Here is a 60948-nt window from a genome sequence, read left to right as displayed (position 1 = left end):
CCAGGTACCCTTGAGTTTCTGAGAAGCTAAGCATTTGTGCAGCGCCCCTGGCAAATGTTCAAAGTCACAGCCCAATGGGTCAGGTGGGCTGAAAATAGGGTGAAATAAGTCCTTTTCTTTTTTTTTTTTACAAATTGAAAGCAAGTCTATTGAGATAAATATTGGACATCAATTGTATGAATCTTTAAGTCCTTTTCGATAGCTTCTCACCGTTTTACACCTTCCCGCGAAAGGAAGAAAAACGAAGCCCTCACCGATCAAACGGAACTATGTGGAAAAACGGCTGCTACTGGTAAAGAGCCGCGAACCCGGCGCGGAAATGCTGCGTCATCGAAGGCTCGCGAGAAGTCAGGATCCGGGTCTTTGGAACGGCCGCTTGTGAACCTCGTCGGCCGCCATCCTTTCAGCTTCCAGAATTCTTGCCTGCGGCGGAGGGTGGTCGCCAGGTTTTAAAACAGCTGTCCTGTGATTTGTCTCCAGCGGTGAAGACGGAAGTCATCCATCAGGTCGGTGTTGGGTTCTGGGCGTGTTTCAGGGCCAGGGAGAGCGCCTTAGGGTGTTTGTTGTTGTTGTTCCAGATTGCGTAGGGGTAGGCGTTGGGCTCAAGCGAGTGGTTATGCCGGCTGGTGCCTTTTGTGTTTGTGGACCAACCCAGGGATTCGTGTTGAGTGTTTTCTCTGGTGGGGGAGCACGGGTTACCGTGTTGGATCTGTAACCTAGCTGGACGCCACCAGGCCTTCCTGGCACAGGCCTTCCCTCATATCCTGTGCTTCAGCTCCTCTCTGAAGTACCTCGATAATAGTACTTGATGTACATTTCATGAATTGAATTGTTTTGCAGAAGTTAAAAAAAAAAAAAACCTCCCCCTCTCTAACAAAGAAGAAGATATTAATAAACTATTTAGTGAGGTAGGGCACAGAACCCCACGCCTCCTGGAACCCAAGGACTGATAATGTTAACCCCTGTGAAACCATCCTGCTACCTCACCATCAGCCAACTAAAGAATTGTGCACAAGCTGATCTTAGACCCTGCAAACCCCCTCCCTCACCTGGCTTTTTAAAGTGCTTTGCCAGATCCCTTGGCATTTTAGGGCAAGAGCCGTCTTGTCTCATTGCAAGGCCTTGAAATAAACATTTCACTGTTCCAGACAACAGCGTTTCAGTTTGTTTGGCTTTGCTGTGTCTTGAACATGATTAACAGCATGACAAATTGGGAGGTCTTTGCTGGAGAGTAGCATTTGGGGTGTCTGTTGTTGGGGATTGGAACTTGTGTCTGCATTAGGGACAGCGTTTGGGGAGCTTATTGCATGTTTAATTTTAGATGTGAAGTCTCTGGTCTTGAATCCATGTTTAGTGTATATTCCTATTGAAAATACTTGGTTTTCAGGTTCATCCTAAAATCAGGGCTTCCCTGGTGTTCAGCAGTAAAGAATCTGCCTGCCAATGCAGGAGACCGAGGTTTGATCCCTGGGTGGGGAAAATCTCTTGGAGAAGGGAACGGCAACCCACTCCAGTATTCTTGGGCTTCCCTTGTGGGTCAGCTGATAAACAATCCGCCTGCAATGCGGGAGACCTGGGTTTGATCCCTGGGTTGGGAAGATCCCCTGGAGAAGGGAAAGGCTACCCACTCCAGTATTCTGGCCTAGAGAATTCCATGGACTGTATAGTCCATGGGGCCGCAAAGAGTCAGACACAACTGAACAACTTTTACTTTCCAGTATTCTTGTTTGGGAAATCCCATGGACAGAGGAGCCTGGCAGGCTACAGTCCACGGGCTCACAAAGAATTGGACACGACTGAGCGACTAACACACTTTAAATACTCCTCCAGAAAGCAACTCTTATTAAAATTTAGTATATTTCATTTTTAGCATTGGGATCAGGTGTGTAGGTATTGGTATGATTTTATACATTTTAATCTAACATCCTATCATAATATTTGAAAATTTTATTTCTTTTCTTTTAAAAAAACTATCGCAGTTATGTTCCATCAAGTGGATATTCTAATTTGGGAAGAAGCAATACAGATGTAGGTACTACACTTTTAGGAACGCATAAATGGATTTCTTTTAACTCAATTTTTTTTTGTTTCTTTGACCAGCTGTGATGTTTTTCTCTATGTGTTTTGGACATGTTTTATTACGTTTGTTTGTAAACAGGTTATACTTTTGTTGTAACTGTAAATAGTGTCATTTTTTTCCCATACTATCCTGCTCCCTCAATTTTGTGTCTTATTTTATGTAATGCACAAGAGCAAAAATTAAAAAGATACACTTATTTTGTCACCTCATTCCACTCAGATATTACTGATTGATTCCTTCAAATTGATTCCTTTATGTTTTCTAGTTGAGCATCTTTGTTACCTACAAATAGAGTTGGCCAGGTGGCAAGTTTATGGACTGGAGTAAGAAGAACCTGCTTCTCCCTCTGACTTGGGTAGGTTAATCTCTGAGTCAGGCTTCATCAGTTGTGAAAAAAGCTGTCATGATTCCCACTTCATAGCTGTTAGAAATATGGAATGAGCAAAAGTTCTTTGAATACAAAGCAGCGTGCCTGATAGTCTGAATAAATGGTACCTGCACTTTATCAAGTTATTACTCTTTCTCAAAGGTGTCCCACACACTTTATTGAGATGTAGTTGGCATATACATATGTAATTCTGTAAGTTTAAAGGTGTACAGTTGTGTTTATTTAATACACTTACATATTGCAAAATGGTCACCACTATAAGTTAGCCAACATCTGCATCATGTGACATAATTACCATTTCTTTTTAAAGGTGAGAACACTGAAGATCTACTTTTTATTAACTTTCAAGTGTATGTGCTTAGTTGCTCAGTCGTGTCCGGCTCTTGGCGATCCCAAGGACTGTAGCCCTCCAGGCTCTGCTCTCCATGAAGATTCTTCAGGCCAGAATACTGGAATGGGTTGCCATGCCCTCCTCCAGGGGATCGTTGCAACCCAGGGATTGAACCCAGGTCTAATATGGTATTTAACTGTAATCACCATGCTGTACATTACAGTCCCCTTAAAAGGCTTTAAATTTTATTTTCTTTGATAATTTCTTTCTCTTTAAAGTTTTCTTTATGTTGTGAGATTTCTCAATATTTTATATTCCGGGAATAAACCATACCTGTTCATAATGATTTGTTCTTTTAACATGGGACTGAATTCTGTTTGCTTATAGTCTACCTAATATTTTTGGACCTAGAAATAAAAAAATGTTTTGGATTTGCTTCAAAATAATCCAGTGGTGGTGGGGGAGTGAATGGCAGTGTAGATAAAACAAATTAGGGTTGAATTGATAATTATTGAAGTCACACAATGGATATGTGGAGTTTGATTATGCTGTTCTTTTTTTTTTTTTTTTAATCTACGGCTGCACTGGGTCTTCATTGCTGCACACGGGCTTTCTCTAGTGCAGCAAGTGGAATTTACTTTCTGGTTGTGGTGCACGGGGCTTCTTACTGAGGTGGCTTCTCTTGTCGCAGAGCACGGACTCTAGGCACACGGGCTCAGTAGTTGTGTGTGCCTGGGCTTAGTTGCCCGAAGGCGTGTGGGATCTTTCTGGACCATGGATTGAACCTGTGTTCCCTGCCTTGGCAGGCAGGTTCTTAAGCACTGAACCACCAGGGGGTCCCTGAGTACACTGTTCTCTATCAGGGTTTTTGTACATGAGGTTTAAATGACTGTTCTTTCTTTTGCTTGAAATTGTAAAAAAAAGATTGTGAAAATGTATAAGTGAAACTGATCTGTACTTTTCTTTAAAAGCTTTTTTCAAGTATACACCCCAAATTAAAGGCTAGAATGTTACAGAAATAAAATAAAAACCAAATTAAAAAGAATAGAATATTACATGGACTTCCTTGGCAGTCCAGTGGTTAAGACTCTGCCCTTCCACTACAGAGGCATGGGTTCAATTCCTGGTCATCCCTGGTTAGGGAACTAAGATCTCACATGCCAAACAGCATGGCTAAAAAAAAAAAATAGAGTATTCCACTACCCTAGAAGCCTCCACCTGCTAATCTCCCTCCTCTCCAGAGGCAATTACTTTCCTAAAAACATATTAAATTTTCCTGACTTAAGTTTATGTAAGTGGAATCATGTATTACATATTCTCTTGTGTCTGGCTTCTTATGTTCAATATTTTGTTGTGAAATTCATCTAAGTTACTGCATGTAGCAAAATATTATTTCTTTTCATTGCTATTAGTATCCCACTGTATGAAAGTAAAAGAAATTGTTAGTCCCTCAGTTGAGTCTGCCTCTTTGCGACCCTGTGCACTGTAGCACCCTCCAGGCTCCTCTGTCCATGGAATTCTCCAGGCAAGAGTTCTGGAGTGGGTAGCCATTCCCTTCTCCAGGGAATCATCCCGACTCAGATTGAACCCAGGTCTCCTGCATTGCAGGCAGATTCTTTACCATCTCATTTCTTTTTATTGCTCAGTCATGTCTGATTCTTGCAACCCCATGGACTGTAACCATCAGGCTTCTCTGTCCATGGAATTCTCTTGCCTCTCCAGGCAAGAAACTGGACTGGATTGCCATTTCCTACTCCACTATGTTATATATATGTACACATTCTGTTATGTTCTTTTCCAGTACTGTTTATTGTAAGACACTGAATATATAGTTCCCTGTGCTGTACAGTAGGACCTTGTTGTTTATAGGGCCAACATTTTCGTGCTTCATTTTTCCTGAACTGGATCTGTGAGATCTTAGCCATGGACAAGACCAGGAACTGGTTTTTATTTCCCATCTTCTCTTCTGCTTTCACTCTTTTCCAGCTTTGTCAAAAAAGGCATTCCTCTCACCCATTTCATGTTTCTGTGGGACCCAGCCCCATGATAGAAAAGCCTTTCAAGGAGTTAAAGAGACTTGAACTATTGGGACATTCTGTTAGAATGAGTACTCGTGGCTAGAGAGAGCTGTGGCCACAGGTTCAGTCATTGAATTTGCTCTTGAATCCACAGGTTCTAGTCTACAGGAACATTTTCAGTGATAGAAGAAGGAGGCTCCAGGCTTGGGAGAGCATGGATTCTGGCAGCAGCCTGACCTGAGATCCCTGACCATAACCTCCAGGCAGGCCTGGAAAGAGAAGACAGAACACAGCCTGGAGTTACACACCCTTTCTTAAGAAGTAGAGAAGATGAGCAAGGTCCAGGTGAGGTTTGTGTTATCTGTTTTAATCCTTTGTTTCCCAGGGGACTTGTGGAAGCTTCTAAAAAGCAGTCTGATGAAATGAGAACAATATGAAGTAAAAAGTGAAAATGATGGTCACTAAGTTGTGTCAGACTCTTTGGGACTCCCATGGCGTGTAGCCCACCAGGCTCCTCTGTCTGTGGAGTTCTCCAGGCCAGAATACTGGAGTGGTTAACCATTCCCTTCTCTAGAGGATCTTTCCAACCTGGAGACAGAACCCTGGTCTCCTCCATTGCAGGCAGATTCTTTACCTTCTGAGCCACCAGGAAAGCCCTGAGAAGAGTATATGTTAATAAAAATTAGGATCTGGTGGACAGTAAGTTTAGGCTAAAATCTTAAAATAGAGGCAAATTCTTCCCTTATAACTTCTTAACCCCAGTTTCCAAAAAAATGAAGTCAAAGCCAATTATTCTTGGGTGATCTTTGTGTTTTTACTTATACAAATGATACATAGCTCCGTTCACGTGCACGAGGTTTAAGCACACACAAGTCTTTGCATCAAAAGAAGATATCCTCTTTCACTTTTTTCTCACCAAAGGCCCAACCCGAAGGGTACATGTTAATAATTTGGGTTTCCCATCAAATTCATGTTTGGTAAAATATATCTATATTTAGATTAATTTATGTATATCTTAATATATGTATTTGTATGTGCATGCATATGTAAACTTATAGATATGTAGCTGAATATATTATTAAGAGTTTTTCATATGTCTGGGATGAGACTATATACTATATGGACTATATACTATAGACTACATACTATTTGGGGGCTTGATTCTTTTCATTTAAGAGAATGCCTTGAAAATCATTGATACCAGTATATTTAAATCCATCTCATTGATGTTAATGTTTGCATAACATTTCATAGCATGGCGGTTTAGGATACCTTGTGGTGCAGAGGTTAAAGCGTCTCCCTGCAATATGGGAGACCTGGGTTCGCTGCCTGGGTCGGGAAGATGCCCTGGAGAAGGAAATGGCAACCCACTCCAATATTCTTGCCTGGAGAATCCCCTGGACGGAGGAGCTTGGTGGCCTACAGTCCGCAGATCGCAGAGTCAGACACGACTGAGCGACTTCACTTCACTTCTTTTGTCTGCCTCTAATAGACATCTAAATTAATAACAAATTTTTCACTCATGTAAACAAAGACATTCTTACTGCACAGTGTCTTTTATTTCTATGCAAATATTATTTGAGTTCTTTTCTAGGCTGGGAAGGACTAATTTGTAGAATTCCACAGGGCTGTGGTTTGAATGTTTGTGTGCCTCTACAATTCATGTTGAAATCTTAACCAATCAAAGATGATAGTATTAGGAGGTAGGACCTTTTGGAGGTGTGTAAATCAGTCATGAAGGGTGAGGTCTTCACGAATAGGATGAGTGTCCTTTTAAGAAAGAATGCACAGGGATCCTTCACCCTTCCCTGCGAAGGTTCCCGCTATGAGCCAGGGAGCAGGCCCTCTCTAAAAGGTGGCCATGATGGCCCTTGATCCCAGACATCCCAGACCCCACAACTGTGAGAAATAAATTTGTTTTTATAAGCTACCCAGTCTGCGGTATTTTATTATAGCAACCCAAGTGGACTACGACACAGTCACAGGCTTTTCCCTGGTGGCTCAGTGGTAAAGAACCCACCTGCCAATGCAGGGGACACAGGTTCAATCCCTGGGCCAGGAAGATCCCACATTGCCCCAGAGCTAAGCCCGAGCACCACAACTACTGAGCCTGTGCTCTGGAGCACGGGAGGCGCAACTGCTAAAGCCCACTGGCCTGGAGCTTGTGCTCTGCAACAGGAGAAGCCGTGACAGTGAGAGGCCCACACACCACAGCTAGGGAGCGGCCCCCACAACTACAGAAAAGCCCATGCAGCGACAAAGACACAGCACAAAAATAAATAAATACAGATTGTTTTAAAAAAAGACACATGGTCTGTCCTACGTGAAATAGCCACAGCTACAGTGCACATAATTTTTTATCATGGGGAAGATAAACAGAACGTGTTCCTGGGACTTCCGTGGTGGTCTAGTGGTTAGGATTCCGGGCTTTCCCTGCTGTGATCTGGGTTCAGTCCCTGGTCAGGGAACTGAGATCCCATGAGCTATGTTGTACGGCCAAAAAATAAAATAAAAATGAGATCTCTTCTGATTTATAAAAAAATAAAAGAACATGTTCTTATTCTTTTTTCCACATCATATATTCCATCACGAATTGCATTGGAATTTGTTATTACAGGGCCCTGTGTCATTCGAGGATGTGGCTGTGGGCTTCAGCGGGGAGGAGTGGCAGCTCCTGGGCCCGTCTCAGAAGGCCCTGTACTGGGACGTCATGCTGGAGAACTACTGCAACTTAGTGTCAGTAGGTAAGGGCAGCGTGTGCTCGGGCCACCCAGGATGGCTGTCCGCCTGCTCTCTGTCCATCTCTAGCTCAACCCAGGCCTGCTTCACCTACACCCTTCTCAGATGACTGACCTCCCTGTCTACAAATTTACCCCGGCCCCAGCTAATGCCCATTCTGGCTGTAGATCAGAACATCTCCACGATGAGAGCTTTTCATAGGGATGGTGACGGGCATGCGTCTGCTGGCTTCCCTGGTAACCAATGAGCCAACCTGACATCAATTTCCCCTGTAACTGGTAACGCACCCCCCCACCCCAGCAAAGACTGCCGTCATGTCCCACTTGCCATGTACCACACACAGTGGGGTGTTGCTCCAGGACCTTGTGTCAGACAAGTAAGCTCTTCCCTCCGTTAAACCATTGATGTCTCTGTCGCCGACTCCGGGCTCTTTTTCTTTGGTTTGAAGTTGGGTGAGTCCAGGGCTTGGCTTGGAGGACTGCAAGGTGCATCCCAGCAGACAGCATTATAGTCAGTTGCCTTTTCTTTCTCATTCAGTGAAATCTGTAGGGTTCCTGGAATGTTGTATTTTATGGTTGGGACTAAAGCACTGTAGGTCCTAGAATGCATGTTCTCCCTTTCCAAGTTAAAGGTTTTTACTTTACCAAAGTACAAGGGATGTGGTCCCCAAAATCAAACTTTGTGCAGTTCTCGTAGATCACCCTGGCTCAAATGGTCAGCACCAGCCATCCCATGATTTCCCGTTTACAGGATATCAGGCTCCCAAACCAGATTCATTCTTTCAGTTGGAACAAGGAGGACCCCCATGGATGGTCAAGGGAGCAGCCCTGAGTCCAACCTGCCCAGGTGAGTGAGCTCAAAACAAGAAGGTGGGAAGAAATGACACAAAAATTCAGTTAGTCAGTGACAGGTTGACATTTCTGAAGTGTTATCTAGAGAACTTCCCTGACGCCGTTGGTAACCCAATAACCTAACACTTTTCTGCATGTTGTTATTAGGGCTGTTCTTCTTTGCCTGCTATTAAAGGATGATGTCTTCTTTTTTACAGTTTTCGGGATCTTACTGTGGTTTGTCTCATCCTAGACCTTGCTGGTTCCTTGCTTCCCAGCACGCTCCCTCATGCCTTCTCCTTTCCTTTGTCTGCAAGGGCTCACTGTCTGTCCTCCACCTTGCTCACTCCGAGGTCCCTCTCACCACCCATGCAGATCGTTTTGCACTTAGCGCTGCCCCCTGCCTCTGCAGTATCAGCTCCCCTTTTGACAGCTGTTCTCCCTCCCTGACAACCCATGTCACCTTCATTCATCTGAAAACCACACACACCTTGTCTCCCAGGGGACCTCTGTCTACTGATTGACCCTCTGCTTCCCCAGCTTTCAGGTTAGGGGTTTTGTTAATCTTCTGTTAAAAGTTTGACTCAGTCTCAGGGCCTCAGCTTTCTGTTCTCTGCTGGAGGGCCCCAGGTTGACTCCTGCTAACATCTGACCTGCACTCTAACCCTCTGTGTGTTGCCAGCCACCAGGGCCACTGGCCTGTGTTGCTCTACTTCCTGTGCGTGAGACCAGAATCCTCTTTTCTCCCAGATCCTGTCTTCACCCTCAGAGTGTGTGTTCACACATATGGAAGATTTAAGCTCTCTGACAGATATCCCTGGGTTGACAACTCTCTGTCTATAGTCTAATCTGCCCTCTGATTCTGCATTTTGCCTGCATCCAAAGTAATTGTCCTACGAAATCCTTTTTCCTTCAGTTTCATGAATGAGATCATTTTTCCTCCTGGTGAATTCTTTTCCTCCCCATGCATTTTGTTTAGGTTCTACCATATTGCTCTGCCTTTCAGTTACCTTGAGTCTTTCCTATTTGCTCTATTATTTCTGAAGGTCTCTGTGGTGGTCCGGTAGTTAAGACTCCATGCTTCCTCTGCAGGGGTCACAGGTTCGATCCCTGGTCAGGGAACTAAGGTCCCATATGGCACAGGACATGGCCAAAAGAATTTGAAAGACCTTCTGTATGGATTCCAGGTGCCTTCTTTTGGGCTTCCCTGGTGGCTCATATGGTAAAGAATCTGCCTGCAATGCAGGAGACCTGGGTTCGAGCCCTGGGTCAGGAAGATCCCCTGGAGAAGGAAATGGCTACCCACTCCAGTATTCTTGCCTGGAGAATTGCATGGATAGAGGAGCCTGGCAGGCTACAGTCCATGGGGTCACAAAAAGTTGGGCATGACTGAGTGACTAACACTAACTAACTGCTGTTCCTATTGAATTTTGTTTTATAATACTGTCATTTTTTTCACAGAGCATAACATACACTTCCATAGTAGACATTTCTCTTAGACTGGGATCTTATAAGAGCTAACTCAAACCATGGCATTTTTATACTCTATTCCTCCCCCCCTCCTAGAATTATCATGGATGTTTTCATTGTTCTTTGTCCTAAAAGAAATGTGGGAGATTGATCATTTGCAGTGGCACCCAGAAAACCAAAACAGGATTAAAATTTTGGAAAGATATCCACAAAGTTATGCAAATAATTTTGACTTATGCAAAAGCCTTGTTCCTTTAACACAAAAACACAATAAGTTTGGCTCACGCTGTAAAAGTTTAAAGTCACAGTTAGGTTTTGTTGCTGAGAATAGAAGATACACAGGAAAGGACTCTGATGGGTTCAGTGGGTATGGGAAATCATCTGTCTGCCTCCAGGATAATAAAACTCTTAGTGGAATCAAATACCATGGTTGTGTGAAACCCAGTAGCGCTAAACCACCGCTCAGTGGCCGTCAGAAAACTTGCTCAGGAAAGAAGCCATGTGCATGCAGTGAATGTGGGAAAGCGTTCTCCAGGAAGGCCCAGCTCATTAGACATCAGAGAACTGAAAGGGGAGAGAAGCCCCACAGATGCAACACATGTGGAAAAGCATTCATCAAGATTCAGCTCACTGAACATCAGAGAACTCATACGGGAGGGAAGCCCCATGAACCTGATGAATGGGAAAGCCTTTTCCAGAAGGTTGCAGCTCATGGGCCTCCAGAGAAGTCACACAGGAGAGAAGCCCTACAGGATGTGGTGAGTGTGGAAAAGCCGTCAGCCAGAGGTTACCGGCTCAAGAGACATCAGCGTGCTCACACCAGAGAGAAACTGTATGGCTGCGGTATGTGTGGGAAGGCCTTTTCCCAAAAGGCTTACCTCATTGCCCATCAGAGACGCCACACAGGAGAGAAGCCTTATGAGTGCCACAAATGCAGAAGAACCTTCTTTTTTAAGTCTGACCTGACCAAGCATCAGAGAACTCACAGGAAAGAGAAACTGTGTGAATGCAGTGACTGCAAAAAGGCCTTCTGAAGCAAGGCAAAGCTCATTCAGCATCAGTGGACTCACACCAGAGAGACCGTATGGCTGCAGTGAATGTGGCGAAGCCTTGGCCGACATGTTCTCATCAAACATAAGAAGACTCACTGGGGAGAGAAAGCTGTAGAATCCCCAGAGCTGGAGATACCCTCCTCCGGGCATCATAGCTCTTTATGCCTGAGTGAACTCATACAAGAGCAAAGCCCTGTTAACACAGTGCCCAGAGAGATGGTGTCTTTGGGAACCCAGTCCTTATCAAGCAGCGAGCTGCTAATGGGCAGAAACAGAGTGATTGTGGCCCAGTCTTTTCTAAGAAGTCAGGCCTCAGTAGATAATCGGGGGTTTACTCAGGGAATAAGCCTCAGAAATGCAGTGAATGTGATCACCCCTTCAGTAATAAATTATGTCTTGTATGTTACAGATACTGCATAGAAAGAAAAATCCATGGGGGATTTTTCCTCCAGAGATGGGGGAGCCTTGAGCCAGAATCTTCCCCACATTCATTATGTGTCAATGCTCACTTAGGGCAGAAATGCTGGATTTCCCTGGAGGTCCAATGGTTAAGACTCTAAGCTTCCAATGCAAGGGGCACAGGTTAAATCCCTGGTTGAGGAACTAAAATTTCACAGGCTGTTGTGGGGTGCGGCCAAAAATATATATATAAAGAGTTGATTTCAGGACAGAAATGCCGTGGATGCAGTGATTGTGTAGAACACTTCCATGAGAAGTTAGACTTAGTAAATATCAGTGAGATCATATGGAGCAGAAATGTAGCTCTTGTGGGGAACCTTTTTCCCAGAAGTGATATCCTAGTGAGTTTCAGAGAGTTCCCATGGGACTGAAACCTTAGGAAAGAGTGTGATGGTCTTCAGTGATCAATTATACCTTCTCACTTGTCAGAGAAGCATAGAAAGACAACTCTAGAGGCACTGAAAGTGGAAAAAACACATTTATAAAGTGGGGAAGAACTCATAGAAAAGAGAAATCCCCTGAAAGCCATAAAAAAAAAAAAAAAGAAATTGTATCCCCAAATTAAGTCCTGTATCACAGTTTTACCTTGGGAAATGGGGAGAGACTTCTCTAAGTAAAGGAAATCTTCAGTTCAGTCACTCAGTCGTGTCCGACTCTTTGCAACCCCATGAATCGCAGCATGCCAGGCCTCCCTGTCCATCACCAACTCCCGGAGTTCACTCAGACTCGCGTCTGTTAGACGTCAGGAATTGCAGTATGGAGTGAAAACCTCAGAATATAATGAATGTAAAAGTACAGCTGTATTAGTTTCTTGTGGCTGGTGTAACCAATTTTCACAAAGTTAGTGTTTCAGAATAACACAGTGCATTAGTCCAGAGATCTGAAATCCAAAAAATGCATCTCTCTGGGCTTAAAAACAAGGTTGTTGGCAAGGTCAGATTTCTTTATGGAGGTTCTAGAGCAGACTCGGTTTCTTTGTTTTCCCAGCTTCTAGCAGCTGCCCAAATTCCATGACTTTTGGCCCCTTTCCTTCCTTAAGGCCAGTGATGACTGGTCAGCTCTTCATCTCTCACTTTTCTGCCTCTTCCTTCCATGCTTAAGGACCCTTGTGATTACATTGGGCCCACCCAGAAAATTCAAAATAATGTCCTATCTTAAAATCAGCTAATCAGCAACTTTAACTTCATCGCTAACTTGTGTCCCCTTTGCCTTATAATGTAGCATATTCACAAGTCCTGGATATAAGGATGTAGACATCTTTGGGAGGCCACTATGCTGCCTACCAAAGGTCACCCTTTGGCACCCAATGGTTCATGTCCATCCCACATGTAAAATGGATTCACCCTATTCCACCATCTCCAAGTGTCTCAGCCTGTTATAGGACCAACTCAGAGTCCAAAATCTCACCTAAAATGGATCCACTCGGGCATGCCAAATCTCACCTTCTAAAGCTAATATTGGTGAGCCTCTGGGTATAATCTGCCCTGGGGCACCATGTGAACCTTAAAACTCTAGAAACTATTTGGCCTTAAAATGACTTAATGCCATCTTCTGCCTTAATTCCCCTTCACCATACAATGTAACAGGTTTCCCTATTCTGGGAATTGGGACATGAACATCTTTGGGATTTGCCATGATATTGCCTACCACAGAAGCATTAGATTTCAGAGAGTTGCACTTCAATAAATTCCTGCCTACCCCTTAAATAAATTTGAAACAGCATGTTCTCAGTGAAGCAGTTATCTAAAGTGATTATGATCTAAGTACAGTTCAGTTCAGTTCAGTCGCTCAGTCATGTCCGACTCTTTGCAACCCCATAAATTGCAGCACGCGAGGCCTCCCTGTCCATCACCATCTCCCGGAGTTCACTCAGACTCACGTCCATCGAGTCGGTGGTGCCATCCAGCCATCTCATCCTCTGTTGTCCCCTTCTCCTGCCCCCAATCCCTCCTAGCATCAGAGTCTTTTCCAATGGGTCAACTCTTCGCATGAGGTGGCCAAAGTACTGGAGTTTCAGCTTTAGCATCCTTCCTTCCAAAGAACACCCAAGACCAATCTCCTTTAGAATGGACTGGTTGGATCTCCTTGCAGTCTAAGGGACTCTCAAGAGTCTTCTCCAACACCACAGTTCAAAAGCATCAGTTCTTTGGCACTCAGCTTTCTTCACAGTCCAACTCTCGCATCCATACATGACCACAGGAAAAACCATAGCCTTGACTAGATGGACCGTTTTTGGCAAAGTAATGTCTCTGCTTTTGAATATGCTATCTAGGTTGGTCATAACTTTCCTTCCAAGGAGTAAGTGTCTTTTAATTTCATGGCTACAGTCACCATCTGCGGTGATTTTGGAGCCCCCAAAAATAAAGTCTGACACTGTTTCCACTGTTTCCCCATCTATTTCCCATGAAGTGATGGGACCAGATGCCATGATCTTCATTTTCTGAATGTTGAGCTTGAAGCCAACTTTTTCACTCTCCTCTTTCACTTTCATCAAGAGGCTTTTTAGTTCCTCTTCACTCTCTGCCATAAGGGTGGTGTTATCTGCATATCTGAGGTTATTGATATTTCTCCCGGGAATCTTGATTCCAGCTTGTGCTGCTTCAGCCCAGCGTTTCTCATGACGTACTCTGCATAGAAGTTAAATAAGCAGGGTGACAACATGCAGCCTTGATGTACTCCTTTTCCTACTTGGAACCAGTCTGTTGTTCCATGTCCAGTTCTAACTGTTGCTTCCTGACCTGCACATTAACATTTTTTTCCTTAATCAGAGAATCTTGTACTAATTCTTAGATGTGAACACCATGGAATGCTCTTGAAACATAAGAATCAAATTGTCAGCACTGGAAAAGAACTCTCTCCTAATGGAACATAAGATTTTTACTGCTGGAAATACTACCAAACATACCTTTGTATCTATTCTGAAATTGAATAGATTAACATATCCACATATAAAATTCCATGAGCAGAGGATCCTGGCGGGCTATAGTCCACGGGGTCACAAAGGTAGGACATGACTCAGCAGGCATGGATCAACCAGTAATGTTAATTTCACAGTCAGACATCCAGTCAGAACCTATGCATGTATGCCAAGAAACAGGAAAATAGGACCCATAAACACAAAGGAAAGTCTATAGAAAGAGACCCAGAAAAATAAAAAATGAAAAACTATTTCTTAAAGAAAATAAAAATAATAAAAAATACAGAAAACAATAAATCTAAAAAGAGGGGAAAAGTAGTAAAAGAGACCCAGAAATGACATGGGTGACAGAATTAGTAGAAAATGATGTTAAAATAGTTATTATAAATATTATATATGGTCAAGAAGGCTGTGTCAAGTGGATTATGGAAATTATAATTTTCTGTGGAATTCTCTCCACATGAAGAAAAGGACAGATTGCTCCCCTGGTGGCTCACAGGGTAAAGATCTACCTGCAACATGGGAGACCTGGGTTCAATCCCTGTGTCAGGAAGATCCCCTGGAAAGGGAATGGCTACCCTTTCTAGTATTCTTGCCTGGTGAATCTCATGGGCAGAGGAGCCTAGTAGTCTATAGCCCATGGAGTTGCAAAGAGCTGGACACAGCTGAGCAACTGACACGCACGTGGCCAATTGCACAGTGTCTCTTTAACATTTTTATTTATTTCTGGCTGAGCTGGGCCTTTGTTGCTGTGTGTGGGCTTTCTCTAGTTGTGGTGCCCAGGCTTCTCATTGCAGTGACTTCTCTTTTTGCAGAGCATGGGCTCTAGTGCACATGGGATCAGTAGTTGCAGGTCATGAGCTCTAGAGCTCAGGCTCAGTAGTTGTGGCACACTGGTTTAGTTGTTCTGTGACATGTGGGATCCTCCCAGATCAGGGATTGAACCCGTGTCCCCCACATTGGCAGGCAGATTCTCCACTACTGAGCCACAAGGGAAGCCTTGAACAAAGTTTATCCAACACCTTGCTCCATAAGGTACATCACTGCCTTCTTGCACTTGAAGACATTAGACGGTACTTGAACACTGTGCTTGGGACCATTTTAATCAGCAGAATTACCAAGAAAAAGTATAAAAGTATAAATTACCAAGAAAAGTGTCATGAAAAACATGACACTAAGTAGACCATGAAGAGGGTGCTTGTTTGCAATAGGAGAACTGAAATAAGACAGCATCATTTTGTTCAGACTCAGCCAGGATCATACACATCGGGCAACTCAAATTATTTGTTGCTCAAATTATTCTGTGCAGATGTCTGCAGATGTTCGTGCAAGTGCTGTGATTATTGATTTTGGGTTAAAAAGAAATTTTAGCAGTCAGGTGAATTCACAGTAAATCCATGAATAATGAGAACTGACTGAACTTTATTTTTTAATTTTTCTGCTGGTTTATGTACCTCTAAATGGCCATTTTAATAATATCCCTTCTACATATTTTAGATATCCTGTTTCTCAATACAGTAAACCTTTATATTAAACATATTAATATCTTGTACTGATAATTCCTGCATGTGTAGTTATTTCATATCTGATTCTGTTATTTGTTCTGTCTGTTGAAATGTGTCCAAAAGCTCCTTGAGGGCAGATTTTTGCTGTGTTTATATGTTAGCACTTAGTTCTTCTTCACCTCTTAAATAATTGTCTGAAATGTTTTATAGAGACATTTTATGTCCCTGCTTTAGGGATATTTTACCTGTAAAATATAGTGAATATGCTTTTCAGAAACTCCTGATTTACTAGACTAGTTGATAATTAAGTGTTCAATTGCAAAATCAGTATAAGGGCATTTTACTTCTTTTCATAGTAACTAATGAAAACTGTTACCCAGAGAGAGAGCGCCTTGGTAACTTATGGTGAAAACAGCCAGAACATATACCTGTAGGTCTTTTGCTTATTAGTAATGACCATCACCGGCTTCCTAGGTGGTGCAGTGGGAAAGAATCCACCTGCCAACACAGGAGGCCCAAGAGACATGAGTTCAATTCCTAGGTTGGGAAGATCCCCTGGAGGAGGAAATGGCAACCCACTCCAGTATTCTTGCCTAGAAAAATTCCATGCACAGAGGAGCCTGGCAGGCTATAGTCCATGGGATCACAAAGAGTTGGATACAGTTGAGCACACACATACACACACTCACAATGATCACCACACATTGGAAGAAGAATCTGTGATAATTAATAGGGACTAGTGTCATTTGAGGATATTTCTATGGACTTCACTTGGCGGGGGGTGGGGGGGGGCTTCCCTTTTGGCTCAGATGGTAAAGCGTCTGCCTACAATGCGGGAGACCTACGTTCGATCCCTGGGTCGGGAATATCCCCTGGAGAAGGAAATGGCAACCCACTCCAGTACTCTTGCCTGGAAAATTCCATGGACAGAGGAGCCTGGTAGGCTATAGTCCATGGGGTCATAAAGAGTTGGATACGACTGAGCAACTTCACTTCTACTTATTTACCTGAGAGGAGTGGTAGCCACTAGGTTCTGCTTAGAAGAGCCAACATCAGGATGTGTTACTGGAGAATTCTAATAACCTGTGACACTAGTTAACTGTGTCATTCAGAACACAGCCAATAGCCTTTCCTTTTTTAGTTGCCCTAACGTCCAGAGAGACTCAAGATACTGGGTTTGAGTTTATAGACAAATCAATTTTCAGTCCTTCTGTTCCCATCAGAACTTAACGTGTTTTCATCTCCATTAGCTCTTTAATCTGCCAAGGTGAGAGTGTGTCCATTCCTTTTGTGCTCTTCCTAGACATCCCCCACCAAGTCGAATTGTAAACATCCAAGTCTTTGTCATTTCCCATGAACAGGCTATCAAGCTACCATACCAGTTCTGATCCTTAACTTCGAGCCCAGAGAAGGGCCATGGAAAGAAGATGAAATGCAGCATCAGTACTTTTCAGGTAAGTAAGCAGATGAGAAGTCGCAAGATGGGAGACCTTGAAAGTAGTTGGAGGTGAAAGGTTGACCCTTCCGAATGTGTTTAGCAAGGCTAAAACTCTGAAGGTGGTGCTTGTTGTTTAGTCGCTAAGTTGTGTCTGGCTCTTTGCAACCCCATGAACTACAGCATGCTAGTCTTTCCTGTCCTTCACTGTCTCCCAGGGTGAAAATAAACTCATGTCTGTTGAGTCTGTGGAACCATCTCATCCTCTATTGCCCCCCTGTCCTGCCCTCAATCTTTCCCAGCATCAGGGTCTTCTCCAGTGAGTCAGTTCTTTGCATCAGGTGGCCAAAGTATTGGAGCTTCAGCTTCTGCATCAGTCCTTCAGTGAATATTCAGGTTTAGTTTCCTTTAGGATGGACTGGTTTGATCTCCCTGCTGTCCAAGGGACTCTGAAGGTCTTTACAAACACCTAAATCATTGACAAGGCTCTCTTGCATGCTGTTTCCAGGAAAATGTGCCTCTTTTTCTCTCAGATTGACTTACTGTTCAGTAATTAGTTTCCTTACAGCATCCAGACTTCCTCCTCCTCCTTCCTGTTTGGCAGCGTCACTTCCTTTCTCCGCATTCTCTTTAGCTTCTTGCACGACTGAGTGACTAACACTTACCTGATCAAATAATGCCACAATTCTTCCAGTTAATACAGCAACACCAGTGCTGGTGGCTTTCTGTGGGCTCTGTGAGAATGTATCAGAGCAAACCAGAAGGTGGGGATATTGACCACTGGTGGTCTATAAATGTGATATTAGAGTTTTGGGAAGTTTCACTGTCTATTGCCTGCAGAATTAATTAAACAAGAAAGAATCAGTAAGATAGGGTGACTACACTTTAAAAGCTGAGGATCCTTTATTCTAAACTGCTTCCCCCAGATGTTTGTTTAAGACTTAATTTGGTGTCTTTCCTTTGTTGTCATTGTTTGTGCCTGATGAATGGACCTTCTCCATTCATCTCTGGGCATCTCCTAAAGTCTTCAGAGTTGCAAAGCATGAAGCTTCATTTTTGCCTGTTTCTGTCATTTGTTAACCAGTGTAAATTCATTAAATTTCATGGCCTTAACAATACTATTTATTTGCTGATGACCCCCAAATTTCTGTCTACTGACCAAACCTTCCCTCATCCCTATATAGTCACCTGATGCTTCTTTTCTGCACTCAGAGATCTGATACCTACCTCATATTCACATCACTTTTTGTTCCTGTTTTCGCTCACACCACAAATTGAATCTATCAGCAAGTTTGGTCTGTCTCCTTATATCCCAAGGGCTCCACTCTTTTCTGTTACTGTTGTTTTCACTCACACATCAATGTCCAGTATTTTTTGCCAAAATTATGATAGTTTTCTTGAAAATACTCTTGACTTGTTTAATCTTGCTTCTCTCTGTTCTCCACACAATAATCAAGTGATTTTTTTTCAAAAATTTTGCTGTTTTTACTTATTTATAAAAAGGAAGTAAGGAAAATCAGTGTTTGTAGCTACTCACCACCCCACCCCCCCCACAATGGTCATGAGCATAAGCTTCAGAAACATCTGGCTTTTTAAAGACATAATGTTTTGACAGTTACCTGGATTGAAAAAACGAGGAATGACAAGATAAACCATCATGTAGAACAACCTTCTGAGTGGGAGGGTAGAGCGCAAAATCTGGAGTGTAATCTAAGAACAATGCTATATGACATAGCAGATCATTACCAATTTTCATAACCACAGTCCACAAGCCTAAAAATAGTGTTATGTCACAATATTTAAGATCTTGTAATTCACATACACAAAGGATGACATTTTTGAAGTGAAAGCTAAGACATCTCTCTCCTAGTATTACCTTGAATGGCATCCTGTTACTGTTATTAATAATATAATATCTGAATCCTTCCAGAGTCGTCCTACACATGAGCATTTCCTGACTACTGCCTACTTTCTTCTTTATGTAAAAACGAAGTATAATGAAGTTAATTTTTGCAATCAACCCATAGTATAACCAGCGTTTAGATCGGAAATACTAGAGTACTGTGCAAGATGCCATTGTGGGAATCTAAAACAAATTAGTCATTCTGCATTCAGGCCATTATGAGTAATCCTCCTATATAACTTAATAAAAATGTCTTCTTTTATTGTTTATTTTTTCCTTTTGAAAATATTTATTCCTAAATAGTTTAGACTTCATGTGAAATCCCAAGATTATGCACAGATTTCATGTACATTGTTTTTGCAGATTCGCTTAAGTGGTAGTATTTTACCACATTTGCTTTATCGTAATCTGTCATTTTATACACACATACACACACACACACGCAAGTACATATTGCTTTCCTGAACTCTTGACCCCTAATAATGACCCTTTATAAATACATAATTGTGTATTTCCTAGAAACAGGTAATTTAAAAAACATAAAATAGTTATCAAAATCAGGATATTACTACTTATACAGAACTATTACCCAATCTAGAGTTTCCTCAAATTTTACTAATTATATCACTCGTTTTTATAATAATAATAATTTAAAAAACAGCCTTTTTCTGGACCTTTACTTGCTATGTTGTTCATTCTGCTATGAGTACTCTGGCTTTCATCTAGCTGTCAGGGTTTGCTAATTATAACTCAACTTCTTTAGGCAAGAAACTATATGGATGCAATCAAAATGCAATGGATACTTGTCAACCACTCACAACCATGCCTTGGAGAATTCACGCAGGAAATAATTCCCACGGATGCCGTGATTGTAAGGGAACCTTTCCCAGTGAGTTAAAGCTGGTTACTCATCAGGACACTCACACAGAAGAAAACCAATATGGATGCAGTCGATGTCAGAAAGCCTTCATTACAAAGTCAGCACTTGCCTATCATCAGAAGACCCGACACAGAGAAGGAAAGTCCCACAGATGCAGCAAATGTGGGAAGGCTTTTCCTTGGAAGTCAAAGCTCAGCTTACATCAGAGGACTCACTCAGGAGAAAGACCCTTCAGATGTGGAGTTTGTGATAAAGCCTTCATGGTGAAAGCACATCTCACTGTACATCAGAGAACTCACACGGGAGAGAAGCCATACAAATGCTCCGATTGTGAGAAAGCCTTCTCAAAAAAGGCTCAGCTCCTGATTCATCAGCGAATCCACACAGGAGAGAGACCGTATGGATGTAGTGAGTGTCAGCAAGCCTTCATCCAGAAGTCAGATCTCAGTGATCATAAGAAAAGTCATCACGCAGCAGAGAAATCCCACGAATGCAGTGAATGTGGGAAGATTCTGTCCTCTAAGTCAACTCTCATTGTACATCAGAGAACCCATACTGGCGAGAAGCCCTTCAAGTGCAGTGCATGTGATAGAGCCTTCACGTCAAAGGCACATCTCGTTATCCACGAGAGAGTTCATACAGGAGAGAGACCATATGAATGCTCAAACTGTGAGAAGGCCTTCTCCACTAAGGCATATCTCATGATCCATCAGCGAATTCACACAGGAGAGAGACCTTATGGATGCAGTGAATGTCCACAGGCTTTCATCCAGAAGTCAGGTCTCACTAACCATCTAAAAAATTGTCATGCTAAAGTGAAATTGTGTGAATGCCCCGAATGTGGGAAGGTTCTGTCGTGTAAGTCAACACTCATTATACATCAGAGAACCCATACAGGTGAAAAACCATTCAAATGCAATGTGTGTGATAAGGCTTTCACAGCCAAGTCCTATCTCACTGTACATCAGAGAATTCATACAGGAGAGAAACCATATGAATGCCCCCATTGCAAGAAAGCGTTTACTACTCTGTCAGCTCTTATCAGTCACCGGAGAACTCACACAGGAGAGAGGCCCTATGGATGCAGCGAATGTCAGAAAGCCTTCTTTCGGAAATCAGTGCTTGCTAATCATCAGCGAACTCAGCACAGAGGGAAATACTGTGCACAGTGACTGTGAGAATGTGACAAAGCTCTTTCCATTAAGCTTATCTACTCACAGAACTCACACAGGATGGAAACGCCGTAAGTGTTCTCATTATACAGACTGTTCTGGAACTCCTTAATAGGAAAGAAACCTTGTGCATGGAATGAAAGTTTTACATCTTCCATCTGAAGACATTCACCTTGTTATACCTTAGGGATCTTGCCAAAAAAAGAAACATTATAAAGTCAGCGAGAATGGCCTTTTCTGGTGGTACAGTGGTATAAAGAATCTGCCTGCCAACGCAGGAAATGCAGGTTAGATCCCTGGATCGGGAGGATCCCCTGGAGTAGTAAAAGGCAACCCACTCCAGTATTCTGGCCTAGTGAATTCTGTGGGCAGAGGAGCCTGGCAGGCTACAGTCCATGGGGTCACATAGAGTCAGACATGACTGAGCATGTAATGTAGTATAAAGGCAATGATTGTCAAAAGACTTTGTTTGAAAGTCACAGGCTATGCATTTAAGAGGCAGCCCATGTGGGTGCAGGGAAAGTGGGAAATTTTTCTTTTTCAAGTCATGTTGGTTATACATTAGGGTATTCATCCAGGAGAGGGACCCTGCAGTTGCAGTGAATACAAGCAAGCTAAGAAAAGTCACATCTCATTGTACATAAAAATGGAAGTTTCAGGAATGTTTTGATAATGACAGTATCCCCTAGAAAAGTCAAAACTCTTTGATCATCTTGTACAGGAGAGAGATCCTATGGATGTGGTGAATGTGGTAGTCTTCCCACATCATCATGATGTAAGATCTTCCATACGTCAACAAACTCAGAGAGGAGGAGAGCCTTACTAATGTAGTAAACGTAGTACCTCCTCAATGTAGATGATCTCCTTGGACTGCAAGGAGATCAAACCAGTCAATCCTAAAGGAAACCAACACATAATATTCATCAGAAGGACTTATACTGAAGCCAAAGCTCCAATTCTTTGGCCAACTGATTCAAAGAATGACTCATAAGAAAAGACGCTGATGCTGGGACAGATTGAGGGCAGGAGGACAAGGGGGTGACAGTGGATGAAAAGGTTGGATGGCATCACTGACTCAATGGACATGAGTTTGAGCAAGCTCTGGGAGATAGTGGAAGACAGGGAAGCCTGGCATGCTGCAGTCCATGGGGTCACAAAGAGTCAAACACGACTTAGCAAGTGAACAATGACCCAGGAATTCCACTCTTGGATATATACCCAATAAAGTTGAAAACAGATAATTAAATACTTACATAAGAATATTCATAGCAGCACACTGTTCACAAAAACCAGAGGGTGGAAACAACCCAGGTGCCCATCAGTGGTTAAATGGGTAAACAAAATGCATGTATATATGTAATAGAGTATTAATCACTCATACAAGTGAACTATCGATACATATTATAAAATGAATAAGCCTTAGACATAGTCAAGTGAACTATCGATACATATTATAAAATGAATAAGCCTTAGAAACAGTACACTGAGTGAAAGAAACCAGACCCAAAATACCACGCATTGGGACTTTCCTGGTGGTCCGCTAGTTAAGACTGCACTTCCAATGCAGGAAGCATGAGTTTGGTCCCTGGATGGGGAACTAAGATCCCACATGCCACCCAACTGAAAAAAAAAAAAAAAAAGATCACGTATTTCTATAAAATGTGCAGAATGCATAAATCTATAGAGACATAAGAGCTTCCCTGGTGGCTCAGTGGTAAAGAATCACTTGCCAATTCAGAGAAGATCCCCTGAAATGGCAACCCACTCCAGTATTCTTACCTGGAAAATCCCATGGACAGATGAGCCTGGCGGCCTACAGTCCATGGTGTCTCAAAAGAGACACGACTGAGTGACTGAACAACAACATAGAGGCATAAAGGAAATTGGTGGTTACCAGGACCTGGGGGGAATGGGGAATAGAGACTGAGTGATTAATGGCTACAGAGTTTTCTTTTAGAATGATGAAAATGCTTTGGAATTAGATAGAGGTGGTGATTGCATAACATTCTCAGTGTAGTAAATGCTCAGTGAATAGTTTGAAATGGTTAACTATATTTTGTGAATTTTTACATCAATAAAAAAATATTTGAGAAAAATAACATTGCAAGAACCTGGAAAATCCCATGGACAGATGAGCCTGGCAGCCTACAGTCCTGCTCTTGGGCATCTGGGTTGTTTCCACCCTCTGGTTTTTATTTGCACTCAAAATGCAAATAAAAATCATTTGTTGTCCAGTAGGTAAGTCATGTCTGACTCTTTGCAACCCTATGGTCACACCAGGGTTCCCTGTCCTTCACTATCTCCCAGAGTTTGCTCAAATTCATGTCCATTGAGTCAGTGATGATACTTACAGAAAAAAAAAAAGAAACCAAAAACCCTGCACAGCAAAACCAGTGTAAATATACAACCTTTAACTTAATAGATATTAGCTACCAAAACTTTATAGCTAACATCATATTTAATGATGAAATTTTGAAGATATTCTCTAGTTATTCACCAGTGAGGTACACAAATCTGCTGTCTCTATTCCTGCTAAACACTGCTGGAGGTCTTAACCACCATAGCATGACAATAATAACAACTAATGGGTTTAAAAATTGGAAACAAAATTGTCATTATTTGCAGATGATTTGATTGCCTATGTGGAGAGACGAGAACCCATAGGCAACCATGTAGAAAAAGAGAGTCCACTGCATAGCACAGGGAACTATATTCAATATTCTGTGATAAATCATATTGGGAAAGAGTATAAAAAAGAATGTATGGGTATAACTGAGTTATTTTGCTGTACAGCAGAAATTAACATGGTAAATCAACTATTGGGAGAGAAGTGAGGACAGAAAATAAAAGGTAATGTATGAACATGGGTCTAATTATTTTAGTCTAGGGAGCAAGCTAGATATCATCTAAGCTGACATAAGAAAAAATAGAAGACAAGTACATGTCAATGAAAAATTAGTCAATCTAAGGAAAATTTTATTCGAGCTCAATTGAGAATTATAACCCAGGAACAGTCTCTCAGAAAGTTCCAAAACCTGTTCTACCTGTTGGAAGTCAAAACACACATACATATTTTCTGAGACAGATGGCTGTACGTTAAATGGCATACTGTTGACAGTTTACACAACCCAGATCTAAGCATCATTGTGGTCCCTTACAAGGTCAAGAAAGAGTGTTAAGGAGTTGTCTTGATTCTGGGAGGATGTTGCTCTTAATGGTTGAGCCAGTATTTCTCTTGATGGGGGAGTTTTGGTCGATGCCTAATGTCGGTACACAAGGCACAGTGGGGGATGAGGGAAGGCCGCTGGACAGGAAAAATTTTTTATGTTTAAATTTTTCTGGGAATTCCCTGGTGGTCCAGTGGTGAGGACTCCATGCTCTCACTGTCAAGGGCTGGAGTTTTATCCCTGCTTGGGGAACTAAAATCCCATAAGGCTCATGGCACAGCCAAAAAATAATATGAAAAAGCACATATTTCTTGTCTTAGCATAAAGTGTGAATTTTATTTCACATACACATAAAATATAAAAAGAAACATGAAGACAAGTGTACAGTTAACCCTGGGCAGTGGAAGGAAAAAAAGAGGAAGTGGAACTATATGAATGGTATCATTACATAGAATAGGCGCTCAACAAGTTAGTGTGGAAGCAGTTTCAAAAGTGATTGGGTCACTTTTGTTGACTTGGCCCCAAGATGGTTCAAAAAGACAGATTTGGGCACGAAAGGTGGAGGGACTAGCAGGAGTAATCAGGGCTCCTGCAAGCGAGAATAAGATCCAGCCAGAGCCTTCCCAGCAATCCAGCACCTCAGACACAGCTTGTGTCCTTAACGGTGACACACTTAGCCAAACGCAAGTTCATGCGCTTGACACACTGTGAAACCAAACAACCTGAAGTGTGAAAGTTTGGAGCAGGGAAGATTGTATTGCGAGGCTATGAAGGAGACAGGTGCTTCATGCTCAAAAAAGCCCCAGCTCCTGGAAGGGTTTCGGCAAAGCCCTTTTAAAGGCAAGGAGAGGGAGGGGCATGGTTAGTTATCACTGACTTCTTGGCATGAGTATCCTTGCTTCTTGCAGCTGTTGTCCACATAGGTCAGTTCACTTTGTTCCTGTAAACCTCCAGCAAGACAAAGGTTATTGTCTCTTCTGCAACTTTTTATATGAATTGGCTTTTTTTTTTTTAACAAGGGGAATAAAATATATAGATCTTTTATTTCTTTTTAAATATTTCATTCTTGCTTCCTATTTTAATGTTGCTAGTGGACAACAGAAAGTGTCTGACATTGAGTCTACACCAAAGGAGTACCATTGTTCATTTCTGCTTCAGTTTAGTTCATTTCAGTCGCTCAGTCGTGTCTGACTCTTTGCAACCCTATGGACTGCAGCACGCCACGTCCATCACCAACTCCTGGAGTTTACTCAGACTCATGTCCATTGAATCAGTGATCCCACCCAACCGTCTCATCCTCTGTTGTCCCTTCTCCCGCCTTCAATCTTTCCCAGCATCAGGGTCTTTTCCAGTGAGTCAGTTCTTTGCATCAGGTGGCCAAAGTATTGGAGTTTCAGCTTCAACATCAGTCCTTTCAGTGAATATCCAGGACTGATTTCCTTTAGGATAAACTAGTCGGATCTCCTTGCAGTCCAAGGGACTCAAGAGAGTGAGATTCAAGTGAGATTAAATTTTAAAAAAAGGTTGGAGCACTTTATGAAGCAATCATTGATTTTTTTTAAACATTTAAAAAATAACATATGTATTTATTTTTGACTGCCTTAGGTCTTCACTGCTTTGTGCAGGCTTTCTCTAGTTGCAGAGTGGGAACTACTCTCAAGTTGCGGCACATGGACTTCTCATTGCGGTGGCTTCTCGTTGCAGAGCACAGGCTTAATGGTCAGAGTCTTGAGGATGGGCTGTCCTATATATTTCAGGTTTTAGGCAACATTCTTTTGCAAAATGTGCATTATGACTAAGGACAGGCAACAGCACAATGTTTAGGAAGAAACAGATCTAATACGGAGTCAGATTTACTCTTCCCTCTTACGACGCCACAGCTCAGAGTCCAACATGAACATGACAGGTCTTATCTCTGTGACCCTGGTTTGCAGGGGAGGGGGGGAGGGCTGGGGAGGGCGGGGCACGGGGTCAGGATTTGAGGATCCACTTTGCCTTCCCAGCACAGCGCTGAGTGCCCTGTTTGTCCTGCACTCCCTTGGACACACAGGATTCACTGCAGTGGGGGCAGGAAAATGTTGCCCTCAGCTGTGCCTGCTTTTAATTAGTTCTGTCTTAATCCCCAGGAACTGCGGATGCCGACTTGTCTTGGGACTAACACTGACAGCTTCTTTGCAGATGTACCTCGGTCCCTCTGCAGAAGCTGTCAGTGCCTTGCAAGTGCCAGGGTAATTGCAACTCTTTAGTGGGGGAGATGAACTCAGGGGATCTCAAGACACACAGCTACCATGGCTTGCACGGCACATATTTACTGACAGCCACAGTCCTGCTACCCGTTCCAGCAGCAGTGATCTACCCTGGTGAGTGTGTCCTTACAACTCAGACTCCAACAAGGTGAGAGAGACAGTGTCCAGGAGGAGAGGGCAGCTGGGGAACTGGGTGGGACAGTGGCTTTTCCCCCTTGTGTCTCAGGACAGCTTTGTCTCAGCTGGACTCCTTTCTGGGCTGAGAGAGTGACGGGGCAAGTGTAACAGCAGAGACCCCAGAGCAGGCAGGAGAGGGCAGTGGGTACTCAGCTGGAAGGGGGATGGGCATTGCCGAGGCTGTGCCCAGCCCAAGAGTAAGGGTTGCTTTTCTTCCTCCTGCTCTTGCCCCTTAAGATTGGAGACGAGATTTTCCATCAACCCAAACCACTCAGCGCTGGATGCAGAGTTGAGACATTTTGATGTCTAGAGTTCAGGGTTAACATGTAGACTCTTGAGCCGTGGCCCCTGTTCTCTGCACACATGTGGGCACTCACACTCACACTGCTCCACTATTGCCTCACAGACCAGTTCCACAATCTGGAAGGACCTGGAGAAATGGACGGGCGTGGGACCTAGTGGGGTTGTAATATCATACATGTTTTTCTTTGCCACCAAAAGGCACAGCTTCAAAGCAACACTGAGTAAGAGCGCAGTCTTACTCGGGGTGGGAGCAGCTTATCTTCAATTCCTGGCTCTGCCTCCTACAATCTCGGGGACCGGGGACCGGGGTCCCCTGACAGCAAGTCTCAGCCTCCCAGCCAGTGAGCCGGGATTAGAATAGTGTCACTCTGAATAGTGAGCAGGGTGGCTGAATGTTTAAGAGAGTGACAGGCAGGTGCACAGCAAGTCTCTGGTAAATGGTGGTCGTGATGGTCTCACCTGCATGATGTTAGAGCCAATATTTTGCAGCTAGACAGACACACACTGCAACAACTCATTAAATTTCACCCCATCTCAGTGATTCGGTGTTGATTTCCCAATTCCAGATGATGGTGTTTTGGAGATTTTGTGGGATGGATCTGAATGACTTGGTGTATTTGTGTGTGTGAGACAGAGACAGAGACAGAAAGACTGCCTAGACCATGCCCACATTTACCAACCTACCAGTGATTTAATCCTAAGATACTTATGAAAAATGAGGCAGTACATCCAAACTTGATGTCTTACTCAGTAAAGAAGGCTGTTGATGTGTTTAGGAGTTTTTTCTTAGCAAAGATTTCCATAGTAGAGAAGAATAACCCCTTTACAACACAGATCAGTACCTTTCTTTCTTTTTTTCTTTTTTTGCTTTAGCTTTGTGAAAGGCAAGAGTGGGGTCGGAGAGGGGACTGCTTTTTTAAAAAATGTATTGAAATGTGGTTGACATACAGTATTAATGTCTGCTGTACCGCAAAGTGATTCAGTTATATGTATGTATATAACTTTATAAATTATTTTTCATGATGGTTTATCACAGGATATTAAATTTAGTTCTCTGTGCTATGCAGTAGCATAAACAACAAGGTAGGACAAAAAAACTGCCTCTGGGAATTCCCTGTCCAGTGGTTAAGATTCAGCACTTTCACTGCCAGGGCCCTGATTCAGTACCTGGTTGGGTGACTTAAGACCCTGCAAGCCGAGTGGTGCAGCAAAAAAAAAAAAAGCCTTCTTAAAGTCAGCTAGTAGGATTTGAATTACCCACTGATTCACTTAATATATTGAGTAAACTTTAGTAGCAAAGGAGAAACCAATCTGGCTTCAAGACTAAAGAATGAATTTATTTTTTAAAAAATCAGAAGTACATACCTTGAGTCACATCAGAGCTAGGCTGCAATTTACTGGAACTGAGTGACCTTGAGAACGTTAAAAAAAAGCCTCTCTGGCTCATTTTCCATCCATGTAAAATAGGATAATATTCATCGGATAATGATCTTTGATACTGAACATTCAATATTAACTTACAAGGGCCTATTCTTGGCCCTATGTGCAAAAGCTCATCAATAAATTGTATCTCCTGGTATATTCCCTGAATGGACTGTGAGCCCCTTATTGGGAAGTGAGTTAAAAATACAGAAATTGGGGCTTTCCTTGTGATTCGGTGGTAAAGAATCTGCCTGCCGGTGCTGGAGACACAGGTTTGATCCCTGATCTGGGAAGATCTCACATGGCACAGAGCAACTAAGAAGCCTGTGCATATTAAATTAAAAAAAAAAAATACAGAAGTTGGTGAAAAGAGAAAGTGAAAGTCGCTCAGTCGTGTCCAGCTCTTTAGGACTCCATGGTCTACACAGTCCATGGAATTCTCCAGGCCAGAATACTGGAGTGGGTAGCCGTTCCCTTCTCCAGGGGATCTTCCCAAGCCTGTGATCGATTCCAGGTTTCCTACATTGCAGGTGGATTCTTTACCAGCTGAGCTACCAGGGAGGGTACAGAAATTGGTAGCTTTGTTAATTACTTCTGTCTTCCGAATCACTTCCAATTCTTTTACCTCTCAAAGAATTCCCCTTTGGGTAAGTAGGCCTCTTCTCAGGCCATTCTGGGAGGGATTGGGGGCAGAAGGAGAAGGGGACGACCGAGGATGAGATGGCTGGATGGCGTCACGGACTCGATGGACGTGAGTCTGAGTGAACTCCAGGAGTTGGTGATGGACAGGGAGGCCTGGCGTGCTGTGATTCATGGGGTCGCAAAGAGTCGGACACGACTGAGCAACTGAACTGAACTGAACTGAAGGCCATTCTTCCTTTTTTTTTTTTAACAACTGTCTTCATGTCGGTCTCCTTGAAGATTCAGGGTTTATTTCCAGTGCTCTTATAGCTGGCAGCTTTCTCAAATGTCACAGTCCCTGACTCCAAAGAGCAAGTCTAACCACGCCTGACTCACCAGTGCTTGACCTGATCTTCAGAATTCCATTTTCGTTTTCATATTTATTTCTGCCCGATGCTTGCCCCTGTGGCACTTGGAACACTCAAGACTTTTTTTTCCCCTTGTCCTTGCTGTCAGTTTAATTTTTTTTTCCATAAAGAGAAACCCCTGAAGCACCAAGCATCCAGCGGAAAAGGCAAAATCAAGAGACATCTTGAGTCCTATTGCAGAAACTTATCATCTGTAATAAAGCGGGTAAAGACAGGATCCCTAGAACCTGCAGTTCTAGAAGTGTGCTGGACTGCAGCGTGCTATGGTGGACTGTTTGCTGTCTGGCCCCTTGCAAGCACATTCAGGGGGTCAGCCAGAGTCTTGGATAGACGTGCTGGTTAAGATTTATGGTCACACTTTTCTGGCTCTCTTTTTTTCTTCCTTTTTTTTTAAGAATTTTTTTTTTTTTTTTTTTTTAACTTTGCACCCTCTGTGGTTATCCTGTCGTTTGGTTCTTTAGACCAGTAGGATTATGGGGAATCTATTTGGGCTTAAGGCATGATACTAGCTACAGCCTGCCCCCAGGAAGAGTCATTTAAAAAAAGAAAGAAAAGGAAACTCATGCTTCTTCCAAGTGTCATCCCAGCAGGATTTGCCTGCTGTTGTTCACTCTTTAGTGAACTACTTCTGTTGTTTTTTAGTCGCTCAGTTGTGTCCAACTCTTTTGCGATCCCATGGACTGTAGTCTGCCAGGCTCATCTGTCCGTGGGATTTCCCAGGCGAGAATACTGGAGTGGGTTGCCATTTCCTTTTCCAGGGGATCTTCCCAACCCAGGGATCTAACCCACATCTCCTGCATTGGCAGATGGTTCTTCACCACTGCGCCACCAGGGAAGCTGGACTAACTCTATAGATACTCATTTAAAAATATAAATAATATAACATAAAGAAATAAATATGTATATATGTATCTTTTGTCCAGGGTCTATGATTGTTATTTGTAGAATTTGCCCAGCTGTTAACAGAAGCAGAAACTGCTCTTTGTCTTTTATTTTACTTATAGTGTTTCGTGAAAACTTTCTTCTTTTTAACCATTATATAGTTGATTTTATCAATATTTTATTGTCTTTTGATATTCAGTCGTAGTTTCCCTATGTCTGGGTCATAGAGGAATTCACCTACAGTCTTTTATACACAATATATCGAGGGCTCCATTTTAAAAGATTTTGATCTTCCATCTGTTCTGCTGCTCGGTTTGTCCATCCTTATGTGAGTACGGGCTTCCCAGGTAGCACAGTGGTAAGGAGCCCACCTGCAATAGAAGATATATATACTATATATGTTAGATAATTATAGATATTATATTATACGTACATTATATGAAAGAAAAGTGAAAGTCAGTCAGTCATGTCCGACTCTTTGTGACCCCATGGAATATACAGTCCATGGAATTCTCCAGGCCAGAATATTGGAGTGGGTAGCTGTTCCCTTCTCCAGGGGGTCTTCCTAACCCAGGGATTGAACCCAGGTCTCCCGCATTGCAGGTGGATTCTTTACCAGCTGAGCCACCAGGGAAGCCTGTATATTATATATATGTTATATTGTATTTTTTTTAATGAATATACAGTTAGTTCAGCTTCCCTAGTGGCTCAGTGGTGAAGAACTACCACCAATGCAGGAGATGTGGGTTAGATTCCTAGGTCGGAAAGATCCCCTGGAGAAGGAAATGGCAACCCATCCAGTATTCTTGTCTGGGAAATCCCATGAACAGAGGAGACTGGTGGGCTATGGTCCTTGGAGTTCCAAAGAATTGGACATGACTGAGCACACACACACAGACGTGCGAGTACAATTTTAATTACAGAGATTTTGAATTATGTTTTAACAACTGCTAGAACTACTCCATAGCCCATCACACTTCTTTTATGCTCTTCCTACCTAATCTTGCATGTTACTTTCCATGTAATTTAAAAAACCAACTCATTTGGTTCCAGAAAAAAAGCTTGCTGTTATTTTTACTAGGTCCATTAAATTTTAAAATTATCTTAGAGAGAACTGATGTCTTTAGAATGTTTAGAAAGCATGGAATGTCTTTTCACTTGACTTTGATAGTTTCTTTGATATTATATTGACTTTGATATTACTTTGATATTTTCTTTGATATTATATTGACTTTGATATTACTTTGGTATTTTCTTTGATATTATATTGACTTTGATATTACTTTGATATTTTCTGTTTTTGTTAAGTTTATCCCTAAAAAATTATAAATCTTCATTGGTTTTGTAAATAAAATTTCTCTTCCATTACATAATCTAACTGATTGTTATATGTGTATATGACTCATATATTAATTTTAAAGCTTTCTACCTTCCAAATTTTATTATTTATCTGTTTATTCATGGGGCTTGGGGGAATCTTAGTTCCCTGACCAGGGATTGAATCCAGGCCCTCCACAATGGGCAGTGAGAGGGCAGAGACCTAACCACTGGACTGCCAGGGAATTCCCATAAATTATTTTATTAGTTGAATTAGTTTCAACATAGATTCTCTAGGGTTTTCATGCTATACCATCATATCATATGCAAAAATAATTTTGCTTCCTTTAAAATGCTTATGCCTATTTGTTTTCTGTTGTGTAATTATATTGACTTGCACTTAGAGGACAATATGAATTACTAATTGAAATACCATTCCTCCTTGCTTTGTTCTGGCTATGTTTCCCCTTCAGTAAAGTGCTAATATATAAATTCATAATCATGCCAAGGAGGTATCCATAAACTCCTATATCCTAGAGTGGTTTAAAAAAAAAAATGATGTGGTTGATTTTTGTCAAAGGCTTTTTTAACATCAATGAAGATAGTCATATGAATTTTCTCCTTAGATATATCAAGTGGATTTTATAATATCAAGATGTATATATATGGTGAATTTCGGTAATAAAATTCCTTGCACTCCTTGTCTCACATGGCCACACTATATTGTTTTCTTAGTGTCAGGTTTTCAGTATGATTTTTTTTCCCCCTTTGGCCCATGTTCTATGAGAGAGAATGTCTTAAATTTCTAAAAGAAGTGGCACATTTAGTCCTATACTTATTATTACTGATTGCTAACACACACACGCATACTTTTTGTGTGAACGGGTGTGAAAGAATGCACACCTAAAATATACGATTATCTCAGGGGAGAGAGGAAAAAGACTAGAAATGAGAGACAGAGGACACAGATGAACTTTTCCCTCTCTATATCTTTCTAATTATTTTATTCCTTAATAGGAGATGCACAGGAACAGGAACGTGGCTCAGTCGTGTCTGACTCTTTGCGGCCCCATGGACTGTAGCCTACCAGGCTCCTCTGTCCATGGGATTTTCCAGGCAGTAGTACTGGAGTGGATTGCCATTTCCTTCTCCAGCAGATCTTCCTGACCCAGGGATCGAACCCGGGTCTCCCGCGTTGTAGACAGACGCTTTAACCTCTCCCACCTTATTTAAGGTTGCAGGGAAGAATACATAACAGTGAACTATTAGGTAGCACAGTGGGATGACATCTGTTACTGCCCTTTAGCCTCATGTAATTTGATCATGTATTTCCCATCATTTATCCATTGTACTCTTTCCCCCTGTCTGTAACTTCAGGGACATTGTGATGGTTCTAATAAGAAGGATCATACAGAGTATTGTCGAGAGCTTCCCTGACTGCTCCATGCTGTTGCTGCCTCAGCATCTGTCTGGGGAGCAGGCAGCCTGCAGGTCCTTGAACTCACACCAGTCCTGTGAGCACCTCCACTAGATGACCCCCTTCCTTGAGATCAGCAGTCTTGCTGAACCCCAGGGTCTATTGCACAGGCCCCCCCTTCAATGACACCCTCAGATTTCACCAGAATCCTGCTCCTCTGGTTTGAATGGACCCATCCATGTTCAGCCTGGGGAGCCCACAACACTTCACCCAGGGTCCCTTAGAAAGGCCTAAACCCCAAGTACTGGAGCTTTCTCTGCCTGGTTCTAGCCTGACCTCCCTCAGAAATTCCCACCCTAAACCCTCCCCTCCTGAGATGTCTCAGCTGTGCTGAGTGAGAAGGCTCAAGCTCAGGGCTCCTGAGTGTGGGTCTTGAGGAAGAAGCATCAGAACAGAGAACTTGCTAAAGATGTATTTAATGACCCCACCTCAGACCTGCAGATTCATAACTTCTTAGAGTGGGGACCTGACCTCGAGGGGTTCATATTCACTGAAATGGCCAAGTGATTTCCATCTGTTTCCCATCAGAGTCATGTGACCAATGTTAGGCAAGGACCTCCCTGGTGCCTTCCCCACAGAGTTCTCTCTTGATTGTGTGGGGGCATCAGTGGGAGAGCAGTTTTACTAAATTAATTAAAATGTCTGTATGTTATCACGGATTCTTTAAGTGCTGGAATCCCTGACACACACATCCACAATACTATTTATATCCTTTATTCATTTTTGCATGATTTTATTTTATCTTATTGTATTTTGTATAGGTGTCACCCACACTAGGCTCCCTGCCCTTTGGAACAATGATCCAGGTCAGCTAATTTTTGTAAATCTGTGCACTGACAACCTGTCCTGGCATATAGTCTAAGAAGAGTATTTTAAATGAAATATAAGAGTTTATACCTTGGAGCTTATGACCTCAACACAGACACAGAAGGATTTAGGTAATGGACTAAATAATGAACCATTTTGCATGGCTGTGTGAGCATAAGCAGACATACGCCAAGATGGCTACTCTGAGTGGTGATTTTGAGCTCATTCCTGTGGACTCCCCTCCCCAGAACTGTGAATCTCTATCCTCAGAAAGGGAGTTCCTAAGGGCCCAAGACTCCCTATCAGAACTGGGAATAGTGGAGCAAATCTGTGATTAGTGCTATCACTCTGAGTTCTAACTTCATGACCCTCAGGTTCTTTTCTGAGCTCCTTCCTCCCATGATCTCATGAGAATGATTTTTGGTGACTCGATCCTGAGGCTACTCTTCCTGGTCCAAACGGGGCTCGGGGTCCTGGGAAACACCTTTCTGCTCTCAACTTACGCTTCTACATCCTGCACTGGCTGTGCCCTGAAGCCCGTACACTTGATTATCACCAACATGGCAGTGGCCAACTTGGTTCTTCTCTTCAAGGGGATCCCCCAGATGACTTTTATCTGGGGAATTACACACATCCTGGGCAACACAGGGTGTAAACTTGTCTAGTACATCCATAGACTAGCCCGAGGTCTTTCTCTCTGCACCGCTTGCCTCTTGAGCAGTTTTCAGGCAATCACCATCAGCCCCAGAACTGGTGGATGGATGAGGCTCAAGGACAGAGCTCGGAAGAACATCCTTTCTTCCTGCTTCCTTTGTTGGATCTCCAACCTGCTGATAAATGTCTTTGTCCCTATAAATTGAGAGGCTCATCGGCATACTCACAGTTCAACCAAGCTACGGGATTATGGGCTGTGTTCTTCGAAAAATCCTGAAATGTCTAGTGCTGCAAAATACACCATTATCATGACTTTCCCAGATGCTGTGTTCATGGGACTCATGATTGGAGCCAGTGTTTACATGGTCCTCCTGCATAGACACCACCAGCGAGTGAAGCATATTCACACCCTCAGAAACTGCCACAGCTTCTCTCCTGAGGCAAAAGCTGCTCACACCGTCCTGCTTCTAGCAAGCACCTTTATTTTGTTTTACTTGACCGATTCTCTCCTTACAATCTATAATGTTTTTCCAAGTCTCACCTCTGGGTGCAGCACACTACCACCTTTCTAGCTGCATGTTATCCCTCCCTGAGCCCCCTGATATTGTTGCTTCGAGATCTCCAGGCACCAAGATTCCGCTCTTAAATGGTGAAAAGAAAAAATCCCAAATGACTCATGGCCCATTCACAACAGTTTCTCTTTTCTTCAAATAATCTGGTTATTCACTTATTCAAAGCAAAGATATATGGATATCTAGCACGTGACACACACTCAAAATACTGGAATGTATCTTGATGACGATGGAAAGATTTAGAAGACACTGACTTAACAATATAGAAGCTTTCAGCTTCACTAAGAAGGCAGACAAATAATCAAATGAATATAATTCTGCATAGGTGTTAGTATAATCTTGATGCTTTGTGATTATTTTTCTTTGAAACAGTTGATGAAAGGGAAGTTGGATAGACATAATTTGGGGACACATCAAAATTTTGAATGGTTTACTAGGGCAATTATTCAATTGTATTCAGGGTCTTCCCCTCCAGTTAAGACTGCCTCCCAATGCAAGGAGCATGGATGGGTTCAATCTGTAGTTGGGGAAATTAAGTTGGGGGACTAAAGAGTCCACATAATGCACAGTGTGGCCAAAAATAGTAATAATAAAATGTCTAGCTTCAATAGAAAGTTGTGATACACAAAGCACAGGAAAGTATTACTTTTTACCTTTACACAGGAAAAAAGTAATCCATAGACATTGTCACTGAGCAGTCTCATACATTAGATTTACTACACAAAGACATTAAACCAGCAATTATAGTCAAGGAACTAAAAGAAACCATCTCTGAAAAACTGAAGGAAAGTATGACAATGATGTTTCATGAAATGCAGGATATCAACAAAGATCATGAAAAAAAAAAAAAGAATTTACTGGAGGGGCTTCACAGCAGATTTCAGTTCTAGCAGACAGAATAGGTAAACATGAAGACCAGTCAATAAAGATTATCCAGTGTGAGAAACAGGGAAAAGTCAAAGAGAAAAAAGTGAAAAAGTAAACAGAGCCTCAGAAATCCATGGTACACTCCCAAGCATACCGACATATGCATAATGGAAGTCCTAGAAGCAGAGGAGAGACAACAGTGGGCATAAAGAACATCTGAAGAAATAATGACAAAGGGAAGTCCCAGTGGTTAGGACTCTGCACTTTCACTGCTGCGGGCCTGGGTTCAGTCTTTAGTTGAAGAGCTAGGATCCTGCAAGCCACCCAGTGTGGCAAAGAAAAAAAAAAAAAACTTCAAAATTTGATGAAAACAATCTCTGTATACAATTAGGTCAGCAAACTCCAAATAGCATTAAATTATTTTCTTCCTCAAAGGTTTTAATTTCAGGATACTAAACAGGAAACTGGTTCTTTCCAGAGATGGGTACAAAATGGGTTCTTATTGGATGAATGCTGAGGACATTTCTACAGTGATCTGGGATATAATAAATAGAAACTCTACTTTCTTCTCCAACTTCCTGCCGCACAAAAAGTATATCACTTCCAAATCAGTTACATATCATCCAAAACCAGTCACCAGTAGCTTCTCACAAGTTTCTTATTATAAAAATGTTCTTACATATATAGAAACTCATAATACGATGGACATCCTTATACTATCACATAAATTCAATAAATGCTAAATTTTGCCATTTTGTTTTGGGTATATCTTCTAGCTATCATGTATCTATCCATCTCCCTCTGTCTTCTATCCAATTTACTTTTGGCTGAACTATTTTGAAAGTAAATTGCAGACATCACGATCCTTCACCCCCAAATACCTCAGTTAGAATCTCCTAATAATAAAAAATATTCTCCTACAAGCCACAAGGTCTTCATGATGCCAGTCTTTTGGGAGTGTGGTATTGGGGAAGAAAGAGGACCAGATACTGAAGAACATCTGCAAACTGAAAAAGAGAAGCCTAGTTTCAATAAGAGTTTTAGCCAAGAAAGCCATAATGATGCTTCTTGAATCCAAAAAGGCGAAAGAAACATATATACCATGTAAGGCAACAACAGAGCCTTCATTAGATTTGAAAATCATCCAACCAGGTTCAAAATCAGGCCCCCCAATATGTAAACTTCCACATGGTTATCAGATCTTGGGACCGGACAACCACAGTCCTGTAAGTTGGTCAAATTTAAGACTGAAGTTCTCTAATGCCTGTAGAAAAAGAGTAAAACAATTGAGTTCATCACTGAAGACCCAGCAGGCGAAAGAGAAGGAAAAGTGGTAGATCTTAGGATAGTACTCCCTCTCTTTTTTAAGATTTTTCTTTTGTAGTATTTATTTATTTGGCTGCTGAAATGCTAGATGGAAGTGCCCAAGATGAAAAACGTCAAAGATAAAGAATCGCTTGGATTGGCACTTTGCCGGCCTGGTCAGCCCCAGTGTCCAACTCAGCTCTCAGTAGGTCACGTGGTCCCCAACGGCAACGCACTGGCCAAAATGGCAGCTCCCATCATAACGTAAGGGCGTTGACGAGACCATATTGCCCGGCGCTAGTTCCCTCCAGGCGTCAGAAACCATCGCTCACTTCCAAAGTGGCCTGGAATGTGAGTGACAGCAGGGACCTGCCACTCACTTCGGCGGAACCGGAACTGTCGGAAGCTTGGCTTCCCCGAGCTTAAGTTCGCGGAATTGGTCTTTGACGTTACTTGAGGTTTCTGCGAGCGGCCTTTAGAATCCCTCGTAGTGGAAATTCTGTGGCCTGAGATGTGGTGTGTGGTGGGTACTTGTGGATGATTATTGTTTAAGGCATCCCCGGAGTTTGAAGGGCGTTTTGGGTGGTTTGGGCCGGCATCAGTCTTGGGGAGTGGGGTTGAGGAAGACACCAGAGACCGTTGCTGTTGACAGTGACAGGTCGGCGCCGGCTCGCACCTCCTAGTCCCTAAGCCCGCAGCCCCCAGGCAGTGGAGAGAGGCAATGGAAGAGTCAGTGATCAAGGGGCCCGTCTGGCCCGTCAGGATAAGGCTTGGGGGTCATTCATTGGAATACCCGTTGTTGGGGTTTGAGCTTCAGAGGGCCTAGTGGTCCGGATGAAAAGAGGTGTTTGGGGAACCGTGAATGGGTAGGACAGTCAAGTGCAGGGTGGGGAGCTGTGTGGGCCTAGGAAAGGCTGAGAGGGGTTGGAGCGTAGAGACCTCAGGTGGACAGATATTTGGGTGTATACTAAGCACTGAGGTACTTTATTTCCCAACATTTTAGACTGAAGAATTTCAAGCATACAGAAAAATTGAAAGAATAGCAAAATGTTCTCCAGTATAGCTGCCACTTAGATCCATGAATTGTTAAAATCAACAAAGGTCCGTCTAGTCAAGGCTATGGTTTTTCCAGTAGTCATGTATGGATGTGAGAGTTGGACTATAAGGAAAGCTGAGTGCTGAAGAATTGATGCTTTTGAACTGTGTTGTTGGAGAAGACTCTTGAGGGTCCCTTGGACTGCAAGGAGATCCAACCAGTCCATTCTAAAGGAAATCAGTCCTCAATATTCATTGGAAGGACTGATGTTGAAGCAGAAACTCCAATACTTTGGCCACCTGATGCAAAGAGCTGACTCATTTGAAAAGACCCTGATGCTGGGAAAGGTTGAAGACAGGAGGAAAAGGGGACGACAGAGGATGAGATGGTTGGATGGCATCACCAACTCGATGGACATGAGTTTGAGTAGACTCCGGGAGTTGGTGATGGACAGGGAGAGCTGGCGTGCTGCAGTCCATGGGGTCACAGAGAGTCAGACTCGACTGAGCAACTGAACTGAACTGCCATAAATATATGAGTTTAATGTGTGTGTGAGTCAGCCAGTATACACATGTGTTTGTAAGCGCTTGAAATCAAATGAATCCTAGCTTTTTATGTCAGTTTTTCCACTGGTTTGTGTGACTTTAGATAAAGTATTAAGTTCTATAAGTCTGTTTTCCCATTCGAATAAATCAATTTCTACCTCACCAGTCCTCCTGAAGGCTCTGTCTTCCTGACCTCCTGCCTGCATGCTCACTTAGTCATGTCATGAAGCCAGGCAAAGCCACGAAGACCCAGAAAAGTCAATAAATAAATAAGTTATTTTTTAAAAAAGCTAGTGCAGTTGACCCTTGAACAGTGCAGGGTTTAGAGGTGCTGATCCCCTATGCATTTGGGAATCCATATATAACTTGATTCCCTCAGAACTTAACTACTAATAGATTTCTGTTGACCAAAAGCCTTACCAATAACATAAATAGTTGACTAACCACATATTTTTTATGTTTTATATACTAGAGAAAAGAAAATGTTATTAAGAAAGGCATAAGGGGAAATTCCCTGGCAATCCAGTGGTTAGGACTCTTACACTCTTACTGTTGAGAGCCTGAGTTCAATCCCTGTAACATCCCACAAGCCAGGAAGTGTGGTCAAAACAAAACAAACAAAAAACACCTGTGATGATAGGCTGATATGCAGTTTCTCCAACAATGAAAGAGAAGCAAAGTTATAAATCAGAAAACTAACACATTAATTTTATACTAAATATCACTCATCTGAGGCCTATGTAAGGGTAGTCTGTCCACTTTCGGTCTTGCACATGATATGCTGCATGATGAATACTTAGGCAACGATAATGGTGATGACATAAAAATGTCTCACAGTTCTTGCTCTCTCATTATTAGATACGGAGAAGGCAATGGCAACCCACTCCAGTACTCTTGCCCGGAAAACCCCATGGACGGAGAGCCTTGTAGGCTGCAACACATGGGGTCGTGAAGAGTTGGACACAACTGAGCGACTTCACTTTTCACTTTCATGCATTGGAGAAGGAAATGGCAACCCACTCCAGTGTTCTTGCCTGGAGAATCCCAAGGATGGCGGAGCCTGTTGGGCTGCCGTCTATGGGGTCGCACAGAGTCGGACACGACTGAAGCGACTTAGCAGCAGCAGCAGCAGCAGCATTGTTAGATAAGTGAGTACTACTCAGAAACCTATATACAGAATGGATAAACAAGGGCCTACTGTATAGCACAGGGAACTCTATTCAATACCCTGTGATAAACCATAGTGGAAAAGAATATGAAAAAGAATGTATCTGTACATATAACTGAATCACTTTGCTGTACAGCAGAAGTTAATGCAACATTGTAAATCAGTTCTACTTCAGTAAAAAAAATTTTTTAATGAACGCATGTTTAATCATTAACAGAGTAGAACCAGGATGTGTGTCTTCCAAACCAGTCAAGGGCAAGAGTAAAGAGCAAAAATAGAATGACTAAAAAATACTGTGAACCCAAAGAAAGGCTAATAAGCAGAGTACAGGGAATACCTCAAAATATTGCAGATTTTTTCCAGATCACAACAATAAAGATAATATTGCAATAAAGTGAATCACACAAAAGTTTTGACTTCCCAGTGCATATAAAAGTTATGCTTGGGGAGTTATTTGGTGGTCCAGTGGTTAGTTAGAACTAGGCGCTTTCATTGCCATGGCCCTGGTTTTAATCCCTGGTCAGGGAACTAAGATCCTGCTATCATGACAAAAAAGAAAAAAAGTTATGTTTACATTATATTGTAGTGGGTTAAGTGTGCAACGGTATTATACCTTAAAAAGCAAGTTACATACCTTGAGATTAAAATGTTTTTTGCTTATCTGAAGAAATTATGTATAAATATAACTAAATCACTTTGCTGCATACCTGAAACAATATTGTAAATCAACTATACTTCAATTAAAAATGATTTTTCACTAAAAAAAATACTAACCATCACCTGAGACTTCAGCAAGTCATAATTTTCTTTTCAATAGCAACATCAAAGATCACTGATCACAAGGACTTCCCTGGCAGTCCAGTGATTAAGACTTCGCACTTCCACTGCTGGGGGTGAGGGTTCAATTCCTGGTCGGGGACCTGAGCTCCTACATACTACACAGCACAGACAGAAGAAAAAAAGTCACAGGTCGCCATAAAGTGTATAATAATAATTTTCATCTGTCTAGTAACAGTAAGTTTTTGGGTGAGGTGAGGGCCAATCTCCTGAAATACATTCCAGATAAGGATATTGGGATTTCTTGGAAGGTTATTTATTCTGGAGGTCCCTGAATACTCACTCTGGAGAAGCTGACGGAGACTGTAAGGTTCTCCTGAGGTTCTCTCAGTGACATTTAGCAAAACTTCCTTAACCATGTGTCCTAGCTCCAAGCAACCACTAGGTGCAAGTGAGTGAAGGTCGCTCAGTCGTGTCCGACTCTTTGCGACCCCATGGACGACACAGTCCATGGAATTCTCCAGGCCAGAATACTGGAGTGTATTCTGTAGCCTTTCCCTTCTCCAGGGGATCTTCCCAACCCAGGAAACAAACCCAGGTCTCCACATTGCAGGCAGATTCTTTACCAGCTGAGCCACAAGGGAAGCCTAGGTGGAAACTGAGTTCTAATCTGAGTTTTCATCCGCTCTTGGGACAAAGAAAGGTGACATGAGTGCCATCATCAGGTCACACCAGAGCTGTTTTACTTTTGCTGTCTTTTGATCCTCCGGGTTTCTAATTAGTTTATTTTTATCTTTTGGTCATGACGTGAGTCATGGGATCTTAGTTCCCTGACCAGGGTTGAACCCATGCCCTCTGTAGTGGAACTGCAGGGTCTTAATGACTGGACTGCCAGGGAAGTCCCTAACCTATATTTTTTAAAAGTACCTCCCCGGCTTTCCCTGGTGATAAAGAATCCACCCGACAATATAGGAGACAGGGGTTCAATCCCTGATCCGGGAAGATCCCACAGGCCAGGAGCAACTAAGCCCGTGCACCACAACTATTGCGTCTGTTCTCTAGAACCCGGGAGCTGCAACTCCTGAAGCCCATGGGTCTTAGAGCCTGTGTTCCTCAACAAGAGAAGCCAAAGCAATGAGAAGCCTGCTACCACACCTAGAGAGTAGCCCCACTCTCCATGAGTAGGGAAAAGTCCACGCAGGAAGGAAGTTCCAGCACAAGCAAAAATAAATAACGTAATTAATTAGTTTAAAAAAATACCCCCCCTCAGGCGATTTTGATGGAGCAGCATTGGCTGTAAATCAACTTTGGGAAACAGTTACCTGGATGGTATTTGCCACCTGGAGAGGCATGAGATGGGAATGTGAGGGGAAAAAACACAGTTGAACAATCCACAGCATCCTGAGATTATGAAACATTTACCTAAGTTCTCTCTTATCTTGTAGCCGTGGTAACTCTTAGGATGGGATGAGATGCTTGAGAGATCTCCAGTCTCTGGAATGTACATTCTGGAATGAAGGGGACTTCCTAGATTACTTAAAAAAAAAAAAAAAAAAGTTCCTTGGATAAACAAGGTCTTATTGTATTGCACTATTCTGTGATAAACCATAAAGGGAAAGAAAAAAAAAAAAAAAACGTTTCTCGTTCAGATGCACTTAGAGATTCACTCTAGAAGCTCCCATGGAAAATAATTTAACTCTCCTAAACGTTCTCTCCCAATGAAGTCAGAGAGCTGTTCTTGTTTGTTATTCAGTCCCTAAGTTGTGTTCGACTCTTTGCCACCCCATGGACTACAGCATGCCAGGCTCCTCTGCTGTTCACTATCTCCCAGACTTGGCTCAAATTCATATCCATTGAGTCAGTGATGTTATCTAACCATCTCATCCTCTGTCACCTCCTTCTCCTTTTGCCTTCAATCTCTCCCAGCATCAGGATCTTTTGCAATGAGTGGGCTCTTCGCATCAGGTGGCCAAAGTTTTGGAGCTTCAGCTTCAGAGAACTGAGGGTGAGGCAAGACTCATATTTCCCTGCTTTGTGTCTTAAGAGCCACCAGGTGGCGCTCGGGTCCTAACGAGTTTTCATTCCCCGTTGGGACAAACTGAGTGACACCACACCAAACCTAGGCATGCCAGGACTGTTTACTGCTGCTGCCTTCTGACCCCTCAGCTCTCCCCGTCCTAATTATGAATTGATGTGATACAACAGTTGCATCTCATTGCTTGGAATGAATGCTCAAACTACTCCACAATTGCAGTCATCTCACACGCTAGTAAAGTAGTGCTCAAAATTATCCAAGCCAGGCTTCAGCAATACGTGAACCGTGAACTTCCTGATGTTCAAGCTGGTTTTAGAAAAGGTAGAGGAACCAGAGATCAAATTGCCAACATCTGCTGGATCATGGAGAAAGCAAGAGAGTTCCAGAAAAACATCTATTTCTGCTTTATTGATTATGCCAAAGCCTTTCACTGTGTGGATCACAATAAACTGTGGAAAATTCTGAAAGAGATGGGAATACCAGACCACCTGACCTGCCTCTTGAGAAACCTATATGCAAGTCAGGAAGCAACAGTTAGAACTGGACATGGAACAACAGACAGGTTCTAAATAGGAAAAGGAGTATGTTAAGGCTCTTTATTGTCACCCTGCTTATTTAACTTATATGCCAAGTATATCATGAGAAATGCTGGGCTGGATGAAGCACAAGCTGGAATCAAGATTGCCGGGAGAAATATAAATAACCTCAGATATGCAGATGACACCACCCTTATGGCAAAAAGTGAAGAAGAACTAAAAAGCCTCTTGATGAAAGTGAAAGAGGGGAGTGGAAAAGCTGGCTTAAAGCTCAACATTCAGAAAACGATCATGGCATCTGGTCCCTCACTTCATGGGAAATAGATGGGGAAACAGTGGAAACAGTGTCAGATTTTATTTTTGGGGGCTCCAGAATCACTGCAGATGGTGATTGCAGCCATGAAATTAGAAGATGCTTACTCCTTGGAAGGAAAGTTATGACCAACCTAGATAGCATATTGAAAAGCAGAGACATTACTTTGCCAACAAAGGTCCGTCTAGTCAAGGTTATGGTTTTTCCTGTAGTCATGTATGGATGTGAGAGTTGTACTGTGAAGAAGGCTGAGCACCGAAGAATTGATGCTTTTGAACTGTGGTGTTGGAGAAGACTCCTGAGAGTCCCTTGGACTGCGAGGAGATCCAACCAGTCCATTCTAAAGGAGATCTGTCCTGGGTGTTCATTGGAAAGACTGATGCTGAAGCTGAAACTCCAATACTTTGGCCACCTCATGGGAAGAGTTGACTCACTGGAAAAGACTCTGATGCTGGGAGGGATTGGGGGCAGGAGGAGAAGGGGATGACACAGGATGAGATGGCTGCATGGCATCACCAAATCGATGGACACGAGTCTGAGTGAACTCCGGGAGTTGGTGATGGACAGGGAGGCCTGGCGTGCTGCAATTCATGGGGTCACAAAGAGTCAGACGCAACTGAGCGACTGAACTGAACTGAACTGAAAGGATGGCTGAGAAACCTATTGTTTTGGGCAGATGAATTTCTACCCATCTGGCCACGAGGAAGAGGCATGAATATGGAGCAGGAAGCTGCCAGTCTGTACCGCATCCTGCCCTGTTGTCTACCCAGCGTCTTTATATACTCTTCTCCTCAAATGGAAGTAGACCCATCCTTCCTAAGGGGGAGAGTGCCAGTTTTATTTTGGAGTTTTAGACTCAATCAGGTCTAGAAGTCACTCAGTCGTGTCCTACTCTTTGCCACCCCGTGGACTATACAGCCCATGGAATTCTCCAGGCCAGAATACTGGAGTGGGTAGCAGTTCCCTTCTCCAGGGGGTCTTCCCAACCCAGGGATCAAACCCAGGCCTCCCACATTGCAGGCATATTCTTTACCAGCTGAGCCAACTTTGTGGTGAGTATTCTATACATCACTTCGACGACAAAGGTTCATATAGTCAAAGCTGTGGTTTTTCTAGTAGTCATGTACAGATGTGAGAGTTGGACCATAAAGAAGGCTGAGCACCAAAGAACTGATGCTTTCGAATTGCAATGCTGGAGAAGACTCTTGAGAGTCCCTTGGAAAGCAAGGAGATCAAACCAGTCAATCCTAAAGGAAATCAACCCTGAATATTCATTGGAAGGACGGATGCTGAAACTTAACCTCCAATGCTTTGCCCACCTGATGCAAACAGACAACTCACTAGAAAAGATCCCGCTGCTGGAAAAGAATGAGGGCAGGAGGAGAAGGGGGAGACAGAGGACGAGATGCGTGGATGGCATCACTGACTTGATGGACATGAGTTGGAGCAAACTCCGGGAGATAGTGATGGACAGGGAAGCCTGGCATGCTGCAGTTCATGGGGTTGCAAAGAGTCAGACATGACTTAGCGACTGAACAAAAATAGCTAGTTCGTGGTGTTGTACAGCAGAAATTAGCACAATATTGTAAAGCAATTCTACTCGAATCAAAAGAATACTGGAGAGGATAGTCAACAAGTGCTATTGTATTGCAGCCAAGGCCAGCGGGCAGGGACAGTAAGAGTTCCCTGCCCTGGCAGCCACTTTGGAAGCACTTATTCTCCTAAACAGAGGATGTGCACACCATCTTTCAAGCCTCCTAGTTTGCTCTCTCGTCTTTATTGTTGTGGTTTAGTCGCTAAGTCATGTCTGACTCTTTTATGACCCCATGGGCTGTAGCATGCCAGGCTTCTCTGTCCAGGGCATTTCCCAGACAAGAATACTGGAGTGGGTGGCCATTTCCTTCTCCAGGGGATCTTCCTGACCCAGGGATGGAGCCCTCGCCTCCAGCACTGGCAGGTGGATTCTTTACCACTGAGCCACCAGGGAAGCCTCTTGTCTTTATTGTTCCTTATTTTCTATAGCCACATCTTAGTTGGGCATTGAAGAGAATACATTTCTTGGAAATTGCTTTTCTAGGAGTCAAGAGTGCAAATGAGATGGGTAAACTTGTTTGCATTGAAAATGCAAAAACTTTAGGGGTGACGTGGAGGGGGAGAAGATGATGGAGGAAAAATAGTGGAGTGGGTGAATGACTTTTGATAACAAGACCAGGTGATATTCATTTTGAGTTCTTTCTTTTGCCAGTGTATTAAGAATGCGCGTTACACAATGAAGGGCAATTTGTGAGTGATCCTTTGCAGAAAGCAAGGGAAAAGACCAGGTCCTTTTTCAGATTGATTTATTGCAAAACAAAGTGGTCAGGCAACAAGTTAGGCAGGGTACTTTGCCAGGCACAGGGGTTGACCTTGCCTGAAACAATGCATTCTTTGCTAATAATCCCCACCTCCTTGCCCACTACCTCCACCTTTAAAAACCTTTCCTTTTCTGCGGCTCATTGAAGTTCCTTTCCATTTGCTAGATGGGATGCTGTCTGATTCATGAGTTGTTCGAGCAAGCCAGTTTGATCTTTAAATCACTCAGTTGGATTTGTGTTGTTCAACAGCACAGAAAACCTTTTGTTCAGACCTCACCCTATGTGTCTCTAGCTGTTGATTCATATTCTCTGTAATAACCCAGTAATGTCATGAATAAATGGGTGTCCAGAGTTCCCTGAGCTGCTCTAGCAAATTAATAAACCCAGAGAGGAGATGCCACAGGAAACTCTGGGTTATAGTCAGTCAGTCAGAAGCACAGGTAACACCCTGGAGCTGGGACCAGCGTGTGAAGTGGGGGAAAGAGCAGTCTTGAGGGGACTGAGACCTTCTTAATATAACGGAATCTGATGTGGAATCTAGACCATGTCAGAACTGAACTGTAGTGATGGGCCTCTGCAAACAACTGCCAAATAAAATATTGGAGACAGAGTTTGGGGTGAAGTAGAGAAGAGTAGCTTTATTACTTTGCCAGGCAAAGGGGACCACAGTGTGTGTGTGTGTGTGTGTGTGTGTGTGTGTGTGTGTGTGTGTGTGTGTGTGTGTGTAGGATGTCTGGAAGGGGGCAGTGGGAACATTCTGCTTCTCTGGGTGCTGGTTCTTCAGATGTGTTGAAATTGTGAATATTAAATCAGTTCAGTTCAGTCGCTCAGTCGTGTCCAGCTCTTTGTGACACCATGAACAGCAGCACACCAGGCCTCCCTGTTCATCACCAGCTCCCGGAGTCCACCCAAACCCATGTCCATTGAGTCGGTGATGCCGTCCAACCATCTCATCCTCTGTCGCCCCTTTCTCCTCCTGCCCTCAATCTTTCCCAGCATCAGGATCTTTTCCAATGAGTCAGCTCTTCACATGAGGTGGCCAAAATATTGGAGTTTCAGCTTTAGCATCAGTCCTTCCAATGAATACCCAGGACTGATCTGCTTTAGGATGGACTGATTGGATCTCCTTGCAGCCCAAGGGACTCTCAAGAATATTGAATAAGTGGAACATTTATGACATGCGCAATGGCCTGTGTGTATATTACATTTCAGTGAAAATTTCACTGAGAGAGGAAAAAGGAGGGAGGGGGAGAGAGGTGAGAGACGAGAGAGGAGCGAAGGAGTGAGGGAGAGGAGATGGAGGAAAGAAAAAGGGAGAGAGAAAAAAGAGAGGGAGGGACAGAGGGATGGAGAAGGGAGGAAGGGGTGGAAGAAGCTATTTCCTGGAACAGCGAATATAAAGGGCAGTGAGTTTTAGCATCTTCCACAGCTGAACGGATGACACGGAATGAGTGGATACAGGCATTCAGTAGAGTCTGTGAAAATACTTTCATATCCTTCCCCACCCCTGCCCCATCCACACACCTGGAGGCTGGGAGAAACACCAGCACCACAGACAGAAACAGCTGAGTTCCGAGCACAATCACCAGTGACCTGGGGCAGCTGGACAGTGCCCGAGGCAGAGAGACCACTGTGGACAAGGGTCCTCTGTTGTCAAGACTATTTCCAGGGGCTGGAGCTGGACTCCATCTCCCAAGCCTCAAAGTAGCCAGGGCACATGACTCCTGGGACTCCGACATGACGGCCACCCGTGTCTTTCTCCCTCCCACCCGCCCACTCATATATCAGAGGGGGCAACACCAGCCGTGTCTTGAGATGGCTCGTGATGGCTTCCAGACAGCCGTTAACATGTCAGGAATTTTATGAGCCACTATTAGAAATCAATCTTGTAGAGACATCTCTGGTGGTTCCTTGGGTAAGACTCCTTGCTCCCAATGCCAGGGGCCTGGGGTTCAACCCCAGTTCAGGGAACTAGATCTCACATGCAGCAACCAAAGATCCTGCACGCAAGCCTCCAGGAAGACCAGAGACCCTGGGTGCTGCAACTAAGACCCAGTGCAGCCAATAAATAATTTTTTAAAATTAAATATTTTTTAAAAAAGAAATCAGTCCTATAAAATTACAATGAATAAATGATAGTCAAAGGTAACAAATTCTCAGATTCAGCCCTTCCTAATTACTGTGTTACATTTCGATGGACCCTTGAAGTTTCAGCATCCATATTCCGTATTTCACGTTTGCCTCTTATTAACATAAACAAAGATACCAACAGACACTCACATCATCAATTGTAAGAAGCAGCAAGTTGCCCAGAAACCACCATGGTATGGAATTTACAGTAGAGTATTGTGTGTTGAAGTCTGATTTGTAAGCTGTCTGCTTTGTCGTTGTCGTCGTTTAGTTGCTGAGTCATGTCCAACTCTTCTTCGACCCCAAGGACTATTAGCTCACCAGGCTCCTCTGTCCATGGGATTCTCCAGGCCAGAATACTGGAGTGGGTTGCCATGCCCTCCTCCAAGGGATCGTCCCAGCCCAGGGATCGAACCCGAGTCTCCTGCCCTGGCAGGTGGATTCTTTACCACTGAGCCACCAGAGAAGCCCCAAAGTATCTGCTATGTATCATTTATAATCAGTAAAATTTATCATAAACATACATATTTATATACAGACCTACTTTTTTCCCTTGAGAGCTGGCTGTTAATGTTTACCAGCATACCACAGTCCAGACAGCACCTGTGCTTGGGATTCTGGAAGAGCGCGTTCAAACTCTGGCTCTGTTAGTACTCGTATGACCCTAGAGACCTCATCCCCCCTTTTTTGAACTTCAGTTTTTCTCTTCTTTAATATGGAAGCTATTATAACTGAGGTCGATGTTTTGCTGGAGCTAATGTCATATATGGACGTGAGAGTTAGACCATAAAGAAGACCAAGTGCTGAAGAATTGATGCTTTCGAACGGTGGTACTGGAGATGACTGTTGAGATTCCCTTGGACTGCAAGGAGATCAAACCAGTCAATTCTAAAGAAAATCAGCCCTGCATAGTCATCAGAAGGACTGATGCTGAAGCTGAAGCTCCAATACTTCGGCCACCTGATGTAAAGAGCTGACTCATTGGAAAAGACCCTGATGTTGGGAAAGATTCAGGGCAGGAGGCGAAGGGATGAGATACTTGGATGGCATCATCGACTCAGTAGACGTGAATTTGAGCAAACTCAGGGAGATGGTGAAGGATGGGAAAGCCTGATGTGCTGCAGTCCGTGGGGTCGCAAAAAGTCACTGAGCAACTGAACAACAACAACAACGTTGAATACGAAGTGGGTATGTATGTATCCCATGAGGACTTGGCATGTATCGCGGCACCCTCCACGGTATGGCTGTTTCGACTTGCTGGAGACAAGCCTGCTCTCCTTGCCTTTTCAGCCCTCTGAGGTCCAGACCACAATGACGTGGCCCTTCCCCCTCCTCCCCACAACCTTCCTTCCTCCAGCCCCACCCTTCAGCAGTCAACACAGGGACAAATCCTTCAGCAGAATTTACTGTGACTCCTCGGACCTGGGGAGGGAGGCAAGGGAAAACCCCCCTTGTAACCCATTCTGGTCCCTGCTGCCTGAGAAGAGGAGGGTCCCGGTGAGCTTCTCCAGGGCAAAGACTGGTTCCTGGTTTACTGCAGGCCAGGCATCAGGCTGATGTATTGGTCTGCTAGGACTGTTGTAACTCATGACCACAAGCCGGGTGGGTTCAAACCACAGAAATGTATTCTCTCACAGCTCTGGGGCCTAGAAGTCTGAAATCAAGGTGTGTGTGTGGAGTGGGGAGGGGTTCTTTCTGATGGTTCTCAGGGAGATCCGTTCAAGACTTCCTCCTCCTTTCTAGTGGTTCCCAGCAATCCTTGATGTGATAAATTAAATTGTAACCCCTGCTCCTCCAAATTCTTAAGTTGAAGTTCTAACCCTCCAGCACCTCTGAATGTGACCTTATTTGGATATGAGGTTGTTGCCTATATAGTCATTTCAGTTAAGATGAGGTCATCGTGAAGTCTGGTCAGCCCTTAGTATGACCAGATGTCCTTAGGAAAAAGGGAACCAGCACACAGATGCACACACAGTGTGACTGTCATGTGAAGATGAGATTCAGGTGATGCTTCTACAAAAGGAGAGAGACAGAGGTTGCCAGCGAACCACCAAAAACTCAAGAAGGCCCAAAAAGACTCAGAGCCTTCAGAGTCACAGTTCAGTCGCTCAGTCATGTCTGACTCTGCCACCCCATGGACCCAGCATGACAGGCTTCCCTGTCCATCACCAACTCCCAGAGTTTGCTCAGATTCATGTACATCCAGTTGGATGGTGATGCCATCCAACTGTCTCATTCTCTGGCGCCCTGTACTCTTGCCTTCAGTATTTCCCAGCATCAGGGTCTTTTCCAATGAGTCAGTTTTTCACATCAGAGGTGGCCAAAGTATTGGAGTTTCAGCTTCAGCATCAGTCCTTCCAATGAATATTCAGGACTGATTTCCTTTAGGATGGACTGGTTGAATCTCCTTGCAGTCCAAGGGACTCTCAAGAGTCTTCTCCAACACCACAGTTCACAGTTCAGTCACAACCTGTCCAAAACCTTGACCTCAGCCTTCCACCTCAAGACCTATGGGGCAGCAACTTTCTCTTGTTTTTAGCCAGAAGGTTGCGGTAAGCTATACAGAAGTCCTGGAAAATGAATACACTTGGCTGACAGACACATCCCTCCAATCTCTACCTCTGTCTTTACATCACCTTCTCCTTTCCGTCTCCTATTTACTAATCTCCCTCAGCCTTACTCTTTTTTTTTTTTTTTAATTTGGTCACTCATTGTTTTTAAAATTTTATTACTGGAATATAGTTGCTTTACAATGTTTTGTCAGTTTCTGGTCTACAGCAACGTGAATCAGCTGTATGAATACATATATCCCCTCCTTCTTGAGCCCCCCTCCACCACCACCCCCATCCCACCCCTCTAAGGCATCACAGAGCCCCAGGCAGAGCTCCCTGGGTTGTACAGCAGCTTCCCTCTCGCTCCCTGCTTTAAACATGGTAGTGCATATATGTTGATACCACTCTCTCAACTCATCCCACCCTCTCCTTCCCTGCTGTGTCCGCATGTCTGTTCCCTACCTCAGCGTCTCATTTCCTGCCCTGCATAAGGTCCATATGTATTTCTAGAGCCCATATATTACACATTAATATACGATAATTCTTTTTATTAGAGTATAACTGCTTTACAATGTTGTGTTAGTTTCTGCTGTACAACAACGTGAATCAGCTCTATGAATACATATATGCCCTCCCTCTTGAGCCTCCCTCCACCACCACCCCTATCCCACCCCTCTAGGCCATCACAGAGCCCCAGGCTGAGCCCCTGTGCTATTACAGCAGCTTCCCTCTAGCCATCCATTGCACATGTGGTAGTGTCTATATTTCCACGCTACTCTCCCAGTTCGTCCCACCCTCTGCTCCCCCCGTGTCCCTATGTCCTTTCTCTATGTTTACGTCTCTATTTCTGCCTTGGAAATAAATTCATGTGTGCCATTTTTCTAGATTTCATATACATGCCTTAACGTATGTGCCTCACTCTGGAAAGGATTCCAGCATTGGATTTAGGTAGGGGTGATCTCACATAAAAATCCTTAACCTCATCACGCCCACAAAGACTTTTCCCACCTGAGATCACACTCAGAGGTTCAGGGGGTGAGGACTCTGGGGAGGGGGTGAGCACCAGTCACCCCAGGATACATAGGGACTCGACCCTCTCATGAAACTGCGCTCCAAAATGATGTCTGAGGCGGAAACTGAGGCTATGAGCGAACAAACCACTTTTCCAAACCCACACGCTTGGTCGGATGTGGGCTTAGAATACAGGTTCCTCCAGCATGCTGCAAGTCCTGAAGCCGGTTCACCTAGAGCCCGAGCTCCTCAACAAGAGACGCCCCCGCAGTGAGAAGCCCAGGACCCCAACTAACGCACGGCCGCCGCTCGCCCCAACGAGAGAAAAGCCCACGCACAGCAACAAAGACCCCGTTCAACCAGAAACTAATTCATTAATTTAAAATAAAGATTTTCCTTCCCTTTTTAATTGTTATTATTTTTTTCCTTAAAAAGACGGACTTCCCTGGTGGTCTAGTGGTTGAGTCCGCCTGCCAATGCACGGGACACAGGTTCGATTCCCGATCCGGGAAGATTCCACAGGCCTCCGAGCAACTAAGCCCATGAGCCACAACTACTGAAACTGTGGGCCTAGGGCCCGCGCTCCACACTAAGAAAATGACCGCAGTGAGAAGCCTGAGGAACAGAGTGAAAAGTATTCCTGGCTCACTGCAACTAGGGAAAAGCTCGAAGCAAGGAAGACTCAGCACAGACAAAATTAAATCATTGTTTCTAAAAAAAAAAAGAATACAGGTCCCTCCAACCTATTGCTCTTCCATGCTCTGTCCCATGGGAGGCCTTGGTAACAGTGTCTGATGAGTGACTGAATGTGCTGGGCTGAGTGGCTCAGTTGTGTTCAACTCTGTGTAACCCCATGGACTGCAGCCCGCCAGGCTCCTCTGTCCATGAGATTCTCCAGGAAAGAATACTGGAGTGGGTTGCCACTTCCTACTCCAGGGGATCTTCCCGATCCAAGGATGGAACCTAGGTCTCCCGCATTGCAGGCAGATTCTTTACCATCTGAGCAAGGATGAAGCAAATTACTCAGGCCCAGAAAGCAATCTTGTGCAGCTGTTTCCTGTAAATAACAAATTATCCATGAATTTGGGAGCTCATTTAAGGCAGTTTCTGGGCTTGGGACCTCCAGCTCTCTGCAGAACATTGAGTATATCAAGACTTTAGTTTATTAGTAAAATGAGGATTATAATACTTGCTTCAAAAGGTTTTCAAAGCAGTTAAATGAGGGCAAGCACATAGATCAATGCTAAGCATGAAACAAGAGCCTGGGGAGGGTGCAGGGGTAATGCCACTTCAGAAGTCATTTTTTCCCTAGTCAGATGGTTCTCAAACTTCACAGAGTCTAAGAACCCTGTAGGGTTTGTGTGTGTGTGTGTGTGTGTGTGTGTGTGTGTGTGTGTGTGTGTTTGCCACACTGCACAGCTTACAGGATCTCAATTCCCCAACTAGGGATTGAACCCAGGTCACAGCAGTGAGAGCCTGGAATCCTAACCATTAGGTCACCAGGGAACACCCTGATGTTTTGTTGTTCAGTCACTAAGTCACATCAGACTTGTTCCAACCCTGTGGACTGCGGCACACCAGGCTTCCCTGTCCTTCATTGTCTTTGCTCAAACTCATGTCCATTGAGTTGGTGATGCCATCCAACCATCTCATCCTCTGTCGCCCCCTTCTCCTCCTGCGTTTTATCTTTCCCAGCATCAGGGTCTTTTCCAACGAGTCCACTCTTTCCACCAGTTGGCCCAAGTATTGGAGCTTCAGCTTTAGCATCAGTCCTTCCAATGAATATTCAGGGTTGATTTCCTTTAGGATGGACTGGTTGGATCTCCTTGCAGTCCAAGGGACTCTATGGGGCATATGTTTGAGTCATTTGTGGAGTCCTGAGCTCACTGAGTCAATATATGGGAGCAGGGCCCAGAAATCTATACTTTTAGCAAATCCACACAGTGGACCCTCTGAGGCCCCTAGACCACTCTGCAGGACGCTTGGATGGATGATAAGAGCAGACGTTAGAGCAGGTTTCTGGGTCTGAGCTTCGGGTGCCTTCCATCAGCTGGTCTGATCCCCAGGTCTGTGCTGAGGTTGCCAGGGGAAGGTCGGGGGCCCACCTGTTGCAGCGTGAGGCAGTCATGCAGACCCTCAGCTGTGGCTGGCTCAGGAACAGCTAAAACTCACCTCCAATTCCATATGCTCTCCTAACCTGTAGGGCTGTCCGTGAGGGACCATTTGTGTGTGCGGACTCAGTCATGTCTGGCTGTTTGCAATCCCATAGACTGTAGCCTGCCAGGCTCCTCTGTCCATGGAATTCTCCAGGCAAGAATACTGGAGTGGGTTGCCATTTCCTTCTCCGAGGTCAGATGGAACCTGCGTCTCTTGTGTCTCTAGTATTGCAGGTGGATTATTTACCCCTGAGCCATGAGGGAAGCACAGGGGACAACTTGAGATGGTCCCATTTTACAGATGCAGAAAGAGAGGCTCAGGGACTCAAGAACACACAAGTGGCCGGCTCCCACCTGGGGGCCCAGGCGGTCCCTCCTGGTCCCCATCATCCTGTCTTCTGACTCTGATCGTTGTGTGTCTCTCCTGGGAGGCTCTTCAGGCCCTAGTCTGTGCGTAGGCACAGGCAGGGCTCAACGTGGACAATGGGAACTTTGCTCGGGAAGGGAGCCAGGGAGGTGCAGAACCAAAGTCATATGTGCAGAGTGACCCGGCTCCAACAGTCCTGTCAGAGCTCAGAAGGTGATGGACTTGAAGGGCCAGGGTCCAGGACTCCTCTTCAGCACGCTCGAGTGCAGATCCTCAACGCCTCCTTCCTCAGTCCCAGGGGTCCAGACCCCCAGCTCCCTCCCCCCTCAGACCCGAGTCCTCCTCCCCAGCCCCTCCTCCCTCCAGTCCTCCCCCTGATGGCCTGTCCACCGGCCTCTGCTGTCCCCAGGCTGCATCCCTCTGACCAGGAACCAGCTCCTCCCAGGCCTCAGTCTCCGTCTCTCAAGAGGAGACTCCTCTCTTGTTTTCCTGGAAGAAGAGCAACTGCTGACCTGGGAAGCTTGGCCCTGTCTGTCTGTCTTCCTCTGGGAGAAGGGTAGTAACACAGACAAGCAGCGGGGGTGGGGGTGGGGGTGGGGAGGGGTGGGGGTGGGGCGGTGTCTGCAGCTGGAGGGAGGGTTACAGCCTGACGGGGCGGCCCTCTCCTCGGGCCTCAGAGGCCCCCCAGCTTCTCCCAAGGGCAGAGGGCGGACCTGCAGCCATCATCCCCTTCCCTCCGCCCTCCCCTCCCCCTCCCAGGATTTCAGCAGAATCTGGAGGCCTAGGCGTTGATTTCGGCGGAATTTGGAGGCCTAGGTGTTTCCCAGAACGCAGCTGAATGGGAAGAATGGCCAGCGGAACCAGCTGCAGCCTGTCCAGGGCTCAGCTCAGAGCGCTGGGACCCAGCCCTGGAACTCCTGGAAGGCCACCCACCTGCTTCCGGATTTGAATACTCACTCATCCTGGGAAGCCTTGTCCAGGGTCCCACCTTGCTGGGAACACCTCCTCCCATCCCTCCAGAGCTGCAGGTAGCTGGGGGGTCCTCAGCTCTGGGCTTTCTCCCCCTCAACCCCTCACTTTCCCATCTCCCCCCATCTCCCTCCTCCTCCTCTGCCCTCCTCCTTACCCCTCCCCCTCCCTTTTCCCTCCTCTCCTTCCCTCCTTTCCCTCCTGTCCCCCTCCCCCTTTTCCTCCTCTTCTTTCTCTTCCCTTTTTTATTTTTCTTTCTTTGACAGCACCCAGAGGCTTGTGGGATGCAGCATTGTAGTTGTGCAACCACAGATGGAGCCCCAGCCCTTGGCTGTGAAAGCATGAGGCCTTACCACTGGGCCACCAGGGAGTTCCATCTTCTTCCTCTTTCCTGCCTTCACCCAGCATTCTGACTCTCCATCCCAGTCTCACTCACTCATGCACCCCGTATTTATCCATCCAACACTTGCTACACAACAGGTACCAGTCCAGACCCAAGGAAATGGAGTCACCGACGATGCAAAGACCACTGTCTATGAGCAGCTCGCATTCCAACAAAGGAGAGGCAGGTTATACAGGAAAGAGACTCCATGGACAAGTTACGCTTTACATAGAAATCTATGCTGTGGGGAAAAAAGAGAATTAGCAGTGAGATTTAGGAGTCTCAGAGTGGGACAGCTTTCCGTATTAAATAGGGTGGTCAGGCTAACCAGCCTCCCTCCCTTCCTCCCTTCCCCCGCTTCCCTCCTTCCCTGCTCTCTTCTTCTTCCTCTTCCCTCCCCTCCTCCTCCCTCTTTTCCTTCCTCCTCTGACTCTCAGTGTCTAAATTCTCCCAAAGCACTTCCCTTCTACCCAGGACTCCTTGCAGAGAAGTCATTCGCCTGGACTCAAGCACTTAACAAAACACAGACTTCTTCAAGCTGCCTCCCTAGGCCCGGCACCCTCCCTAGTTCTGAAGGGAGGCAGATGTAGTCAGAAGGAGCTCAGAAAGAGGACTTCCCTGCTGGTTCAGTGGCTAAGACTCTGAGCTGCCCATGCAGGGGGCAGAGGGGCACTAAGACCCACTAAGATCCCACATGCCCTGCAGTGTGACCAAACTACTAACATTTAAGGTAAATTTTAAAAGAAGCAGCTCATGAAATATGTTTCTAATGAGCAGTCTTGTTTAAGAACAACTGGACTAGATGATGATCATTTACTTTTATCTAGTTTGTTTCACTTTTTCTATTTCTTATTCAGTGCTCCCATCTCATTTAGTTTATGTTTTCCAACTTCTCTGTCTCTTCTTTTTTTTTATGTTGTTTCTCAAGCATTTACGCAATAGAAAAGTTTTGTATACATATATAAATAATATATATAATATATGTATTTCAGAAAGCTTATGAATTTTTACCTAACTAAAAAATTTATGACATTTTGATTCCACTTGTTTGACTTCGTATGAATAGAATACTAGATTTCTAATTTAAAAATATGCAAAAAACAAACAAGGAGCTCAGACAAAAAGGGCCAGTGTGCCCGCCCCCACACCTGCTGTCTGCCTCCCTCTCTCAGCCACCCTCAGGGCTTCCCCTCTGGCCTCTGCTCCCTCAGCTCTGCAGGTCCCCGGATGCTCCTCCAAACCCACGGCTGCTGCCTGCATCCCAGCTCACATTCCGTGCTCCTTTCCTCCCAGAGAAGATGCTGAGGCGAACCCGCCACGCACACACCCTGGCCAAATGCCCCTAGTCTCTCCATTCCCTGTGTCCCTCACAGGCACCCAGAGTGGACCCTGTCCCTCCCCTGCCCCCAGCCTGCCCCTGGCTCCCCAGCACCCAGGACAAAGTGCCAGCCTCTGAAGCTGGCATTCAAAATCCTGCCCAGGGTGGACTGTGTTATGCACCCAGCCCTGGGCTTCACCCTTTCAGCTTCTGCAACATCAACTCCCAGGTACTTTCCTGACTGTCTAGGACATTCCTTGCCTCGGATGCCCTTCATGTTCCATCTTTCAACCCCCAGCCCCACCCCCACCACCCTTACCCTGACTAACTCCTCCACACTCAAGGACTCGGCTCCTCCAGGATATCACCTCCTCCAGAAAGCCCTCCCTGACTCTCCTGCTGGGTTCATGCATCCTTGCTCGCACTGGTCTGTGATCCTCTGTTTACACAGCTGTCTTCTCCACCAGATTGGCATCTCCTCAAGGGCAGGGCCAGGGTCTGAGTCATTTCTGTGTGCCAGGCATCGCCCAGCTGAGAGCCCAGCCCCACCAGGAGCTGGGGGCACAGGAGATGTCCCTCCAGTGAGCACATGTCCTTCCTGCTGCCTTTTCTCCGCTTCAGCCTTATGGTCTCCCCGCTTTCGCTCTTTCCGTCCTGCGTTCTGTAAACCACACCCTGAGTTTTTCGATGATGATGGAAATCTTGGGAGGGTCACTGTGGACCCAGGACAGGGACCCGAGGGCCACTACTGGAGTGGAGGATTCTGGGAGAGATGGCTGTTAGTGAGGAGAGCAGGGGACGGTCCTGCCACTATCAGCCCCTGCCTCCTGTGCGAGTGCCCGTTTTATCTGTCGTTGTCTTTCAGCTCTTGGCTTGGCTGTTTCCAGCCTTGGTCATCTCTCCCTGCAAGGAATTCTGGGAGACTGGACATTTAGGTCCGAAGGAGGAGAGCATTAGGGTCCTGAACTCTTGGATCCGAGGGAGGAAAAGGCTGGGGTCCTGGACCCCTGGTTCTGAGTCAGGAGGGGCTGGGGGTCTGGACCTCTGGGTCTGAGGGAGGAGGTTCTGGGAGCTGGGGGCCCCAAATCCTGGGTCCTGGAGAAAGACACCATTGGGTCTAAAGTCCTGGTCCCTCCTTCCTCGTCCGCACTCTGGTTTTAGAAACAGCTGGTTTTATACAGCTGCTCCACCCCGGCAGGGCTGCGTGGGGGCTGGGCAGCCAAATGCCAGGCTTCTGAGTGGAGCCTGGGCTCCCGCCAGCCTCCCCCTGGGGTAGAGGGATTGCCTTCCCCTCGTGCTCTGGGCTGGGCTCCCACCGGAGGACCCATCACCCTGACACGGCCAGACACCAGGCGGTGGCCGGGCTCCCAGCAACCGCGTCAGAGACGCCCTGCCCTGGAGAGGGGGCAGGGTACCCCTGACTTGGGGCCTCAAGTAGCCTTCTCGCTGACAGCCAGGCTCAGGCAGAGACCCAACCTGGCTGGGGCTCCCCCACACCCTGCCTGTCTGGGGAAACTCAGGGAGTGAGAACTTGGCACCTTGCAGGGGAAAGTGCCAGAACAGGCGGGGAGAGATGCAGCAGCAGGGAGATACGAGGACCTGGAGACAGGAAAACACAGACAAACAGTGTGAGAGAGAGTGCGTGAGTCAGAGAGAGACACACACACAGAGAGCCTCGGAGGTACACAGAGATGCAGAGAGACTTCGAGAGGAGACACGCACATACAGATGGACAAACAGACAGATGAACACACAAAGGAGAAACAGGCAGCCACTGAGAGGATCCAGGAGAAACAGAGAATCAAATACTGGGAGACAGGAAAAAACAAAGAGTTAAGGATCCAGATAGAATCAGAGAGAAGGAGATAGATGTACGCAAAGAGAGACGGGGCAGAGGGAAACCCGCAGAGAGCGAGGAATAGAGAAAGAGAGAAAAATGATAAGAGAGAGAGAGAAAGAGACAATAGTATAAGGAAGTCAGGAGGTACGGAGTCAGAAATTAAGAGACAGACAGAGAAACAAAGCCAGGGAGAGAGAGACCAAGTGTGAGATTTAAAGAAAGACAGATATAAAGAGAGAGGAGATGGTCAGACATACAGAAACATAGTCAGGGTCACAGAGAGATGTTAGCAGTTCATTCTAAGAGGAGCAGAGAGAATTCAGTTCAGTTCAGTTGCTCAGTCGTGTCCGACTTTTTGCAACCCCATGAACCGCAGCAAGCCAGGCCTCCCTGTCCATAACCAACTACTGGAGTCCACCCAAACCCATGTCCATTGAGTCGGTGATGCCATTCAACCATCTCATTCTCTGTCGTCCCCTTCTCTTCCTGCCCTCAATCCCTCCCAGCATCAGGATCTTTTCCAATGAGTCAGCTCTTCGCATCAGGTAGCCAAAGTATTGGAGTTTCAGCTTCAGCATCAGTCCTTCCAATGAACACCCAAGACTGATCTCCTTTAGAATGGACTGGTTGGGTCTCCTTGCAGTCCAAGGGACCCTCAGAGTCTACTCCAACACCACAGTTCAAAAGCATCAATTCTTCAGCACTCAGTTTTATTTATAGTCCAAGTCTCACATCCATACATGACCACTGGAAAAAACATAGCTTTGACTAGGCAGACCTTGTTGACAAAATAATGTCTCTGGTTTTTAATATGCTGTCTAGGTTGGTCACAACTTTCCTTCCAAGGAGTACGCATCTTTTAATTTCATGGCTGCAATCACCATCTGCAGTGATTTTGGAGCCCGCAAAAATAAAGTCTGACACTGTTTCCACTGTTTCCCCATATATCTGCCATGAAGTGATGAGACCGCATGCCATGATCTTAGTTTTCTGAGTATTGAGCTTTAAACTTAGAAGATATTAAGAAGAGATGGCAAAAATACACAGAAGAAGTGTACAAAAAAGATCTTCACAACCTGGTTAATCACGATGGTGTGATCACTCATCTAGAGCCAGACATCCTGGAATATGAAGTCAAGTGGGCCTTAGAAAGCATCACTACAAACAAAGCTAGTGGAGGTGATGGAATTCCAGTTGAGCTCTTTCAAATCCTGAAAGATGATGCTGTGAAAGTGCTGCACTCAATATGCCAACAAATTTGGAAAACTCAGCAGTGGCCACAGGACTGGAAAAGGTCAGTTTTCATTCCAATCCCAAAGAAAGGCAATGCCAAAGAATGCTCAAACTACCGCACAATTGCACTCATCTCACATGCTAGTAAAGTAATGCTCAAAATTCTCCAAGCCAGGCTTCAGCAATATGTGAACCATAAACTTCCTGAGTTCAAGCTGGTTTTAGAAAAGGCAGAGGAACCAGAGATCAAATTGCCAACATCCGCTGGATCATCAAAAAAGCAAGAGAGTTCCACAAAAACATCTATTTCTGCTTTATTGACTATGCCAAAGCCTTTGACTGTGTGGATCACAATAAACTGGAAAATTCTGAAAGAGATGGGAATACCAGACCACCTGACCTGCCTCTTGAGAAATCTGTATGCAGGTCAGGAAGCAACAGTTAGAACGTGACATGGAACAACAGACTGGTTCCAAATAGGAAAAGGAGTACATCAAGGCTGTATATTGTCACCCTGCTTATTTAACTTATATGCAGAATACATCATGAGAAACGCTGGACTGGAAGAAACACAAGCTGGAATCAAGATTGCTGGGAGAAATATCAATAACCTCAGATATGCAGATGACACCACCCTTATGGCAGAAAGTGAAGAGGAGCTAAAAAGCCTCTTGATGAAAGTGAAAGAGGAGAGTGAAAAAATTGGCTTAAAGCTCAACATTCAGAAAATGAAGATCATGGCATCCGGTCCCATCACTTCATGGCAGATAGATGGGGAAACAGTGGAAACAGTGTCAGACTT

At 44.4% G+C, this 60948-nt stretch overlaps 2 protein-coding genes across 3 annotated transcripts; both read left to right on the top strand.

The window, feature by feature from the left end:
* On the top strand, positions 376-21524 carry LOC102173963 (zinc finger protein OZF). Of its 2 annotated transcripts, XM_018062942.1 has the most exons (7): positions 376-506; positions 2346-2435; positions 4972-5162; positions 7435-7561; positions 8307-8402; positions 17151-17243; positions 19891-21524. In XM_018062942.1, the coding sequence occupies exons 3-7, from the start codon at positions 5148-5150 to the stop codon at positions 21177-21179; spliced, it is 1620 nt and encodes a 539-aa protein (XP_017918431.1). In that variant the 5' UTR covers positions 376-506; positions 2346-2435; positions 4972-5147; the 3' UTR covers positions 21180-21524. The 2 variants fall into 2 exon arrangements, with proteins under 2 accessions (XP_017918431.1, XP_017918432.1); XM_018062943.1 differs by lacking the exon at positions 2346-2435.
* Positions 9808-11911, top strand: LOC108638015 (zinc finger protein 577-like). Its single transcript, XM_018062962.1, has one exon. It carries the CDS (start codon positions 9916-9918, stop codon positions 10888-10890), a length of 975 nt encoding a protein of 324 aa, XP_017918451.1. The 5' UTR covers positions 9808-9915; the 3' UTR covers positions 10891-11911.

Source organism: Capra hircus, chromosome 18 (assembly GCF_001704415.2).
Source record: "Capra hircus breed San Clemente chromosome 18, ASM170441v1, whole genome shotgun sequence".
NCBI lineage: Eukaryota > Metazoa > Chordata > Mammalia > Artiodactyla > Bovidae > Capra > Capra hircus.
The sequence above is the reverse complement of the archived record's forward strand: the minus strand, read 5'-3'. Positions and strand labels throughout refer to the sequence as shown.

What these genes read in the sequence shown, in the direction of transcription:
- LOC102173963 (XM_018062943.1), top strand. An exon ending in CTGCAACTTAGTGTCAGTAG is followed by an intron (nt 7,562 to 8,306) that starts GTAAGGGCAGCG and finishes TCCCGTTTACAG; the next exon opens with GATATCAGGCTCCCAAACCA. An exon ending in GCAGCATCAGTACTTTTCAG is followed by an intron (nt 17,244 to 19,890) that starts GTAAGTAAGCAG and finishes CAACTTCTTTAG; the next exon opens with GCAAGAAACTATATGGATGC.
- LOC108638015 (XM_018062962.1), top strand. Translation starts at nt 9,916, where the DNA reads ATGGCATTTTTATACTCTATTCCTCCCCCCCTCCTAGAATTATCATGG.